General features: G+C 43.5%; 2 protein-coding genes across 4 annotated transcripts; both read left to right on the top strand.

The window, feature by feature from the left end:
* The first annotated feature begins 21,766 nt into the window (after positions 1-21,766).
* Positions 21,767-23,490, top strand: LOC109732714 (12-oxophytodienoate reductase 1-like). The gene is made up of 2 exons (XM_020291898.3): positions 21,767-22,375; positions 22,465-23,490. The coding sequence occupies exons 1-2, from the start codon at positions 21,883-21,885 to the stop codon at positions 22,998-23,000; spliced, it is 1,029 nt and encodes a 342-aa protein (XP_020147487.1). The 5' UTR covers positions 21,767-21,882; the 3' UTR covers positions 23,001-23,490.
* An 11,423-nt stretch (positions 23,491-34,913) lies between these two features.
* On the top strand, positions 34,914-39,360 carry LOC109732718 (probable protein phosphatase 2C 60). 3 transcript variants are annotated; one of them, XM_040395163.3, is made up of 6 exons: positions 34,916-35,130; positions 35,219-35,301; positions 36,330-36,756; positions 36,892-37,259; positions 37,944-38,180; positions 38,684-39,360. In XM_040395163.3, the coding sequence occupies exons 3-6, from the start codon at positions 36,438-36,440 to the stop codon at positions 38,936-38,938; spliced, it is 1,179 nt and encodes a 392-aa protein (XP_040251097.1). In that variant the 5' UTR covers positions 34,916-35,130; positions 35,219-35,301; positions 36,330-36,437; the 3' UTR covers positions 38,939-39,360. The 3 variants fall into 3 exon arrangements, with proteins under 3 accessions (XP_020147490.1, XP_040251097.1, XP_073361641.1); XM_073505540.1 differs by having other exon boundaries at positions 35,219-35,423; XM_020291901.4 differs by lacking the exon at positions 35,219-35,301 and having other exon boundaries at positions 34,914-35,130.
* Positions 39,361-72,089: the final 32,729 nt, after the last annotated feature.

The following is a 72,089-nucleotide window of genomic DNA, read 5'->3' as shown; positions in this document are numbered from 1 at the left end:
TTTGGATACTAATGGCGCACCCTGGGCCAGGTGCGCCATTAGTAGTTTCAACTACTAATGGCGCACTGTGTCTGGATGCGCTATTAGTATGTTTGGACAGGCGCACTAGTTAAAAAAAAATTTGATACTAATGGCGCACCCTGGGCCGTGTGCGCCATTAGTAGTTTCAACTACTAATGGCGCACTGTGTCTGGATGCGCCATTAGTATGTTTGGACATGCACACTAGTTAAAAAAATGTACTAATGGCGCACCCTGGGCCAGGTGCGCCATTAGTAGTTTCAACTCTAATGGCGTATCAGAAGATGGTGCGCCATTAGTATATACTAATGGCGCACCGCCTGTCTGGTGCGCCATTAGTGTCAATCCCATCTATAGCCCTTTTTCTAGTAGTGTACTCTTCATGTGTATCAGCCATTTGGGCCGATTATGGAAAAATCAGGAGTGAAAACAAGGTCTTCAGAGCAGGCAATGGTACCTGTTGAAGCATATATCTCGATGGTTACAGGGAGCTTCTCAGAGGAGGATTCAGAGACAGATGACCAGTCCTATATCCCACCTGAGGTGTATGCTCTAAGTTGCAATGTTTATATTTCTCATATCATGCATATGGTGTCTTGCATTGCTTAGTTTAGACATCATATGCACAATATTGAATTCCATCTGCTTAGTTTAGAGATCATACATGCGAGTGCCAGCTGCTTAGTATATGAATCAATTATGTCAATTATATCATGCCATCCTGTATACTTAGACAACATGTATGTGAATTATTTCATCCCCTATTTTTGAAAGACATCATATAGTTTTGTCATGTCATCCTGTTTAGATACTCATCATATGTTGAATTATGCCATTATATCCTGTTAAGTTATCCATCATATATCTGAAACTGTGTCATGCTATCCTGTTTAGTTAGGCATCATATATGTGAAATTGTGTCATGCTGTCCGATTTGGTTAGACAACATATTTGTGAATTCCCACATCTGTCTATCATACAATGTCTGTACGTTCAATTTCTTTTCTTGTTTATCAGCCATTTGAATTGGAGGGGGTGATGGCAGTATCTAAGGGAGAAAAAACCCGTTCTTCACAAAAGACAGTGCTACCCGTCGATGCAGATAGAACCATGGTTGTACTGGCCCACAAACTAGCCCCACCACACATAATCGAGACTCTTCTAGATTGCACACTTACACCGTTGGGCAGAGAACCAGCTACAACCCATCTAACCCCAACCCCAGCGGATAGTAACCCACTTCTAGTTGAGAAAGCACCATGTCTACCATAGAGTACCCCCACACAAGCAGTTTGTAAAGCAACTGCAGTGCCCAAAGCACGAAGACCACCATAACGAACCTAAACTCCACGTTTAAAGCAGAAGAGCAACTGTTCTCAGGTCAGATTCCGTAGCTATGGTCCATACTCCTTTGTTGTTGCATCACTGTATTTACTCATACCAACTACTTTCGAATTTTAAGGATCCAATTGAAACTCCAATGGCGCAATAGGTATGTTTTAAACCTATTCCTTTAACTGGATTGCTGTTCTAACTTCTTGCTCTATGTTGATTTCAGTTTCAGTTGTATAAACAGTTATGTTCTCATGTGATGCACATTACAAGTGTTGCCAATGCTGTGTAGTTTCTCACACTTATATTCTGTCTATGATGTTGTGTCTTAAAAATATATGAGTTGAACTGTGTCTCTATCTTGATTAGGCAACATAAACAAGAATGATATGGATAATACAGTGACCATAGTACATAGATATATGTTTGTTTCATGTTGTTATCCTGTCCACCTTACTACTGAACCGGTTTACCAAAATGAGTTTCGTATACTACATGCTAAACCTATGATGTGTCTACTCGTTTCTCTTGTAGTATGCGAACAGAATATTGGAGAAGAGCACCCAACTATGCAATGGTAGAGAAAGTAATGTAGATAAGGTTCAAGATAGTGAGACGGCCCAGTTGGTCTCCAAGAAAGGTGATAAAAACGATCTTGTAGACCGTGAGAAAACCCCACAGTCCTGCGTTGATGTAGTGTTCGAGTTACTGGCCAGTACCGCTGGCACAAGCTCTTCGAACTCGCTGCCTGAATCACTTCAGCTTCTTCAGTCTCAGCTACAAGCTGAAAGGCATTAGTCAGCTGTGCTGCGGCAAGAAGCCGAAGGACTGAGGAAGTCCCTGCAGAATTCATATGCATACTTTCTTTTGCAACAGCAAGTGCTGGAGGATTTAAGCGCCAAACAAGAGAAAGTTAATAAGCTTGCTAAGCATCTTGCCAGCATTATGGGTATCCAGGATATTGTTTCTTGAGCTCTTCTGAAGTGGTTTCAGTTCTGGACTTGTTTTGTTGCGGCATTTATTTGCACTGGTCGCCAAGTTTGACAACTAGTGTATATGATATGCGTCTTTGTTCCCTATATTTGCACTGGTGGCGAACTTTGATGCCCAGTGGATGTAATATGTGTAATAGCCGTGATAGCCTAGCGTAACTTGCTTGCTTATTTATTTCCTTGTTGTCTCGTTTATTTGTTTGCTTATGATCAGTGCAGTTCTTTTTCCGCGGTTTGCTAGTGGCCACAATAACCTATTTTTAAAAACTAGTCCACAATAACCATGGGCTACATATTTACTGTAGTTACCATGGGCCTCCTACTGGCCGTAGAAACAATGGGCCTTCTAAGGGCCGTAGAAACGATGGGCCTTCTACGGGCCGTAGCATCAATGGGCCTTCTACGGGCCGTATGATCGATCGGCCACACATGGGCCAATAACAGACCGCATTATGGGCCGTAAACGGGCTATATTTGGAATCATCCATTCATGGGCCGACCATAACAGGCCGTCGTTAATCTGCCATATTTGATGACGCTACGAAAATGGCCCAACGGATTAACGGGCCGCAAAGGGGCCGATTGTAACCATAGGCTGAATTTGGCCCACAAGCAGAAAAGGCCAGCAACGGGCTGTAAGTAACCGAATGCTGGAACTAAGCCCAAGAATAAATGGGCCCTGAGAAGGCCGAAACATAAGGAAACGGCCCAATGGAATAATGGGTCGTTAATGGGTATAAAGCGGTACACTGTTCATTGCGGGCCAGATTCACCACGGGCCTTTAATGGGCCAAGAGTTACAAATGGCCTTGTATGGGCCGAAAGACATCATGGGCCATACATGGGCCGGAAGTTACAACGGGCTGGAATCATATTGAACGGCCCAGCTAAAGCTACTGGGCTTAATTCCGGTAGGCCGTAACGGGCCGTGAGTTAGCGGGCCGTAAATGGGCTATATACGAACAGGCCGTTAACAGGCTTTTTGTGGGCCGACTCGTTACCATTTGACCAAGTCAAACGGGCCAGCCTTTTCACCGGAATGGGCCTCTATTGGGCCATGCCACGTGTCGACGTATCATAGGCGCCTCCTGTCCAATGAATGGATGACATCTATCCAAACGGTGAGCCAACACGTGTTTCCTCCGGCCAATGAGAATTTTACACGTGGAAAATCCTTATTGGTCTGGGCTGTTAGCGGGTTATCGGATTCAAAACCGGACCCGATAGCTTAACAGCGTCCCGTTACGGTGGATGCCACGTGTCGGTCACCCTTGACGAAAGCACTTCTATGACGCACGATTTATCGTCATGGAAGTGGACACTTCCGTGATGATAATTTTGGTAATTTCATGGAACACTTCTACGACAGCACATGTATGACTATCTTGATTCTGTCATAAAATTGTCATGGATGTGCATGCATGACAGGAAACGTGACCTACTGTGACAAACACGTATCATCACGGAAGTGTATTTTTTTAGTGAGAATGTAAATGTAGTCGCTACAGCTTAATATACCTATCGCATCTCCAGCTCCGCATCTGCACCCCTTTTGTTCATCAAAGGAGACTGACCAGGTGAGCATGGGAGCTCCAATATAGTGATTGGACTGGGGATGGAGAGCTTCGGGTTCCAGAGGTCTAACCTCCTCTGGGGGGTGAGCGGGGGCAGGATCATCTCCAGCGTTATCAAAAGTTAAGTCCAGGTTTCAGACCTATTCGGAAGAATTGAGGTTGGAGTTTTAGTCTGATGGAATCGAGGTTGACGATGCCGAGTTAGGCGTGTACAATAGTCCTATCTTGTAAATGCCACCTAGGTAAATGCTGAGATAGATAAACAAAAATATATAGCAAATCCAGGTAGATCAAACTAGCACAATTCTCTGAATGTTTATGGCACAGTTAGCACAATTGCTGGTTTTCTCTCGATGTTTATGACACAATTCTAGTTGAATACACCAACACAGACATGTTGTTTCAACTCTGAATTTTGGTTGCATATACCTAGTACACATATCCGTTGTCTTAATTATGTTTGCATACACATGTACTGTAATGTACATGAATCTGAGTAGTATTATGAAATCGGTCTGTTTGGTCGGGACCGAGCACCATCCTATAAAGACCGAAGACAGAATAGAGAAGAACCGAAATAATTTTTGTCTTCAATTATGAAAGACCAAACTTTTTAAAGACAGGAAAAACCGTATTGTGCAAACCAGAAAGATCGAAACCCCAGGTTTAATTGGACACATAGGGGCCACAACAACGTGCTTTGTCGTCATATCTTGTCATGGAAACATCGTTTGTACACAAATCGGCACCGTTGCCGTTCATCGAATGCATGAGAACCTATGGGAATAGACTAACCATATGACCGTCACTTCCAACGCACAACCCTCTTCCACTGCCCGGAGATTACAGAAAATCATTGTACATGTCCATCAGATTGGACAAGAACTCGAAGTCGTTCGCCATTCCAGCCACCGTCTCCATTGGGGAATTTTCTCTCTAACAAATGTCCAAGCCCGCCAGAGGGATATATCGTCTACTCCATCCGCGGCTACAATCGCTACGTTAGCCGAGATTGGCCCAAACTAACCTACTTACGAAGTGTTTCACGAGCTGATTTTTTTCTAAAATGCCATACATGAAAGACCCCATGGCGTTTCTATGCCATGCTCGCCTATGTTGACCATCTGACGTGGCAATGCCGGCAATGGCGTAGACCGCAGTGTATCCCCACCTATGAAAATGCTGCATACCCCCGATATTTGCCCACTAAAGCGTTAATATGTTGGGAGGATAGGGGCCTCCAACTCACTTGCACAACCGCTAGTTGGTTCACTCCCCGACCTCATAGAGAATAGAGAGAAAAACATCTCCTCGTCAAATCTCACCCAATTTGAGCCCCCTTTCCATGGATCTTGCCCCCCTACCCTAGCGTTTAGATCAGGGAGGATACGCCGCGAGCCTTGGTGTTTCCTATCATGCCACGTCAGTTTGTTAAATGGGTACGGCCATGACATGCGATATAGGAGAAACACCATCGACTATGGCGTTCTCTGTGTAAACCATACACCATGGTGGGTGGCATTTTCGAAAAGGGCCGGGCCGTGATTTTTTGGAAGTAGGGTCAATTTGTGCTAGTCTTTGTTAATAAGGTCAAAATAGTGATTTTTAGCCTCTATCCGAGAACTACTAGCCCAACCCGCTTTACCTCGCACATTCTCGTGTGTTTCTCCCCGCGGCATCGGGTCATGCACTATAACTCGCTTATTGCAATGTGTATGTAGCACTTGCGTAGAGTCGTCCCATGAGTTGTTGACCCAATAATACTTGTTTCGCTTCTGGCCTGTTTTCGGTTTGTCTCGTTTTTTTCTATGTTTTCTCTATCATTTTGATCTGTTTTCTTTTGTTGTATATTTCTGTTTTTTCTTTCCTATTTTTTTCATTTTCCTTTTCAGTTATCCATTTTTCCTTTCTGTTTTTTTTATTTTCATTTTCAGTTATCCATTTTTACTTTTCGTTTTTAATTTTATTTTCCTTCTTATTTTCTTCCTATTTAAAAAAATACATGTTGACATTTGTTTTTCTAATATACATTGAACATTTTTTCAGATACACTCTAAACATTTTTTGAATACATGTTGAACATTTGTCAAATGCACGTTGAATATTTTGAAATACATGGTGCTTAATTTTTTAAACACATGTTGCACATTTTCACAGGCATGTGAAATTTTCTAAATACACTGTGACCATACTGTAAATACCTGATGAATATTTTTTAATACTTTGATTATTTTGTATCATATACATTGAAAATTCCAATGTACATGATGATAATTTTTAAACACACGCTGAACATTTTAAAAAATATTTTACAAATACACATGAACTTGTTTATATCCACTATTTAACATACATCCAATATTTATATTTTTAGCACATGTATTTTACCCAAAAGAATAGAAAAAACAGAATGAAAATGTAAATAAAACCGAAAAAAGAGCGTTCGCTCCACTTGCTTTTTCACGAAGTGCGTTGCTAACTTTTTCGGTTTTAGAGGTCAAAATCATTTTTGGTTTTAGAGGAAGTGTGTTGCTAATCTGGTTTACACACGAAGTGTATTGCATCCCAAGTCAAAAAAATAGTGCGCTGCATCCTGTACCGATGGAACATCGTTAGCTCTCTATTACCGCACCCACCCACACCGTTGTTTCCTCATACGGGCCCATGTCCGCATGCCGGCCTTTTCCACTGCGCAAACCCACATGTTCTGCGCAACCAGTACTGTAAATGCCAGCACCAACGTCGCGCTGTTCCATTGGTCCACGAGCACGCGAGCCCGTTCACTACATGGCCTCTTTCTTCCTGAGAAGTGCATGGATGAACCTGGATATATATGAACCCACTTTGGAAAACACATTTGGCAATGTCAAAAAATTCTGAAAAAAGGTGCGCGCAGACGTCTCCATATTCTATGTGTGTGCAGAAAGTTTCACATAAAAACAACTTTTTTGTCGCATGTGCAAAAAAGACAAAATTTTGTGCTGTGAAACGCTATTTAGAAGCAGTAAATTTTGTATTTTTTACTGAGACAAAACAAAAATACTTTTTTACACAAAACTTTGTGCCGTGGACATACCTTTGCCAACATGTATGCATAATTTTTTTTAGAATTTTTGAACATTACAAAACACGTAAAAAGTACATTTTTGAAAAGCGGGTGCAGATGCCCCCATGTGCAGATCGTCCACTCTCCTTTCTCCCTCCATTACATAACGTACTGCATATAGATATTCTCGAAAGTTAAATTATACAAACTTTGATCAAATTTATAGAGTAAACTATTCATATCTACAATATAGAATATATACAATGTGAAAGTACATCTTGTGATGTATCTTGGGATATGTGTTTGGTATTCTAGATGTATATGTTTTTCTTTACAAACATGGTCAAAGTTTATAAAATTTAGCTTTCCAAAAGATCTATAGGCACTACATTGTGAAACGGAGGGAGTATGATTTTTCTCCTCCATCTCAGCATTTGCACCATTGCACCTTCCCCACATAGGTGTAGGTGTAGCAGCTTTTTTGGAAACTTTAAGATTTTATTGATAAGCATTAAGTACATTTGCCAAACATCAGTCTAAGTGGTGAAACACTGGAAACTGTGAGGACAGTATAGATAGGACATTGGCACAATCCTTATGATGACAAACACCTGATACTACAGGTAGTGATTCAAAGAGCTAGCCTAGAGTGATGATGAGCCTTCACATTGTGTGTCCAGGATACATATGATAACCTGTTTGGATGAAAACTGGAAGAGGCTCGGACTTGGGATACTATGTGAAGGAAATATGCCCTAGAGGCAATAACAAAGTTGTTATTTTATATTTCCTTATTCATGATAATGGTTAATTATTCATGCTAGAATTGTATTGATCGGAAACCTAAATACATGTGTGAATACATAAACAAACACCGTGTCCCTAGTGAGCCTCTACTAGACTAGCCAGTTGATCAAAGATGGTTAAGGTTTCCTAACCATTGACATGAGTTGTCATTTGATAACGGGATCACATCATTAGGAGAATGATGTGATGGACAAGACCCATTCGTTAGCTTAGCATTATGATAGTTTAGTTTTATTGCTATTGCTTTCTTCATGTCAAATACATATTCCTTCGACTATGAGATTATGCAACTCCCGGATACTGGAGAAATACCTTGTGTGCTATCAAACGTCACAACGTAACTGGGTGATTATGAAGATGCTCTACAGGTATCTCCGAAGGTGTTTGTTGAGTTGGCATAGATCGAGATTAGGATTTGTCACTCCGAGTATCGGAGAGGTATCTCTGGGCCCTCTCGGTAATACACATCATAAGCTTGCAAGCAAATGACTAAGGAGTTTAGTCATGAGGTGATGTATTACGGAACGAGTAAAGAGACTTGCCGGTAACGAGATTGAACCCGGTATGAAGATACCGACGATCTAATCTCGGGCTAGTAATATACCGACGGACAAAGGGAATTACGTATGTTGTCATAATGGTTTGATCGATAAATATCTTCGTAGAATATTTAGGAGCCAATATGGGCATCCAAGTTCCGCTATTGGTTATTGACTGGAGAGGTGTCTCGGTCATGTCTACATAGTTCTCGAACCCGTAGGGTCCGCACGCTTAACGTTCGTTGACGATATAGTGTTATATGAGTTATATGTTTTGGTGACCAAATGTTGTTTGAAGTCCCGGATGAGATCACGGACATGACGAGGAGTCTCGAAATGGTCAAGAGGTAAAGATTGATATATAGGACAATTTGGACACCCGAAGTGTTTTGTGACTTACCGGGAAGGAATCGGGTCACCGGAAGGGGTTCCGGGCACCCCCCCCCCCCCCCCCGGCAAGATATGGGCCTTATAATGGGCCAAAGGAGGGGACAGACCAGCCCACAAGGGGGATGGTGCACCCCCTCCCTTGTTTGTACAGCCCTAGGGAAGGAAAAGGGGGAAGGCTGGCCCATCCTGCCTTTCCCTCTCATGGGAGAAAGGAAAAGGGGGGGCGCCACCCTCCCCTACCTTTCCCCGCACCCCAAATAAGGAAAGGGGGGCGCGGCTTGGGAGGGACCCCAAGTAGGATTCCTCCTACTTGGGTGCCTCCTTTTGCTGCTTCTCCCTCCCTTCCACCTATATATATGTGGGAGGGGGCACCTAGCAAAGAACAAACAATTGCGTAGCCGTGTGCGGCGCCCCCCTCCACCGTTTACACCCACGGTCATATTTTTGTAGTGCTTAGGTGAAGCCCTGCGGAGATCACTTCACCATCACTATCACCATGCTGCCGGAACTCATCTACTACCTCGCCGTCTTGCTGGATCAAGAAGGTGAAGGACGTCACCGAGCTAAACGTGTGCAGAACGCGGAGGTGTTGTACGTTCGGTACTTGATCGGTTGGAGCGCGAATAAGTTCGACTACATCAACCGTGTTGTTAAACGCTTCCGCTTATGGTCTACGAGGGTACGTAGACACACTCTCACCCTCGTTGCTATGCATCTCCATGGATAGATCATTGCGTGTGCGTAGAATTTTTTTTGTTTTCCATGCAACGTTTCCCAACAGTGGCATCCGAGCCAAGTCTATGCGTAGATGATATGCACGAGTAGAACACAAAGAGTTGTGGGCGGTGATAGTCATACTGCTTACCACCAATGTCTTATTTTGATTCAGTGGTATTGTGGGAAGCGGCCCGGACCAACCTTACATGTCCATGCACATGAGACCGGTTCCACGGACTGACATGCAACTATTTTTGCATAAAGGTGGCTGGCGGGTGTCTGTTTCTCCTACTTTAGTTGAGTCAAATTTTACTATGACTGATCCTTGATGAAGGTTAAAACAACAAACTTGATGAAACACCATTGTGGTTTTTGCCGTAGGTAAGAACGGTTCTTGCTAGAAGCCCGTAGCAGCCACGTAAAACTTGCAACAACAAAGTAGAGGACGTCTAACTTGTTTTTGCAGGGCATGTTGTGATGTGATATGGTCAAGACATGATGTGATATACGTTATTGTATGAGATGATCATGTTTTGTAAGTTATCGGCAACCGGCAGGAGCTGTATGGTTGTCTCTTTATTGTATGAAATGCAAACACCATGTAGTTGCTTTACTTTATCACTATGCATTAGGGATAGTTGTAGAAGCAATAGTTGGCGAGACGACCATGATGTAACGATGGAGATCAAGGTGTCGAGCCAGTGACGATGGAGATCATGACGATGCTTTGGAGATAGAGATCAAAAGCACAAGATGATGATGGCCATATCATGTCACATATTTTGATTGCATGTGATGTTTATCTTTTATGCATCTTATTTTGCTTAGTACGGCGGTAACATTATAAGATGATCCCTTCACTAATTTCAAGGTAAAAGTGTTCTCCCTGAGTATGCACCGTTGCTACAGTTCGTCGTGTTGAGACACCACTTGATGATCGGGCGTGATAGACTCTACGTTCACATACAATGGGTGCAAGACAGTTTTGCACATGCGGATTACTTGGGTTAAACTTGACGAGCCTAGCATGTACAGACATGGCCTCGGAACACTGGAGACCGAAAGGTCGAACGTGAATCATATAGTAGATATGATCAACATAGAGATGTCCACCATTGATGACTACCCCGTCTCACGTGATGATCGGACATGGGTTAGTTGATTTGGATCACGTGTCACTTAGATGACTTGAGGGATGTCTATTTAAGTGGGAGTTCTTAAGCAATTTGATTAATTGAACTTAAATTTATCATGAACTTAGTCTTAATAGTTTTTGCATATCTATGTTGGAGATCAATAGTTCGCAATATAGCTCCCCTATTTTTGATATGTTCCTAGAGAAAAATAAGTTGAAAGATGATAGTAGCAATGATGTAGACTGGGTCCGTGATCTGAGGATTATCCTCATTGCTGCACAGAAGAATTATGTCCTTGATGCACCGCTAGGTGGCAGACCTATTGCAGGAGCAGATGCAGACGTTATGAACGTTTGGCAAGCTCGATATGATGACTACTTAATAGTTTAGTGCGCCATGCTTTACGGCTTAGAACCGGGACTTCAAAAATGTTTTGAACGCCACGGAGCATATGATATGTTTCAAGAGCTGAAATAGGTATTTCAGACTCATGCCCGTGTCGAGAGGTATGAGACCTCTAACAAGTACTTTGCTTACAAGATGGAGGAGAATAGCTCAACCAGTGAGCATGTGCTCAGAATGTCTGGGTACTACAATCGCTTGAATCAAGTGGGAGTTAATCTTCTAGATAAGATAGTTATTGACAAAGTTCTCTAGTCACTATCACCAAGCTACTAGAACTTCGTGATGAACTATAATATGCAAGAGATGACGAAAATGATTCCCGAGCTCTTCGCGATGCTGAAATCGGCGATGGTTAACAAGACCACTAGTTTCAAGAAAAAGGGCAAAGGAAAGAGAGGGAACTTCAAGAAGAATGACAAGCAAGTTGCCACTCTCATTAAGAAGCCCAAAGCTGGACCCAAGCCTGAAACTGAGTGCTTCTACTACAAAGAGAATGTTCACTGGAAGCGGAACTGCCCCAAATACTTGGCGGATAAGAAGGATGGCAAAGTGAACAAAAGTATATTTGATATACATGTTATTGATGTCTACCTTCCTAGTATTCGTAGTAGCCCATGGGTATTTGATACTTGTTCAGTTGCAAAGATTAGTAACTCGAAACAGGAATTGCAGAATAAACGGAGACTAGTAAAGGACGAGGTGACGATGTGTGTTGGAAGTGTTTCCAAGGTTGATACGATCACCATCGCACACTCCCTCTACCTTTGGGATTAGTGTTGAACCTAAATAATTGTTATTTGGTGTTTGCGTTGAGCATGAATATGATTAGATCATGTTTATTGCAATATGATTATTCATTGAAGTCAGAGAATAATTGTTGTTCTTTTTACATGAATAAAACCTTCTATGGTCATACACCTAATGTAAATGGTTTATTGAATCTCGATCGTAGTGATACACATATTCATAAACTTGATGCCAAAAGATGCAAAGTTGATAAAGATAGTGCAACATACTTGTGGCACTGCCGTTTAAGTCATATTGGTGTAAAGCGCATGAAGAAACTCCATGCGGATGGGCTTTTGGAATCACTTGATTATGAATCATTTGATACTTGCGAACCATGCCTCATGGGCAAGATGCCTAAAACTCCGTTCTTTGGAACAATGGAGCAAGCCAATGACTTATTGGAAATAATACATACCGATGTATGCGGTCCAATGAGTGTTGAGGCACGCGGCGGGTATCGTTATTTTCTGACCTTCGCAGATGCTTTGAGCAGATATGGGTATATCTAGTTAATGAAACACGTCTGAACATTTGAAAAGTTCAAAGAATTTCAGAGTGAAGTGGAGAATCATCGTAATAAGAAAATAAAGTTTCTACGATCTGATCGTGGAGGCGAATATTTGAGTTACGAGTTTGGCCTTCATTTAAAACAATGTGGAATAGTTTCACAACTCACGCCACCTGGAACACCACAGCGTAATGGTGTGTCCAAACGTCGTAACCGTACTTTATTAGATATGGTGTGATCTATGATATCTCTTACCGATCCACTATCGTTTTGGGGTTATGCATTAGAGACAGCTGCATTCACGTTAAATAGGGCACCGTCTAAATCCGTTGAGACGACACCGTATGAACTGTGGTTTGGCCAGAAACCTAAGTTGTCGTTTCTTAAAGTTTGGGGTTGCGACACTTATGTCAAAAGGCTTCAGCCTGATAAGCTCGAACCCCAATCGGAGAAGTGTGTCTTCATAGGATACCCTAAGGAAACAATTGGGTACAACTTCTACAACAGATCCGAAGGCAAGATCCTTGTTGCCAAGAATGGAACATTTCTAGAGAAGGAGTTCTCTTGAAAGAAGTGAGTAGGAGGAAAGTAGAACTTGATGAGGTAAATGTACCTTTTCTCAATTTGGAAAGTAGCACATCAGAGAAATCCGTTCTCGTGATGCCTACACCAACAAGAGAGGAAGCTAATGATGATGATCATGAAACTTCGGATCAAGTTACTACTGGACCTCGTAGGTCGAACAGAGCATCTTCCGCACTAGAGTGGTACGGTAATCCTGTCCTGGAAGTCATGTTACTAGACCACGACGAACCTACGAACTATGAAGAAGCAATGATGAGCCCAGATTCCGACAGATGGCTTGAGGCCATGAAATCTGAGATAGGATCCATGTATGAGAACAAAGTATGGACTTTGGTGGACTTGCCCGATGATCGGTAAGCCATACAGAATAAATGGATCTTCAAGAAGAAGACTGACACTGATGGTAATGTTACTGTCTGCAAAGCTTGACTTGTCGCAAAAGGTTTTCAACAAGTTCAAGGGGTTGACTACGATGAGACTTTCTCACCCGTAGCGATGCTTAAATCCATCCGAATCATGTTAGCAATTGCTGCATTTTATGATTATGAAATTTAGCAAATGGACGTCAAAGCTGCATTCCTTAATGGATTTCTTAAAGAAGAGTTGTATATGATGCAACCAGAAGGTTTTGTCGATCCTAAAGGTGCTAACAAAGTGTGCAAACTCTAGCGATCCATCTATGGACTGGTGCAAGCATCTCGGAGTTGGAATATACGCTTTGATGAGGTGATCAAAGCATATGGTTTTATACAGACTTATGATGAAGCCTGTATTTACAAGAAAGTGAGTGGGAGCTCTGTAGCATTTCTGATATTATATGTGGATGACATATTGTTGATCGGAAATGATATAGAATTTCTGGATAGCATAAAAGGATACTTGAATAAGAATTTTTCAATGAAAGACCTCGGTGAAGCTGCTTATATATTGGGCATCAAGATCTATAGAAATAGATCAAGACGCTTAATAGACTTTCACAAAAGCACATACCTTGGTAAAGTTTTGAAGAAGTTCAAAAATGAATCAGTCAAAGAAAGGGTTCATGACTATGTTACAAGGTGTGAAGTTGAGTAAGACTCAAAGCCCGACCACGGCAGAAAATAGAGAGAATGAAAGTCATTCCCTATGCCTTAGCTATAGGTTCTATAAAGTATGCCATGTTGTGTACCAAACCTATTGTGTGCATTGCCATGAGTTTGGCAAGGGGGTACAATAGTGATTCAGGAGTAGATCACTGAACAGTGGTCAAAATTATCCTTAGGTACCTAAAGAGGACTAAGGAAATGTCTCTCGGTTATGGAGGTGATAAAGAGTTTGTCGTAAATAGTTACGTCGATACAAGCTTTGACACCGATCCGGATGACTCTGAGTCTCGATCTGGATACATATTGAAAGTGGGAGAAATTAGCTAGAGTACCTCCATGCAGAGCATTGTAGACATAGAAATTTGCAAAATACATACGGATTTGAATGTGACAGACCCGTTGACTAAACTTCTCTCACAAGCAAAACATGATCACACCTTAGTACTCTTTGGGTGTTAATCACATGGCAATGTGAACTGGATTATTGACTCTAGTAAACTCTTCGGGTGTTGGTCACATGGCGATGTGAACTATGGGTGTTAAATCTCATGGTGATGTGAACTAGATTATTGACTCTAGTGCAAGTGGGAAACTGAAGGAAATATGCCCTAGAGGCAATAATAAAGTTGTTATTTTATTTTTATTTTATTCATGATAAAGATTTATTATTCATGCTAGAATTGTATTGATCGGAAACCTAAATACATGTGTGAATACATAAAAAAAACACCGTGTCCCTAGTGAGCCTCTACTAGACTAGCTCGTTGATCAAAGATGGTTAAGGTTTCCTAACCATTGACATGATTTGTCATTTGATAACGGGATCACATCATTAGGAGAATGATGTGATGGACAAGACCCATCCGTTAGCTTAGCATTATGATCATTTAGTTTTATTGCTATTGCTTTCTTCATGTCAAATACATATTCCTTCGACTATGAGATTATGGAACTCCCGGATACTGGAAGAATACCTTGTGTGCTATCAAACGTCACAACGTAACTGGGTGATTATAAAGATTCTCTACAGGTATCTCCGAAGGTGTTTGTTGAGTTGGCATAGATCGAGATTAGGATTTGTCACTCCGAGTATCGGAGAGGTATATCTGGGCCCTCTCGGTAATAAACATCATAAGCTTGCAAGAAAATGACTGAGGAGTTTAGTCATGAGGTGATGTATTACAGAACGAGTAAAGAGACTTGCCGGTAACGCGATTGAACTAGGTATGAAGATACTGACGATCGAATCTCGGGCTAGTAACATACCGACGGACAATGGGAATTACATATGTTGTCATAACGGTTCGACCGATAAAGATCTTCACAGAATATGTAGGAGCGAATATGGGCATCCAGGTTCAGCTATTGGTTATTGACTGGAGAGGTGTCTCGGTCATGTCTACATACTTCTCGAACCCGTAGGGTCCGCATGCTTAACTTTCGTTGACGATATAGTATTAGATGAGTTATTTGTTTTGGTGACCGAATGTTGTTTGGAGTCCCGGATGAGATCACGGACTTGACGAGGAGTCTCGAAATGGTCAAGAGGTAAAGATTGATATATAGGACGATGGTATTTGGACACCGGAAGTGTTTCGGGACTTACCGGGAAGGAATTGGGTCACCGGAAGGGGTTCTGGGCACCCCCTGGCAAGATATGGGCCTTATGGGCCAAAGGAGGGGACAGAACAGCCCACAAGGGGGCTGGTGCGCCCCCTCCCTTGTTTGGTCAGCCCTAGGGAAGGAAAAGGGGGAGGGCTAGCCCCTCCTGCCTTTCCCTCTCATGGGAGAAAGGAAAAGGCGGGCGCCACCCTCCCCTGCCTTTCCCCGCACTCCAAATAAGGAAAGGGGGAGCGTGGCTTGGGAGGGACCCCAAGTAGGATTCCTCCTACTTAGGCGCCTCCTTTGGCTTCTTCTCCCTCCCTCCCACCTATATATATGTGGGAGGGGGCGTCTAGCAAAGAACAGACAATTGCCTAGCCTGTGCGGCGCCCCTCCACCGTTTACACCCCCGGTCATATTTTCGTAGTGCTTAGGTGAAGCCCTGTGGAGATCACTTCACCATCACCTTCACCACGGCGTCGTGCTACCGAAACTCATCTACTACCTCGCCGTCTTGCTGGATCAAGAAGTCGGAGGACGTCACCGAGCTGAACGTGTGCAGAATTCAGAGGTGGCGTACGTTCGGTACTTGATCGGTTGGAGCGCGAAGAAGTTCGACTACATCAACCGTGTTATTAAACGCTTCCGCTTACGGTCTACGAGGGCACATAGACACACTCTCCCCCTCGTTGCTATGCATCTCCATGGATAGATCATTGCGTGTGTGTATATTTTTTTCCATGCAACGTTTCCCGAAACTATGGCGCTGATCTGGCAAGGTCCATCCGTCGCATTTCGATCCGACCTAGTAGCCAAAGCAAGCACCTGCGAATCTGTGAGTAAGTAAGCATCGTGAAGATGAAGAGCTTCTGCCGCCTTGACCGCCAACAGTAGACCCTACGCTTCCGCCTGTAGAGGAGAGCCTACTGGTGGAGACAGTGCTGCAATATATATGTTGGAGGCATGATGCTGACGAAGTTGGATATGGATGCCCAATCTTGCTTGTGGCAGCTGCCCATCAGACGATGGAGCCCATGCTGCATCTGAATATATCGGTACATCTGTACCTGCAAAAGGAATAACATGTTGTAGCATTTCATGCTGTTGCTGGCACAACCGCTGATCGTCAATTTGCCGTTAGACCCATAGGCTCGCGTCAAGGAACTAAAAATCTTGCAATAAAGCTGAGAAGACAACGAAAACCTTTTTTGGATGTATTTTAGCACGGTCAAAAAGAGTATCATTTCTTACTTTACAAATGCACCAAAGCATAATGTATAAATTATTAACTGACATGAAGGGATGATTAGCATTTAGCAAGAAATTAAGGATGTCAGGGATAGAGTGGTATTGTTGTTGTAAAGAGCCAGTGTTGATAAACCAAGGCTGCAAGAACCAAACAACTTCTGCATAGTGAAATATGTCTTGAGCAGATAAGTGACATCTGAAAAACAAATGCATATCACCTTCCTCTAAATTACACCTTGAGCAGATAAGTGAAATATGTCTTCAAAAACGACCTGCTCTTTTACCTGTGGCCAAGGCTCTTCTCAATAGTCTCCAAGCAAAGTTCTAGACTTTTGGGATCATGTGCTTATCATCCCAAACCTGATTGAGCAAGTCAATAACCTGCCGAGGTACTTGTTTAGGCATTTGGTTCTGCGGCAACTGCAAATTTTTGAAACAATGTCGATATGCGCTTTTTGTAGAAAACTTCCTGCAGGAGTCCATTTACAACAAGCATGTCTTGGCCCACATCATCAATGATAGAAGTGTTTAAAATAGTTGTGGCCACATGTGGAGTAAAAAGAGAGTTAACTAGATCACGGTTCCAGCCTTCCAGGCCTTAAGATTTGGGATCCACAAGTCTTTAATAGTTGCAGGATAGTTAAAAGGTGGTTGCTGAATGACAAGATAGTTATAGATGTTTTGCCAACAATTAAACCAAGGTGTACTCCAAATGGAAGAGAAGCTATCAACAATTTGTGTAAAACAAGCAGATTCCAAAAGAGGTTTAACTTTTAAAATGGCAGCCCGAAAAGCAGAGTTAGGACAACTAGAATTTGCTCTCCAAATAGAAGTGTAGGCGTGATATTTTGACTTCAAAATAAGAGCAAGATTACTAGTTGGTTCTTGAGCAATTCTCCAAGCTGTAGAGAGAATAAAGCTCTGATTCAAGGCTAGATTTCTAATACCTAGACCTCCACTTCTCTTGTCAGTGCAAGTATATGCCCATGCCCTTATACAAAGATATCTTGAAGTGTTATAATCTTGTATCCCTGCCCACCAAAATCTCCTAATAATAGCAGTGATACTAGCAAGCAATTTTTTGGAGAACAAAATATTTGACATGTAATAAACAGGTATAGAAGAGAAAACATATTTAATAAGAGTAAACCTAGCAGAGTGTGACATTCCGTTTGCCTTATACATTGTAAGATTGGATTTAAACTTGTGTTCCACAAATGAGTAAGCGACGGATCTATCCTTAGCAGGCAAGACCAGTGGATGTCCTAAATGGATAAAAGAGGCGTCGATATCAGGGACAGGAAACAAACCTTTTATTTCCTGCCTGAGCTGCAAATCACCCAATTTGGGACTTGGCCTGATGGGGAACATAAATGATTTAAGAACTGAATGATGGCTTCAGCTTCCTGCTTTGTTGCTTCACCACTCACCAATAGGTAATCTATAAACATCAACGAGTGTATAGGAGGTCATTGGGGACCCAAAGAGGTACATGAAAGCCTGTTATAATGTATGGCATCTTGAAGTGCCAATCATAGTTCATTATCAGCCTCTATTGGAAAAGGCAGTACCTAGGAGGAGCTTAGGCATGCTTAGGCGCTAGGCGATGGCCAAACGCCTCGCCTTGGTATAAATGGATGTCTACGCAGGGCAAGCAAGGAATCGTCTACCCAAGCAAGAAAACAAGCCATATTAAATGCATATGCCAAACGGGCCATATTCCAATAGCAGTAGCAGATAGTTAACTTATTTATATGCCCTAAATTAATACGAACACACATATAATAATCACAAATACACCTTGATACTAAAAGTTATATTACCGCCTAGGGCGCTTAAGCAACGCCTAGGCACTATGCGAAGGCCAACCGCCTCATTTACGCCTATCACTTTTTCCAACCTTGTTAACAGCTAAGATAAAAAGAGAAGGGGGGGGGGGGGGGGGACATCCCTGACTTATACCCAGAACTCTTAAATTTACCAAAAGGTTGCCCATTGATAATAACCGAAAAAAGTAGGAGTAGCTATGCAACCATGGATCAACTTAATGAAATGGGCATTTAAACCTTTACGAGCTAAAGCAGCAGAAATAAAATCCCATTCAAGTCTATCAAAGGCTTTAGCAAGATCAATTTTTAGCATGAAGCACTTTTGTTTGAAAGAATTTAAACTAAAAGAGTGAGCAATCTCCTGGGCAACAATGTTATCACTAATCCTCCTACCCTCTATGAGAGCCTGTTGAGAAGGATGGATATAATCAGGTAAAGAGGCTTCAGTCTGTTGGCCAAGGACTTGGAGATGATTTTGTAAACAACATTACATAAACTAATTAGTCCGAAGTCAGGGGGCATGTGGCAAAAACGTTTTTTTTTTTTTGGAATAAGAGCTATATGAGTTTCACTAAGCTTTGGTGGCATAGTACCTGTTTCATAGAAGGTCCTGACCAATTGAGTTATATCTTCAGCTATCCAACTCCATGCATTCCTATAGAAACCCACATTAAATCCATTTGGACCCGGAGAGGCATCTTTCTTCATTTCTTTTATGGTGTTCCAAATCTCCTCTTTGTCAAGTATAGAATTTGTGAAGTCCTGCACATCATGATTAATAACAGAAAATACGGCAGGTCTACCATGTGAAGGGCAACTCAGGCCCGGCCCTGAGGGGGGGCAGGGGGGGCGACCGCCCCGGGCCCCCCGAATCCAGGGGCCCCTCCCCAGATAGCCTGTGGGCTTGCGCTAAGAAAACCATGGGCCGTGGCCAGAAGTGGACGCCGGAAGACGTATCGAGGCCTTCCTATCCCTTTTCTATTCTTGCGATTCGATTCCTTCAGGTTCCATCACGTAGCCATCCTCAAATCACGCGGCATACCTAATTCCAAGTTTCGAACCTGCATACACCGCCGCCGTCACTTCGCGAAAAATCAAGGAGGAGAGATGCGGAGTAGCAGCCGTCCTGTTCGCGATAAGAACTTGAGTCCCTGCTCATTTTCTTCAAATTCCGTTCCTAATTCTGATCAGCAGTATGTCGTCTCGCCGATTTCTATTCCGGGGCCTCCCAATCGCTCGAGTGTCTAGCCAGTATTCAGAACGTGCTTTGCTCTCTCACCTTGGGCACTGGACAAGCACACGCACATCATCGCTGATCCATCGAGCTCTAGAGCCAGACGCGAACGAGTACAAATCGCTGAATGCCCGATGGCCGATGCCGACTCATCCAAGGTACTTCCTTCATTCCTAAATATTTGTCTGTCCAGAGATTTCAATAAGTGACTACATACGGAGCAAAATGAGTGAATCTACACTCTAGAGTATGTCTACATACATCCGTATATGGTAGTCCATTTGAAATCTCTAAAAAGACAAATATTTAGGAACGGAGGGAGTAGATTATATTATCGTTCTTATCCCTCTATACGTACATTACTAATTAAGTATTTTATCCTCGCATACATGATGCATAGCTCGCATCCTTCAACCGTTGACATCAACATCAGGGGAACTAATGTTAGTGTGTTTTAGAGTACAGTTAATTCATTGGGGGGCACATGCACAATCTGCTAGTGTTCATGAACATCCAGTTTTGCCTTTTTCTGAATTATTAAAGATTCTAAATTTCACATTGCCAGATGGTATAGTGCTATGGAGATTTTTGAGCATGTCACTGAATTTAATTGTTATCCTAATGTCTCTATTATATTGCATCTTATTTATAGTGCATCTGACGGTGTCATCAGTTGAAAGACGAAGCTTTTCAAAGTTAAAATTATCAATGAACTATCTGAGGTCAAGAATGACTAATGAGAATTTTAATGGCTTGGCATCAATATGCGTCAAGAAGAAATTATTGGAAGAGATTGACATGGACCTCATCAGAAGTGACTTTGCATCGAAAAGTGATATAATTTTTTAAGGTAATATGTATAATTATTGCATATGTATATTATTTTGGATGCATTCAAGTGTTCATATGTAAATTTTCACATATAATTATAATCATTATATTTTATGTTGTTTATAATAGGGGCCCCGGAATTTAGTTTCGCCCCGGGCCCCCAAAATCTCAGGACCGGCCCTCGGGCAACTAGATTGAAAGATATTATGGAAGTAAGTGATAAATTCATTGGCTATATCTTGAGGGCCAAAAAGATCTCTCCCTTGACTATCCATAATGGAAACAATCCTATTTCTTCTCCTCTTGTTGACTGCCTGATGGAAAAAAGTTGTGTTCCTGTCACCTTGTGTGACCGAATGCTTTTTGGCTCTTTGCTTATAGAATTCGTTTAACTTTGTCATGCTTCCTTCATATTGGGCTACCAGGTTCGCTTCAAGAGTATAGTCATGTTGATCTAGAGGCTGCATCTGAATATTATTAATTTGATTCTGCAACTGATGAAGTTGCTGCTGAAGTGGCATTTTCTTTTTGCACCACAGTTTGAGAGTACGTGCAAGATGGTTAGTGCGTACATGGAAAGGTTTTGTGGTAGTAGAAGCCCAATCATTCTTTGCAACAGATTGATAATCTCCCACAAAAAGCCACCAATTTTCAAATTTGAAGGTGAGCCAGGGCCTTTTAAACTTAGACTCAGTTGAAAGTAAGATAGGTGCATGATCGCTAAAACTATGAATAATGGGCATGTTGAAAACATTTGTTGTGGGGAACAAAGCGCACCATTCAGCATTAGCGAGACAGAGACCGAGACGTTCAAAAATAGGACTAGAAGAAAATCTCATGTTGGTCCAAGTGTAAGCAGGTCCAGAAAAGCCCAGATCTGCTTTACATAATTATTAAAAGCTTGCATACGAGTGTAATTAACGTTAGCTCCATAGGATTCTCTTTTATGCATAATATTATTTAGGTGTAGCACCTTTACTCGTTGAGACAGGAGCAAAGATGAGCTCGCGTGCTAGGCAGCTACTCAACTTGCTGTTATACTAGTATATCCGACATATATACTCTATATTTTAACCGCACCATTTGCAAGAATGGATCAGAAGCTTGCTACCAAGTGGTCAGCTTGGTAAGCTATCAACAAAAAATTACAATTGCTGAAGCTTGCTGACCACTGAAGATCGGCAGGGCTCGCAACACTGTTTCACACGGAGAGATGAAGCCCATCCCTCTGATGACGCCGTACACGATGGGCGAGTTCGACCTGTCGCACAGGGTCGTGCTGGCACCCCTCACGCGGCAGCGCGCCTACGGCGGCGTGCCGCAGCCGCACGCCGCCCTGTACTACTCCCAGCGCGCCTCCCCCGGCGGCTTCCTCATCTCCGAGGCCACGCGGGTTTCGCCGCCGTCCTCGCGGCAGGAGGAGCCGGAGTCGTCTTTCGGGAACATCCCCGGGATCTGGGCGCCGGAGCAGGTCGGGGCCTGGGCGCCCGTGGTGGACGCCGCGCACGCCAAGGGCGCCGTCTTCTTCTGCCAGCTCTGGCACGTCGCCGGCGATGCCGTCCGGCAACGGGAGCAGCAGGTGAGTCCCCAGATGAGCTTCGACGGCCGCCGCAAGGAGCTGACGTCGCCGAGGAGGGTGGCGCAGGAGGAGGCTCCCCGCGTCGTCGATGGGTTCAGACGCGCCGCCCGGAACGCCGTCGACGCCGGTACGTGCGCGCGCGTGGGCCGGAAACCGTTGCTTCAGTTACTACAGTAGGGATTTTTCTGCGCTCACTCCTTGCATGCCCCATGCCAGGCTTCGACGGCGTCGAGATCCTCGGCGCCAACGGCTACTTTGTCGACGGCGGCGGCATGGACATGGAGAGCTGGTGCCGGTTCGCGCTGGATGTGGTGAACGCCGTGGTGCGGGAGATCGGCGGCCAGCGCGTGGGCGTGCGGCTGGACCAGTTCAGCGCCGAGCCCGACGAGCACGCGCTGGCGCTCCACGTGGTGAGCCGGCTCAACGACCACGGCGTGCTCTACTGCCACATGATCGAGCCGAGGGTGGACGGCCGGCGGCGCGTGTCCCGGCAGCTGCTGCCGTTCAGGGAGGCGTTCGGCGGCACGTTCATCGCCAGCGGCGGGTACGGGCGAGAGGAGGGCGACGCGGCCGTCGGCGAGGGTTACGCCGACCTGGTGGTGTACGGGCGGCTGTTCCTGGCCAACCCGGACCTGCCGAGGAGGTTCGAGCTCGGCGCACCGCTCAACGACTGCGTCAGCGCCACCTTCTACGGCGCCGGCGCCGGCGCCGACCCCGCCGTCGGGTACACCGACTACCCGTTCCTCGAATGATCGAGCTCGAATACTGCTTTCGTCATTGGCAGTTCACCAATCCGGTCGTATCTCACACAATAAACCATGATCGAATGGTGGCTTCAAATGTCCATTTCGGCCATGATCGAAATTTTTTATTTGAACTCGATCGAGATCCAAGGAATTTCACTTTTTTTTAAACACATGACGACATTTTGTTACATACCAAAATGGTTATTTTTTCTCTTTTCTCTTTTGAAAATTTACTTTTATAAGGGCTCTTTTGAAATTTTACTGAAAAGTAAGGACCAACATCATTTTTTATGGTTACTAGCAAGAGAGTTCATGCGTTGCCACATGAGAAAAATAATACCACACGCCCTAACACAATAACCATGACTCAAGACCTTAATAGGTCCATGTCCTTTATTTCAACATGACATCTTATCATTCTTGCCCTTTATCCGTTTCACACTCCCGCCGACGGAAATGCATGGTCATAAATGGTTTCTTTTGTCTCCAATTTGTTTTTTTATGTGTTCATTTTCAATTTGAATCGGCATCGGTACGAAAGAAAGACGGGTCGTGCACTACTGATTAACATTGCATCCTAAATAACATTTAGAAAATTATTAGCATGTGAAACATCATATTCAGATTATGCGCATATTTCTAATTAATTTTCACATATGACATGTTAAAATTTGAGTTAGGGTTTAAAAGATACGAATATTTTTTGAAGCATCTGAATCTGTCCCTAAACAATATTTAAAAATGAGTAACAGGTAAAATAACATCATATTCATATTCTACACAGTTTTCTAATCAATTTTCATATGTAACATGTTAAAATTGGATTTATGATTTAAAAGATATGAATATTAACAAAACATTTGAATCTATATAAAAATGTTATTTTCTAAACGGATAGCAGGTTTATTAACCAAAATCTCAGGGAGTTTTCTTCAAAAAGTGAAAGGTTTTCTATTCTCACTTAAAATAGGACCGCGAGTTGATTAATTGAAACCTAAGGGGGTTTTCCGCGAAACATGAGATGTTTTCTATTCTCACTTAAATCGGGACCGTGGGTTGATTTCACAAAAGTGCGGGTGACGGTGTCTCGAGCTAGGGGGTCCTAGACCGGCCGGACTAATGCATGGGCCGGACAACCATCCCACTAAGGAAGGAGGACTCTGGAGGCCTTCCAAAGGGCGGTGACCGAAGACTTGGCGTGTACTTCAAGCATATTTAGATTCGGCATGTAGATCCTTAGATGGTCAGCACCACCTTATACGGCGCCGGCGCTAGCGCCGCCCACCCCGCCATCGGATACGCCGATTACCAGTTCCTCGACAGAACGAGGATCGACCTTGATTAGCCTGAATGTTGTATATCTGATACTAATTTCATGCGGATAAGTTCATCAATCAATTCAATTCTCTCGTTAATTTGTAGTACTAATTACCTTTTTGCGAGATAGTAATTGCCCCGAATGATGATCGACACTCCCTAATTCAAAAAAGGCAAAAAAATGCATCTTGGATATTTACACTATTGAATCGGGTTGTACTCATTTGTCCTATCAATTTGTTTTACAACTAGGATAATTCTACTTATTCGTAGCTCAATTGGTTGGGAGAATGGATGTACAAACCTAACACCTGGGTTCAAATCCTTACAGAGACGAATTTAGGTTCCTATTTATTCTCGAGGACCAGGCTTTCTGGTACTCACGTATTTATTGAGGACTAGGCTTGGTACGTAACCGAGATTAAAAATTCTAGTACTCATACTTAAAAGGCCGTATGCATCCCTAGTTGGTGCAGAGGTCGGGGAAGTGAAATTCTCATCCATTTGCAAGCTCCCTCTCCTCCGCCTCTCGAGGGTTTTCACCAACACCCCCTCTCCTTCACCTCCCTTCCCTCCCAAGGGGCCCACAAGCCTGGGGGCTAAGCCACCCCTTGGGGTGCGCCCCTAGGGATTGTCACTCCCTCGTGGCTCCTTTGACCTCCTCCCGAACCTTCTAGTGTCTCTTCTGGTCCAAAAAAATTAATCCAAAGTTTTTCTCTGTTTGGACTTCGTTTGATATTGATTTCCTGAAAAGTCAAATACATGCAAAAAAACATCAACTGGCACTGGGCACTAAGTTAATAGGTTAGTCCAAAAAATGATATAAAGTTGCTTGTAAAAGTATATTAAACATCTAAGGTTGATACTGTAATAGCATGGAACAATCAAAGATTATAGATGTGTTGGAGATGTATCAAGCACCCCCAAGCTTAATTCTTGCTCATCCTCGAGTAGGTAAATGATAAAAATAGAATTTTTGATGTGGAATGCTACATAACATATTCATCATATATTCTTTTCTTTGTAGCATCGACATTTGGACTTGAATGATTCAAAGCAATATTCTATAATTTGACATGAAAACATCAATACTCAAGCATATCAACAAGCAACCATGTATTTTAAAATATCAACTCTAAAGAAAGTTGTCCCTAGCCTATTATGCTTAATCATTGATCCATTCATGAAACACACTCAAATATTAGTTACATCCAATGCACAAGTATGACAATAGTGTAGATGAAAACTCAAAATTAAAATTAAAATTGCATAAAAGTAAAAAAGATAAGCCCTTCGCAGAGTGAAGCAGAGATTTGTAGATATGTCAGAGCTCATAGCTTAAATTGAGAGATAAAATTATTTTGAGAGGCATGCTTTTTCTGTAAACGAAAACGACTGGGAATTCTCAATATCTTTCATGCTAGACAAATCATAGGCGGTTCCCAAAGAGAAAGTAAAATTTATTTCTTTTCCACCATTCTTACACAATCCATGGCTAGCCGTATCCACGGGTGCCTTCCATATCAACACTTTCCAAGAAATTTATTATTAACAACATATTAAAAAATTCATTTCGGGACTAGGCATCCCTATTACCTGCCACACTCTCGTGCAATGACAAGTGAATAAACAGTCGTCGTGAGAATAAAATACCTAGCATGGAAAATATTGGCCACCCCCTACCGCTTCATGAGCGGTATAGGCGCACAAAACGGAAATTCATTTTGAAAATTAGATTTGGCACATACAAATTTACTTGAAACGACGTGGAAATACCACATATAGGTAGGTATGGTGTACTCATTTGGCACAACTTTGGTAAGGAGTTGGGTGCACAAGCAACATTACCTCTTAGTACAAATGAAGGCTAGCAAATAGATTGAGAAGCGACCAACAAAAAAACAAAAACGGTCATAAACACGCTTAAACATAACTAACACTGAATAATGTACCACAAGTAGGATATAACTTTGTTGCATAACTATTGACTTTTGTGCTTGCATAGGGAATCACAAACCATAACACCAATATTCTTACTAAAGCATAATTACTCACCGACATGACTCATATATCACTATCTTCATATCGCAAAACTATTGCAAGGAATCAAGTTTATAATGTCCAATGATCTTCATGAATTATAATGTCCAATGATCTTCATGAAAGTTTTTATTATATCCCTCTTGAATATTCATCACTTTGGGACCAAATTCATATCTCGTGCAAATTACCATTACTATTATGAACTCTCAAAAAGATTTAAGTGAAGCACGAGAGCATAAATATTATTTCAAAATTTATCATATCAACTCTCAAAATAATATAAGTGAATCATGAGAGTGCATTTCTTTAAAACATAAACATATCAACTCTCAAAAGGATTTAAGTGAAGCATGAGAGCATATTTCTTCAAAATTTATCAATTCTCAAAATAATTTAAGTGAAGCATGAGAGCATATTTCTTCAAAATAAAATCACCGTCGTGCTAAAAAAGATTTAAGTGAAGCACTAGAGCAATTCCTTAGCTCAAAACAATTAAGTGAAGCACATAGAGCAATTCTAACAAATCATAATAAACTTATGGTTCTCCCAAATAGGTGTGTCCAGCAAGGATGATTGTGACAAACTAAAAAGCAAAACAAGCAAAGACTCATACAAGACGCTGCAAGAAGAACTCATGATATGTGACGAATAAAAATATAGCTCCAAAGTAAAATTACCGATGGTCGTTACAAGAAAGAGGGGATGCCTTCCGGGGCATCCCCAAGAAGTTGCTTGCGAGTCCTTTAATATTACCTTGGGGGGACTCGGGCATCCCCAAGATTAGGCTCTCGCCACTCCTTATTCCTTCATCCATCCTGATCTCACCCAAAACTTGAAAACTTCAATCACGCAAAACTTAACAAAAACCTTCGTGAGATCCGTTAGTATAATAAAGCAAACCACCACTTTAAGAACTATTGCAAACCCATTCATATTTTGTTATTGCATTATACCTACTGTTTCTAACTTTACCATGGCTTATACCCCCCGATACAATCCATAGATTCATCAAAATAAGCACACAAGGCAACGAAAACAGAATCTGTCAAAAACAGAACAGTCTTAACAATCTGAATATTGACCATACTTATGTAACTCTAAAATTTCTGAAAATTTAGGACAGCATGGAAAATTTGTATATAAATTATGTGTAAAATTTAAGAGCAAAATAACGTTTCTATGAATTTAAAAAAATCCAGAGCTGGGTGCAAAAGTTTCTGTTTTTTAACAGAATCAAGTCAACTATCACTCTAACCATCCTAGAGGTTTTACTTGGCACAAACACTAATTAAGGCATAAAAGTAACAATCATAATAGTAACATAATTATGAATTTATTAAAAAACAAAAAATAAACAAAAAAATTAAAGGATAACTACTGGGTTGCCTCCCAACAAGCGCTATTGTATTATGCCCCTAGCTAGGCATAAGGCATAGTTTCAAGTATTGTCATCTTTGGTTTCTAATTCCTCAATCGCACAACCATAATTACCAGGTGTTCTAGCATATATATTTTTAATAATCACACTCCTAGGAACAAAATCAAGAGACTTATTTTTATATAGTGGTTCCTTTATCAAATCAACAAAGTTGGGGTGAACATTAATCATTTTAAGGTCTTCATTTCCATTACTAGATGTTGCACCCTTGTCTTTTGGAACATACATAAACTTGCAATTCTTGCTAGGAGGAGTTTTTTCAATAGTGTTGACGGGACAAAAAGCGGAACCTAAATTATTAATAATTTCTTCCAACTTATCAATCCTAGCTGGACTTTGTTCTACCCTTTCATTGATTATTGGTCATTTCTCCTTTAGCATCTTAAGGGTAATCCCTACCTTTGATCCAAATTGAGTGACATGAGTGTGAATCTTCTTATCCAAATTTTCAATACGCTCTATGGTAGGCATTTTCTTTTCAATAGCATCTAATCTTTGCATAACATGTTCCAGAGTTAAAATTGTTTCATTAATAGTCCCACTAAATTTCCCATAGCATTGAAAGCATCCATAGGGGAACAGCTCAAGAAAATAGTATCAACGAATCTATACCAAGTAGTAATGCCCACATAAAAATTGCGAAGAAGGATCAAATCTTGTATAGGTAGATGGATAAATAAAACAAAAAATAAAATAAAGAAAAGAAAATTGCAGCAAAGTAATTTTGGTTTTTGATATACGATGAAAATAGACCCGGGGGCAATAGTTTTCACTAGAGTCTTCTCTCTTGAAAATAGCATATGGTGGGTAAACAAATTACTGTTGGGCAATTGATAGAAAAGCGAATAATCAAGACGATATCTAAGGCAATGATCATGTATATAGGCATCATCACGTCCAAGACAAGTAGACCGATTCCTGCCTGCATCTACTACTATTACTCCATGCATCGATCACAATCCAACATGCATCTAGAGCATTAAGTTCATAAAGAACGGAGTAACGCCTTAAGCAAGATGACATGATGTAGACAAAGTAAACTCAAGCATGAATAAACTCCATCTTTTTATCCTTAATAGCAATGATACAATACGTGTCATGTCCCCTTGTGTCACTGATATCGAGCACCTCTCCCATTGCAAGAAAAATCAATCTACTTGACCAAACCAACAATCAATAGATTGGAGAGAAATACTAAGCTATAATAATCATGCATAAAAGAGTTCAGAGAAGACTCAAATAATATTCATAGATAATCTGATCATAAACTCACAATTCATCGGATCCCAACAAACACACGCAATAAGTGATTACATCGAATAGATCTCCAAGAACATCAAGGAGAACATTGTATTGAAGATCAAAGAGAGAGAAGAAGCCATATAATTACTAGCTATGGACCCGTAGGTCGGTGATAAACTACTCACACATCATCGGATGTTCAGCAAGGTTGATATAGAATCCCCCTCCGACAGAGTAAAAGAAAAGGCCCCGGATGGGATCTCTCGAGAACAGAAACTTGCGGCAGCAGAAATAGGGTTTTGGCTGGCTCCCTGTTGGTTTCCCGTTTTAGAGAATTTATAGAGGTGGAATTAGGTCAAATAGATGAACGTTGGCCCCACAACACACCAGGGCGCGCCTACCCCCTGGGCGCGCCCTGGTGCCTTGTGGGTACTCCTCCATTTTCTGGTCTCCTCCGAACCTTCTAGGGTCTCTTTTGTCTAGAAAAAATATTTAAAAAGTTTCATGGCAACTGGACTTCGTTTGGTACTGATATTCTGGAAAACAAAAAACAAGCAAAAAAAAGTAGCCGGCACTTGGCACTAGGTTAATAGGTTAGTCCCAAAAAATGATATATAATTGCATATAAAAACATCCAAGATTGATACTATAATAGCATGGAATAACAAAAAATTATAGATACGTTGGAGACGTATCATGTGTGCAGGCGCTAAGTGGTGGACACATGTGTGAAGAAGTACACCCATGCAGGGTAAATGATCTATTCGAATAGTTGTGTCCGCAGATATGGACTACTTGGAAGCTTACATTGTTCATAGGCAAGTTGAAATGGATACTTTAACATGCGCAAAAAAAGTGTGAGTGCTATGGATGGCCTTCTCGTAGGGAGACGGGAGCAGATCCATAGTGTTGTATTGATGTGGTGACTATGTGGACTCATGTGTGCTCTCACCCCAAAGAAATTACGGGTAGTCGTAGTTCAGGTAGCCACTGAGTCAAAGCTGGCTTGCTACAGTTAAACTCCATAACCCCATTGTTGAAACCGATGCATATGTAGATAGTTTTGATATAAGTCTTGCTGAGTACTGGGTGCTTAATTATGTTTTTGTAGAGGAGACTTCAGTCTCACTAGTGATCTCTACGATGAGTTCGACGTTGACCGATTAGCTTGGGAATCCTGACAAATGGCTGGTTCCTATGAAGGGTCTTGTAGAGAGTTACGCTTCCAGCCTTTTTTCCTTTGTAGTTGTTTGTACTCAGATATGTTTATGCTTCCATTGCTTTTATGCTTACTTGCCCAAATGGGAATTCCAGGCAAATGCATCAGTCCTAAGCTACTATATACATGAGGAGAATGGCCTCCTCTCCCGCTCCATCTCCGGCCGACAAGGCCGCCCGAGGAGAAGGGAAGAGGAGCCAGGTGCACAGCGGCGGCTCTCAAGGAAGAAAGGAGGAGAGAGAAAGAACAGAGAGGAATGAGAGCCCCTGCTTTGCTGGTTAGATTCCTTGTGGTAAACATTGACCACTTGGGTTTGCATCCTAGTTTTCAGTGTTGTATTATGTATCTGTGATGACTTTGTCGACCTCAAGACCTGCCGATGTAGCCTCTCAGAGGTGCTCATAGATGTGTGGACGTGTGTGTATGTGAATGCGTACATATATACCTTGTTTTCAAAACATAGAATTTTACAAACTCTAGTACATCATAAAGTCCGTAGACCACCTAGCGATGACTACAGGCACTAGAGCGAGCCGAAGGTACGTATAAACGATAATGGAACGAGCCCAAACGCGCCAGGCTAGACAAACTACCCATCCCACACGCACCGGCCCGGCCCAGCAGTCCAAACGCGCCCAACCCAATAAAATACCCCTCCCTCACATGCCGGCCCGACCCAGCAGGTTCATCACGAGCGCAAAAGAAAAAGACGGCAGTTAACGGCCGTTAGCGGCGCCTTCACCGTTGTCGGCCCGCGCACAATCGGACACGTCTAAACGAGATCAAATTTTGGTTCAGTGTATTTTGCCACTGTCAAAATGTTGATGTGGTACAAAGTGTCAGGTTTTGTAAAATGATGATTTTCCAAGAGCTGTGACGCTAAAATGGTGGTCTTGTGCATTTTACTCCCTTGAAGATGATCAACCATCTATTGATATTCCCCTTTATCACCCACCATATGGGTTTCATGTCAACCCATTTATAGCACTATTGAATGAATGCGAGTTTCCAATCCTCCAGATGCTCCATAATGCACATAGGTATACAAACAGAATTAACATCAGCATGATTTTCACTAGTAGACGAATATCTAGCTTCTTTTGAAGAGCAAAGAAACTAGAGGTAGTTCTCCAGCTAACTTGAGGAACTGGACAATCAAAGAGCAGGTTGTCACGTGCTGTTTCTGTAGAGCAATATAGAAAGCAAAATAGGACTCGGGCGAAAAAAGAAGAAGAAGAAGAAGAAGAAGAAGAAGAAAGAAGGAGGCAGGGTGAGGAGGAGGGCCCCGGCGCATCACAGCCCACACGTGAAAGAGGCGACGGAAGGGAAGGATGAGGACCGGCGTGATGATTCACGCACGCTGACGCAGATAGGTGCAGGCAGCAGTCTCCATCCGTCTCGCTAATAATGGCAAAGCTAGCTAGATGAGCAAGCAGCAGGTGTTCATCTTCATCATGCTCCCAGTCTCTTCCCTGATCGGATCGAGCAAGATGTTTTGGCAAATCTGATGTATGATCATGCCATGGAGCGATCACCCTGGAGATGAGATCAGATGCAGCAGGTAGGCCGGCGAGGAGGAAGCAGGGAGGCACGGCCAGATGTGTCGTCGGCGTGAGACCGACGGCTGAGCTCAGAGACGTTATTTAAGGCGTGCGTGCTTGGCTGGAAGCGCCGACTGATGGAGATGTGCTGCGTAAATCAACTGCATCTCTCTGGACTCTGCTGATCCTGAACTTGCAGCCCATACACTTGTCCTCCGTGAGTGCAACATAGACATGCTTGCTACGTACGCACGCACTAGCTAATTATTCAGCACCGGCAGATTAATTAGAGGCTACTGGTGGATGGATAGCCTTGAGAAAGTAACAAGAGGATGCCATGGGATTCGCACGCTCCTGCAAGTAGGATTGTTTAATCCTTCACGCGCTTGATCTGTAAAATAGAGAGCAACAAGTGGCCGTGGAGGCTGGCGCTGAGTCAACAACGAGTCATCTTTGGATGGCTCGGCCGCACGCCCTAAAAGAAAGAAAAGAAATACTCGCTCATTCGATATTATAAAACGCTCTAACTTTGTCTAAATGAATCAAATGTATATAGACGTATTTTAGTTTACTTGCTCACTCATTTCAGTCAGTACGTACCCTGCATTAAAACATTCAAAACATTTTATAATAACGCCGCAAGCAAAAGTTGAGAGCTGAGACGAAGATGTCCAGGTTTCAGACCTGTTCAGAAGAATTGAGGTTAGAGTTTTAGTCTGATGGAATCGAGGTTGACGATGCTGAGTTAGGCCGTGTACAATAGTTCTATCTTATAAATGCCACGTTGGGTAAATGTCTGAGATAGAGAAACAAAAAATATAGAAAAGCTTGCCTTCTCCTAATTAAGACATGACCTCTTACCACATGTTTATGTATATCTAGTTATCTCGGAGGTGCCCATAGAGTTAGGGTGCTTGTGTGCGTTCATTGGGTAAATATGTGTGAGCATATATACGACTGTCTTCAAAGATGTTTTTTTTTTTGCATGTTCAAAAACAGTGACCAAGGATGAGACTAAAAGAGCATCCACTATACATTTTTTTTACATTATGCAGTGTGCTTAAAACATAAATGTTTTAATACGTTCACTTATATACTCCCTCTGTCCCATAAGAACGGTTTTCAAGCTATAGCTCGAAAAACGTTTTTGTATTATGGGACGAAGGGTGCAATTTGTGTAGAATACAGCTCTCTGTCTACGTGTCTTTTCCTTCCCTGGCCGATCGGGCCGGTGAAGCTAGCCAATGAACACTGAGAGACAGATATACAGGTAGGTAGGCAGGTGTAGGTGGCGGCATAGACTCACCGTCCGTGTGAACACGAGCGAAACAATGCACATCACATTCACAGGGAAGAGAGACCAAATATCAAGCATAATTAATTAAGTGCACATAAAAGAGAAGGAGCAGAGAGGACACTATATAACTATTAAAAAAATCCGGATCTGGTATAAGAGTTCATTGGAAGTACAAACATCTCAAATAAAACAAGGAAAACGCTATTCTTCAGCCGACGGATGCACGCGGAGCGTCCGCTGCCTGCGTAGCCGTCGGATCAATCTTGATCGAGTGCTCACACTGGCCACAAGTCATGTGCAGCCATTTTTTTTGCAACAACCGTATTGTTTGAGAAGGCTCCTGCAACAGAGATCTTGTTTCAGAAATAAAAAAATGATTTTGTGGTGAAGTTTTTTTTTCAACAACAGGGTCTAGTTTTAGAAAGTTTCTGCAACAGAAGTCTTGTTTCAGAAAAAATGGTTCGACGGCGAAGATTTTTTCCTTATGCAACATGGGTCTTACTTTAGAAACATAGCCCCAGTTGCAGAAAGCGTTGGAGGAGCGCACGATGTTACAGAGTACGAGGCCAAGCATTGCAACACGACACATGTTTCAGAAACATAGCTTCAGTTGCAGAAATCGTCAAAGGGGTGCCTGGCGTGGGAGCTCGTCGCCATCATGCTGGAGTAGAGGCCGCGCCTGTTCTCCAAGTAGGGCCCCTCGGTGAGCGATCCAAGCATCTGACACGGGATATGGTGGGCCATGGTGTTGCAGAGAGTTCAACTTAGCTCCTGCACGCCGGCGGCGGGCTGATTTTGGTGGCGGGTTGACGGCGGCGGCGCGCTGGGCGCAGCTCTGTCGGGGCCGGGGGCAAGTTTGTTGTCTTGTTTCTGCAACATTGCACATGTTGCGGAAATAATGACGGAGGCATGCGGGGCGCGCACACTAGATTGAACGGCTAACAGCTCGGGGATCCAACGTCTGTCCAGGCGAAGAATAATTTTAATATATCTGCCGGCGGACGCGTAGCAGCGCCCATATAACAAACGTTATATCGACGTCCTTGGACCATCGAACGATCACTGTCGCCGCCAAAATGAGTTGTTGACGCGCCATTGTCACCCTCCCATACTATAGCCCATCTGACCTTGTTGGTGATGGCCGACTAGTTTTCGTGCACGTGCCCATAAGGACCAACGCCCCAGAGTCACAGTCTTCGTTTTTGAACCCTTGAATCGATGTGAATGACCCGACACCAAATCTCGTCGTCGAGTATACACGAAGAAAACCCTAACCACGCTGCTCTTATCGAGAAGTTGGCAGAAATCTACGTTGTAGCTCCTTTGAATGCGTCCCATGAACGAACTCGGGGAGAATCAGAGTTCAAAAAACTGACTCGAAGATCATCTACCCGAGAGCCGCCCATGTAAGGACTAAAATCCTGACCCATATACCAGCCAAAGCCGAGTCACTAGGATTCCTCTCCTCGTCACCGGCCATCGAAGCAACGGTCAGAGGGGAGGCGAATCCTAAGGCTCATCGACAGATATCGATGGAAGGAAGGGAAGATTTGCGTTAGTCATGGCACGAGAGGGAGAAATAAATTGGACAGAAGAAAATAGCTTTTAGTCTTCAAGCTAGAACTTGGAATAAAAATGAAAACCTTATCATTGGGTCCATTTTGCTGATGAGTGTTGACCTCGTGCTTTTTTACTTTTTGCTGGACAGATATTTCTCCTAATTGGTGTTGACGTGTCACGGGGACCGATCTGCGAATACGATCTTGCTCGAGGGCCTCCGCGCGCTTTTCCGCCTTATCTATCGCGTCCGTGTCTGAGCCCCACACGTCATCAAACGGCCGTTGCAGCGCGCCCGCACTCCCCACCCCACCCCCTTTCCCCGCCTCATCCCCTTCTCGTGCCGCCGCCGCCGCCGCCGGTCGCCACCATCCTCCGCCGACCTACCGTCGTCCCCGGCGCCGGTGGAGACGACGGGGAGTAGTCCCCTCGTCCGGCTTGCGCTGTCGCGAGCCACGACCCGATCCGCTTGCGCCGTACTGGTGTGTGTACCCTCCAAGTTCTTTTCTTTCCCCTCCCCTTTCTCTATCTCTCTAACACCACTGTATTCCTCTCCCTTCCGTCGTCTAGAGAGGTCGATCGAGTCGCCCTCCCCGCAATTCGCCGGATTCCCATCCCAAGGCCGCCGATTTGGGCGCGCCGACGGAGGCGAGGTGCGCCTGGGATTTTTGTTTCAGAGGGTGGGTGGGGTGGGGGACCGGGAGCAGAGCATTTCTGCCCTGATCCCAATCAACCAGCGCGCCCGTTTGTCCCCAAGTTTCGTGGCGATTGGGAGGTCTGATACTATCCGCGCTCGGGTCTCGTCTGGATTTGCCGCTTAGGAGAAGCGCCGAGTCGAGGATTTTGGGCGAAATTGCCGTCTGAATCATGGTTCACAATTGTATCCAGTAGCTGCCCATTCTGTGGTCACTATAGTGTCAGTCTGTGATGCCAAGGATGAGGAGTGAGAGAGTTTTGCAGTTTGTGGGAGTAGATGAGGTTTTGGGCAATTGAGTTGTTGGGGAATAGGCTTGGTTCCCAACTGATTGTGAAAGTATTTAAAAACTGTTTTGCCCCGGCGCATGTTTTCAAGCAAAATCTTAGGTTTGATGAGTTGCTATAAGTCAGTTCTTGTAGATGTTCCGAGTGTATGTTAGGAAATGTTTTGCTGCGGCCTATGTTTCAAGTAAAATCTTAGGTATGATGGGAAATATTCGCCCTCGATTGCGTCAAACAGAGACACGATTGTGTCTTTTGCTGCATTATTTAGGCATTATATAATGCTATACGTATGTCTCTTTTGCAATTAAAAATGGTGATGGTGTAGGTTACCCAGTACCAGGTTGCTCCTACTAGAACAGTAGAACCTAAAAGCACCAAGCAAGGCAATTTGATTTGTTTTTCCTACATCTGCTTGTACTATAAAGTTACGACAAAGGAGATTCCTCAGACCCTTTTGAGTTGTAGAGAAAGCAACTATGCTGAATTTGAATTCTGTGTTACATGGTAGACAAAGTGTGTACTTACTGAACAAATACATGCAGCTCTCCTGCATGGATTGAAAAAATGGAAGGAAGGAAAGATAAAATATGACATTTTTTTAATTGTGTTCCCAGTCCGAGTGCAAGTGATAAGCGTTGAGTACTATTAATGAGCCATACTTGTGTTTCACATACTTATACATGTTTCTTTTTCTTTCCAGGATAAAGGCAAGAGTTCTGTTGGTGCATTGAGAAGCGACACTGTGATTTTCTTAGATAACAGATGAGGCGAGCTCGGAGGCGTACGTGGGTGGGATGACTGATGAGGGATGATAGTGACATTGATGAACTTTCTACGGGCGTGTTGGAGACCTTCATCCAACCGGCATGCCCGGACAGGCTCAGATGCTGCCGGTAGGCAGGATGGACTTCTATGGTACAAGGACGCCGGGGAGCATGTAAATGGCGACTTCTCCATGGCTGTTGTCCAGGCCAATAACCTACTTGAGGACCAGTGTCAGATTGAGTCGGGTCCGTTGAGCTTTCTCGACTCTGGCCCATATGGCACTTTCGTCGGGGTTTATGATGGGCACGGTGGACCAGAGACAGCTTGCTACATCAACGATAACCTCTTCAACCATCTTAAACGTAATTGCTAACCTGGCATCACTATGCATTAGTACTATGCTCATTCTTTGGTGCTCTGCCCACACTGCCCTGTTTCACTTGCCTGATAATGAGCACTGCAGTGATTATTTACTTCTTCCCTGGTTTGTATTTCAGGGTTCACTTCGGAACAAAATTCAATGTCAGCTGATGTACTGAAGAAAGCATATGAAGCTACAGAAGATGGGTTCTTCTCTATCGTCTCCAAGCAATGGCCTGTCAAGCCTCAAATAGCGGCTGTTGGCTCATGCTGTCTGGTTGGTGTTATCTGTGGTGGCATGCTTTATGTTGCCAATGTTGGGGATTCTCGTGCTGTTTTAGGAAAACATGTTAAAGCCACTGGAGAAGTATTGGCAGTCCAACTGTCCGCAGAGCATAATGTCAGCATTGAGCCAGTGAGAAAAGAATTGCAGTCAATGCACCCTGAAGATAGGCATGTTGTTGTTCTCAAGCACAATGTTTGGCGTGTAAAAGGCCTAATTCAGGTGCGTCATCTGCCACTGGGGAGACATTTGTAGATTTGTGGAAGTTCGATGTTATGGTTATTCCATATGCTTATGCGCATTTAGTTGGCAAAATATACCTTCAGTTTCACCACCTGGAAGTTTAATATTGTCCCTTCCTCAGTTCCTTATCTTCTGAATGGTATTTAGTGAATAACCTCATTCATGTTTTTGTCCAAGATACAGACAAAACTAAGTGGTAATAGGTAGTAGGGCTGTAAGGGGGTAGAAATGCAATAAACATATTCTTATGTTTGTGGATGAGAATTACCTCTTGATGTGATCGACCATTATGACAGTTCTGCTATATTTATTAGGTAGCACTGAAGTGAAGAGCTTGATAATTATTAGGGATTTCTTGAATAGTCATGGAGTACTACTTAGTAGTTATTGACTTATTTCTCATGGGATGGATAGTTACTACTCAAGAAATATTGTTATGGCTCAGTTCGATTAATTCCATCACTCTGTTTAACTATTCATTAGTAAAACAATGTTATTTAGCCCCGCTGATTCATCACTTCATGATAGCACATGCAGAAATGTGTTGCTGAGTTTGTCTTGTATGACTATGAGTAACAAATATGATGGTACTTGCCACTTCTTTTTTTTACCGTGGGACCAAATGAAGATTGTTAATTTTTCTTTGTTTGTTGTATGTTGCAGGTCTGCAGATCGATTGGTGATGCCTATCTGAAAAAACAAGAGTTCAACCGGGAACCTCTGTATGCAAAATTCCGTCTTCGTGAACCTTTTAACAGGCCCATACTAAGTTCAGAACCATCCATTTGCGTGCAACCAATACAGCCACATGATGAGTTTATCATATTTGCATCTGATGGACTTTGGGAGCACTTAACCAACCAGGAGGCTGTTGACATTGTTCAAAGTAGCCCTCGTAGTGTAAGTTTCTCACTCCCATGTAAATAAATTGACCTGACAAATATACTTCCATAATGTTTGGCGTATTCTACTACAACTGTCCATGACATTATGATGTGATATTTCACATTAGATTTCTAGTTATATACAAAGTCAAAATTAAGATTTATCACCCAGCATTTCATTTATGAAATAATAATGAGGCGCCTCTGAATGGATAATTGATATCTGAAAATAACAATTTGCATATAGAATTGATATTGCAAAATAATTTGGATGTTGCAAAATAAGATGTGGCATATAAAATCCAGCAATCATACCATCAGAAAATTCTTGACGTGGCATGGTTTACAGGTTCTATAGAAAATAGAACCCTTGATGAGTTTTGGTTGTGATGCAGTGGGTTAAAATTCATCACCGCTGTGGCGGAAGCTTTGCGTCAAAATTACTTTTACCTTGTTTTTGCTAAGCCCTCTGTGCTAATTGGAGACTCTTAATGGCTCATGCTCTGTTTGATTTTGCAGGGGAGCGCTAGGAGGCTCATAAAATCAGCCCTGCTAGAAGCAGCCAAGAAAAGAGAGATGAGGTATTCCGATCTCAAAAAGATCGACCGAGGTGTCCGTCGCCACTTCCATGACGACATAACCGTCATCATACTCTACCTCGACTCGAGCCTCGTAAGCAGGGCGAGCACCCACAGGGGCCCTGCTGTTTCGCTGAGAGGTGCCGGCGTGAGCCTGCGCAGCAGCACACTCGCACCTTATGGGTCGCAGATGTAACAGGTGCCAGTGGTATCGTCCAAGATCATCATCATCCCCTTGATTAATGGTGAAGAAAGAATGGAGAGGCACAGACAGAGGGCCTCTTCTTCTCCAGGGCTTCTATTAATCCCCATCATGAAGACTTTGATCATAGTAATGTATGTACTTCGTTTCGAGATTGACCGAGGAAGAATAGGTAGGTGTCGTTTGTCGTGCCGCTGCTGAAAAGGCAGATGTCTCTTGTTGTTGTTCGTCCCCTGCAGGAATTTTAATTTTAACAACAGTAGTGCATATATGATATATATGGTATAATAATGGCCCCAGGAGGAGTAACTTATTGACCGATGTCGTGGACTCCATACATATGTATGTATGTATGCATGTATGTGTGCTATTCTGACTCTGTTATTTATTTATTTATTGACCAATGTTGGTATCCACTGGCATATGCTATTATGTGATTGTGTTTCCATGAATATGCAAGCCAGCCAGAATAGCTCTTTCTTAGCATAAAACAGTCCACATGCACCTTTTTTTTGATATCATCAGTCCACATGCACCTAGTGTCCTAGGTTGTCTGAGAAGTGCGGAATGAGTAACTCGAAAAATGCCAAAGAAGGCCGAGCTCCAATGATCAGTTTTCAAAATTTATTTTTTTCGTAGCGCGAAAAATTCTAAATTTGTTTGTGTACACACGTGCACATGTATACTATGTATGTGCAAAAATTCACAACATTATACCTTTAAATGTGGCGTACAGAAAAAAAGACAAATACACATTTTAAAACGGGCTTTTTATTTTTGTTATTAGGCCAAAATTTTTTTTGTACAGCCGACAAATCACCACATTTTTCGACGAAATTTAACATGATCTTGCCGAATACATATATGTTTCCATCGATTTTTTTAGAATTTTTTTGAAACTTTAAAATATGCTTTCTGATTTTTTCAAAATACCGAGATCACTGGAGCTCGGCCTCCAGAAATCCGCAGTCTGAGAAGTACTCCTATTTCTCAATTAACCGTTGGAATTTCTGGCTCAAACAAGAACCTCTCGCTATTGTTTACACCAGCTCTATTCTCAAACCACACACAACAACATATTATGCATTGTTGCAAAAATCATGCATGCAGAATGGGATCGGGCCTGCCCTACGTAATTGGCTGGCCTTAAGGACGTGGAGTATTTGCACCCGAGCTCGAATGCTCCCGGTGAACAGTAAAATCAAGGAAAATACTAAAAAATTAACAAAACTGAATTTTTTTGTGGTAAACTTTGACAAACGTTCTATGTGCTTACAAAAAGCTAACATACTTTCTCTACTTGGATCATACACACTTATGATTGGAACTCTAGCAAGCATCCGCAACTACTTAAGATCATGAAGGTAAAACCCAACCATAGCATTAAAGGATCAAGTCCTCTTTATCCCATACGCAAGAACCCCCTTACTCGGGTTTGTGTTTCAGTCACTCACACAACCCACTATAAGCGAATCATGAACGTATTGCAACACCCTACAGCGGGAATCCCTCACGCTTGCGCGACATGGAGAGCACCATAAGACAGCACCAATAATAAAACATGCAACTCAAACCAATCTTGATCATCAAATAGCCCATAGGACAAAACAGATCTACTCAAACATCATAGGATAGCCATACATCATTGGGAAATAATATGTAGCGTTGAGCACCATGTTTAAGTAGAGATTACAGCGGGTAAGAGAGAGGTTACCCCGCTGCATAGAGGGGGGAAGAGTTGGTGATGATGGCGGTGAAGTTGTTGGTGAAGATTACGGTGATGATGATGGCCACGGCAGCGTTCCGGCGCCACCGGAAGAGAAGGGGAGAGGGGGGCCCTTCGTCTTCTTCTTCCTTGACCTCCTCCCTAGATGGGAGAAGGGTTTCCCCTCTGGTCCTTGGCCTCTATGGCCTGGGAGGGGCGAGAGCCCCTCCGAGGTTGGATCTGTCTCTCTCTGCTTCCGCGTTCTTGTCTGCTGCCCTTTCACCGTTTCGTATATATCTGGAGATCCGTAGCTCCGATTGGATTGAAACCTTCGCCCAGATCTTTTTACAAAAATTAGCTTTCTTGCGGCCAAAGTAGAGCATCAACCGCCTTACGAGGGGCCCACGAGGGTGGGGGGCGCGCCCACCTGGAGTGGGCGTGGGCCCCACCCTCGTGGCCACCTCGGGCACCGTCTCGCGTTGATTTTACTTCCCAAAAATCATAAGTATTCCAAAATAATTCTCCGTCCATTTTTATCCTGTTTGGACTCCGTTTGATATGGGGTTTCTGCGAAACATAAAACATGCAACAAACAGGAACTGGCACTGGGCACTGGATCAATATGTTAGTCCCAAAAATAGTATAAAAAGTTGCCAAAAGTATATGAAAGTTGAATAATATTGGCATGGAACCTAGCATAATCCCCGAGGTGGTAAATGATAAAAAAATTATAGATACGACGGAGACGTATCAGCATCCCCAAGCTTAATTCCTGCTCGTCCTCGAGTAGGTAAATGATAAAAAAGATAATTTTTGATGTAGAATGCTACCTAGCATAATCTTGATCATGTATCTAATCATGGCATGAATATTAAGATACGAGTGATTCAAAGCAATAGTCTATCATTTGACATAAAAACAATAATACTTCAAGCCTACTAATAAAGCAATCATGTCTTTTCAAAATAACAAGGCCAAAGAAAGTTATCCCTACAAAATCATATAGTCTGGCTATGCTCCATCTTCACCACACAAAATATTCAAATCATGCACAACCCCGATGACAAGCGAAGCAATTGTTTCATACTTTTGACGTTCTCAAACCTTTTCAATTTTCACGCAATACATGAGCGTGAGCCATGGACATAGCACTATAGGTGGAATAGAATGGTGGTTGTGGGGGTTATGTGGAGAAGACAACAAAAGGAGAAAGTCTCACATCAACTAGGCGTATCAACGGGCTATGGAGATGCCCATTAATAGATATCAATGTGAGTGAGTAGGGATTGCCATGCAACGGATGCACTAAGAGCTATAAGTGTATGAAAGCTCAACTGGAAACTAAGTGGGTGTGCATCCAACTTGCTTGCTCATGAAGACCTCGGGCATTTGAGGAAGCCCATCATTGGAATATACAAGCCAAGTTCTATAATGAAAATTCCCACTAGTATATGAAAGTGAAAGAATAGGATACTCTCTCTATGAAGAACATGGTGCTACTCTGAAGCACAAGTGTGGTAAAAGGATAGTAACATTGCCCCTTCTCTCTTTCTCTCTCTTTTTTTGTATTTTTTGTTTTTTTCTTTCTCTTTTTTTTTGGTGGGCTTCTTTGGCCTCTTTTTTTTTTGGGCTTCTTTGGCCTCTTTTATTTTTTTTGTAAAGCCCGGAGTCTCATCCCGACTTGTGGGGGAATCATAGTCTCCATCATCCTTTTCTCACTGGGGCAATGCTCTAATAATGATGATCATCACACTTTTATTTACTTACAACTCAATATTACAACTCGATATCTGGAACAAAGATATGACTCTATATGAATGCCTCCGGCGGTGTACCGGGATGTGCAATGATCTAGCGTAGCAAAGATATCACAAAAAACGGACAAGACATGAAAATATCATGCTAGCTATCTTACGATCATGCAAAGCAATATGACAATGAATGCTCGAGTCATGTATATGATGATGATGGAAGTTGCATGGCAATATATCTCGGAATGGCTATGGAAATGCCATGATAGGTAGGTATGGTGGCTGTTTTGAGGAAGATATAATGAGGCTTATGTGTGATAGAGCGTATCGTATCACGGGGTTTGGATGCACCGGCGAAGTTGCGCGGTACTAGAGAGGCTAGCAATGGTGGAAGGGTGAGAGTGCGTATAATCCATGGACTCAATATTAGTCATAAAGAACTCACATACTTATTGCACAAATCTATTAGTTATCAAAACAAAGTACTACACGCATGCTCCTAGGGGGATAGATTGGTAGTAAAAGACCATAGTGAAGGAAATATGCCCTAGAGGCAATAATAAAGTTATTATTTATTTCCTTATATCATGATAAATGTTTATTATTCATGCTAGAATTGTATTAACCGGAAACATAATACATGTGTGAATACATAGACAAATAGAGTGTCACTAGTATGCCTCTACTTGACTAGCTCGTTAATCAAAGATGGTTATGTTTCCTAGCCATAGACATAAGTTGTCATTTGATTAACGAGATCACCTCATTAGGAGAATGACGTGATTGACTTGACCCATTCCGTTAGCTTAGCACTCGATCGTTTAGTATGTTGCTATTGCTTTCTTCATGACTTATACATGTTCCTATGACTATGAGATTATGCAACTCCCGTTTACCGGAGGAACATTTTGTGTGCTACCAAACGTCACAACGTAAATGGGTGATTATAAAGGTACTCTACAAGTGTCTCCAAAGGTACTTGTTGGGTTGGCGTATTTCGAGATTAGGATTTGTCACTCCGATTGTCGGAGAGGTATCTCTGGGCCCACTCGATAATGCACATCACTATAAGCCTTGCAAGCATTGTGACTAATGAGTTAGTTGCGGGATGATGTGTTACGGAACGAGTAAAGAGACTTTCCGGTAACGAGATTGAACTAGGTATCGAGATACCGACGATCGAATCTCGGGCAAGTAACATACCGATGACAAAGGGAACAACGTATGTTGTTATGCGGTCTGACCGATAAAGATCTTCGTAGAATATGTGGGAGCCAATATGGGCATCCAGGTCCCGCTATTGGTTATTGACCGGAGACGTGTCTCGGTCATGTCTACATAGTTCTCGAACCCATAGGGTCCGCACGCTTAAAGTTACGATGACAGTTTTATTATGAGTTTATGTATGTTGATGTACCGAAGGAGTTCGGAGTCCCGGATGAGATCGGGGACATGACGAGGAGTCTCGAAATGGCCGAGACATAAAGATCGATATATTGGACGACTATATTCGGACTTCGGAAAGGTTCCGAGTGATTCGGGTATTTTTCGGAGTACCGGAGAGTTACGGGAATACGTATTGGGCCTTATTGGGCCATACGGGAAAGAAGGAAAAGGGCCTCAAGGGTGGCCGCACCCCTCCCCTTGGTCTGGTCCGAATTGGACTAGGGAAGGGGGGCGCCCCCTTCCTTCCTTCTCTTTTTCCCTTCCTATTTTCCTATTCCATATGGGAGGTGGAATCCTACTAGGACTAGGGAGTCCTAGTAGGACTCCACACTTGGTGCGCCCCCTCCTAGGGCCGGCCTCCTCCTCCCTTGCTCCTTTATATACGGGGGCAGGGGGCACCCCAGAGAGAGAACAATTGATCCTTGAGATCTCTTAGCCGTGTGCGGTGCCCCCCTCCACCATATTACACCTCGATAATACCGTTGCGGAGCTTAGGCGAAGCCCTGCGTCGGTGGAACATCATCATCGTCACCACGCCGTCGTGCTGACGAAACTCTCCCTCAACACTCGGCTGGATCGGAGTTCGAGGGACGTCATCGAGCTGAACGTGTGTAGAACTCGGAGGTGCCGTACGTTCGGTACTTGATCGGCCGGATCGTGAAGACGTACGACTACATCAACCGCGTTGTGATAACGCTTCCGCTGTCGGTCTACGAGGGTACGTGGACAACACTCTCCCCTCTCGTTGCTATGCATCACATGATCTTGCGTGTGCGTAGGAAATTTTTGAAATTACTACGTTCCACATCAGTGGCATCCGAGCCTGGTTTTATGCGTTGATGTTATGCACGAGTAGAACACAAGTGAGTTGTGGGCGATATAAGTCATACTGCTTACCAGCATGTCATACTTTGGTTCAGCGGTATTTAGAGATGAAGCGGCCCGGACCGACATTACGCGTACGCTTACGCGAGACTGGTTTCACCGTTGCGAGCACTCGTTGCTTAAAGGTGACTGGCGGGTGTCTCTCTCTCTCACTTTAGTTGAACCGTGTGTGGCTACGCTCGGTCCTTGCGAAGGTTAAAACAGCACCAACTTGACAAAATATCGTTGTGGTTTTGATGCGTAGGTAAGAACGGTTCTTGCTAAGCCCGTAGCAGCCACGTAAAATATGCAACAACAAAGTAGAGGACGTCTAACTTGTTTTTGCAGGGCGTGTTGTGATGTGATATGGTCAAGACATGATGTGATATAATGTGTTGTATGAGATGATCATGTTTTGTAACCGAGTTATCGGCAACTGGCAGGAGCCATATGGTTGTCGCTTTATTGTATGAGATGCAATCGCCATGTAATAGTTTTACTTTATCACTAAGCAGTAGCGATAGTCGTAAAAGCAATAAGTTGGCGAGACGACAACGATGCTACGACGAAGATCAAGGTGTCGCGCCGGTGACGATGGTGATCATGACGGTGCTTCGGAGATGGAGATCACAAGCACAAGATGATGATGGCCATATCATATCACTTATATTGATTGCATGTGATGTTAATCCTTTATGCATCTTATCTTGCTTTGTTTGACGGTAGCATTATGAGATGATCCTTCACTAAATTATCAAAGTATAAGTGTTCTCCCTGAGTATGCACCGTTGCAAAAGTTCTTCGTGCTGAGACACCACATGATGATCGGGTGTGATAGGCTCTACGTTCAAATACAACGGGTGCAAAACAGTTGCACACGCGGAATACTCAGGTTAAACTGGACGAGCCTAGCATATAACAGATATGGCCTCGGAACACGGAGACCGAAAGGTCGAGCGTGAATCATATAGTAGATATGATCAACATAGTGATGTTCACCGTTGAAACTACTCCATCTCACGTGATGATCGGACATGGTTTAGTTGATATGGATCACGTGATCACTTAGAGGATTAGAGGGATATCTATCTAAGTGGGAGTTCTTAAGTAATATGATTAATTGAACTTAAATTTATCATGAACTTAGTCCTGATAGTATTTTGCAAATTCTGTTGTAGATCAATAGCTCGCGTTGTTGCTTCCCTGTTTATTTTTGATATGCTCCTAGAGAAATATTATGTTGAAAAATGTTAGTAGCAAAGATGCGGATTGGATCCGTGATCTGAGGATTATCCTCATTGCTGCACAGAAAAATTATGTCCTTGATGCACCGCTAGGTGACAGACCTATTGCAGGAGCAGATGCAGACGTTATGAACGTTTGGCTAGCTCAATATGATGACTACTTGATAGTTTAGTGCACCATGCTTAATGGCTTAAAATCGGGACTTCAAAGAGGTTTTGAACGTCATGGACCATATGAGATGTTCCAGGAGTTGAAGTTAATATTTCAAGCAAATACCCGAGTTGAGAGATATGAAGTCTCCAACAAGTTCTATAGCTAAAAGATGGAGGAGAATCGCTCAACTAGTGAGCATGTGCTCAGATTGTCTGGGTACTACAATCGCTTGAATCAAGTGGGAGTTAATCTTCCAGATAAAATAGTGATTGACAGAATTCTCTAGTCACCATCACCAAGTTAGTAGAACTTCGTGATGAACTATAGTATGCAAGGGATGACGAAAGTAATTCCCGAGCTCTTCGTGATGCTGAAATCGACGAAGGTAGAAATCAAGAAAAACTTCAAGTGTTGATGGTTGACGAGACCACTAGTTTCAAGAAAAGGGCAAAGGGAAGAAGGGGAACTTCAAAAAGAACGGCAAGCAAGTTGCTACTCAAGTGAAGAAACCCAAGTCTGTACCTAAGCCTGAGACTAAGTGCTTCTACTGCAAAGGGACTGGTCACTGGAAGCGGAACTACCCCAACTATTTGGTGGATAAGAAGGATGGCAAAGTGAACAAAGCTATATTGGATATACATGTTATTGATGTGTACTTACTAGTGTTTATAGCAACCCCTCGGTATTTGATACTGGTTTAGTTGCTAAGAGTAGTAACTCGAAACGGGAGTTGCAGAATAAACAGAGACTAGTAAAAGGCGAGGTGACGATGTGTGTTGGAAGTAGTTCCAAGATTGATATGATCATCATCGCACACTCCCTGTACTTTCGGGATGAGTGTTGAAACTAAATAAGTGTTATTTGGTGTTTGCGTTGAGCATGAATATGATTTGATCATGTTTATTGCAATACGGTTATTCATCTAAGTTAGAGAACAATTGTTGTTCTGTTTACATGAATAAAAACCTTCTATGGTCATACACACCAACGAAAATGGTTTGTTGGATCTCGATTGTAGTGATACACATATTCATAATATTGAAGCCAAAAGATGCAAAGTTAATAATGATAGTGCAACTTATTTGTGGCACTGCCGTTTAGGTCATATTGGTGTAAAGCGCATGAATAAACTCCATACTGATGGGATTTTGGAATCACTTGATTATGAATCACTTGATGCTTGCGAACCGTGCCTCATGGGCAAGATGACTAAAACGCCGTTCTCTGGAACTATGGAGAGAGCAACAGATTTGTTGGAAATCATACATACAGATGTATGTGGTCCGATGAATATTGAGGCTCGTAGATGGTATCATTATTTTCTGACCTTCACAGATGATTTGAGCAGATATGGGTATATCTCCTTAATGAAACAGAAGTCTGAAACATTTGAAAAGTTCATATAATTTCAGAGTGAAGCGGAAAATCATCATAACAAGAAAATAAAGTTTCTACGATCTGGTCGTGGAGAAGAGTATTTGAGTTACAAGTTTGGCCTTCAGTTAAAACAATGTGAAATAGTTTCGCTACTCATGCCACCTGGAACACCACAGCATAATGGTGTGTCCGAACGTCATAACCGTACTTTATTGGATATAGTGCAATTTATGATGTCACTTACCAATTTACCACTATCGTTTTGGGGTTATGCATTAGAGACAGCTGCATTCACGTTAAATAGGGCACCATCAAAATCCGTTGAGACGACGCCTTATGAACTGAGGTTTAGCAAGAAACCAAAGTTGTCGTTTCTTAAAGTTTGGGGTTGCGATGCTTATGTGAAAAAGTTTCATCCTGATAAGCTCAAACCCAAATCGGAGAAATGTGTCTTCATAGGATACCCAAAGGAGACAGTTGGGTACACCTTCTATCACAGATCCGAAGGCAAGACATTCGTTGCTAAGAATGGATCCTTTCTAGAGAAGGAGTTTCTCTCGAAAGAAGTGAGTGGGAGGAAAGTATAACTTGATGAGGTAACTGTACCTGCTCCCTTATTGGAAAGTAGTTCATCACAAGAAACGGTTCCTGTGACGTCTATACCAATGAGCGAGGAAGTTAATGATGATGATCATGAGACTTCAGATCAAGTTGTTACTAAACCTTGTAGGTCAACCAGAGTAAGATCCGCACCAGAGTGGTACGATAATCCTGTTCTGGAGGTTATGTTACTAGACCATGACAAACCTACGAACTATGAAGAAGCGATGGTGAGCCCAGATTCCGCAAAATGGCTTGAGGCCATGAAATCTGAGATGAGATCCATGTATGAGAACAAAGTGTGGACTTTGGTTGACTTGCCTGATGATCGGCAAGCCATAGAAAATAAATGGATCTTCAAGAGGAAGACGGACGCTGATAGTAGTGTTACTATCTACAAAGCTAGACTTGTCGGAAAAAGGTTTTTGACAAAGTTCAAGGTGTTGACTACGATGAGATTTTCTCACTCGCAGCGATGCTTAAGTCTGTCCGAACCATGTTAGCAATTGTCGCATTTTATGAAATCTGGCAAATGGATAAACAAAACTGCATTCCTTAATGGATTTATTAAAGAAGAGTTGTATATGATGCAACCAGAAGGTTTTGTCAATCCTAAAGGTGCTAACAAAATATGCAAGCTCCAGCGATCCATCTATGGACTGGTGCAAGCATCTCGGAGTAGGAATATACGCTTTGATAAGTTGACCAAAGGATATAGTTTTATACAGACTTGCGATGAAGCCTGTATTTACAAGAAAGTGAGTGGGAGCACTACAACATTTCTGATAAGTATATGTAAGTGACATATTGTTGATCGGAAATAATGTAGAATTATTCTGCAAAGCATAAAGGAGTTTTTCAAAGAAAGACCTCGGTGAAGCTGCTTACATATTGAGCATCAAGATCTATAGAGATAGATCAAGACGCTTGATAAGTTTTTTCAATGATTACATACCTTAACAAGATTTTGAAGTGGTTCAAAATGGAACAGTCAAAGAAAGAGTTTCTTGCCTGTGTTACAAGGTGTGAAATTGAGTAAGACTCAAAACCCGAACACGGCAGAAGATAGAAAAAGAATGAAAGTCATTCCCTATGCCTCGGCCATAGGTTCTATAAAGTATGCCATACTGTGTACCAGATCTATTGTATACCCTACACTGATTTTGGCAAGGGAGTACAATAGTGATCTAGGAGTAGATCACTGGACAGCGGTCAAAATTATCCTTACTAGAATAAGGATATGTTTCTCGATTATGGAAGTGACAAAAAGGCTCGTCGTAAAAGGTTACGTCAATGCAAGTTTTGACACTAATCTAGATGACTCTAAGTCTTGGTCTAGATACATATTGAAAGTGGGAGCAATTAGCTAGAGTAGCTACATGCAGAGCATTGTAGACATAGAAATTTGCAAAATACTTACGGATCTGAATGTGACAGACCCGTTGACTAAAATTATCTCACAAGCAAAACATGATCACACCTTAGTACTCTTTGGGTGTTAATCACATAACGATGTGAACTAGATTACTGACTCTAGTAAACCCTTTGGGTGATGGTCACATGACGATGTGAACTATGGGTGTTAATCACATGGTGATGTGAACTATTCATGTTAAATCACATGGCGATGTGAACTAGATTATTGAATCTAGTGCAAGTGGGAGACTGAAGGAAATATGCCCTAGAGGCACTAATAAAGTTATTATTTATTTCCTTATATCATGATAAATGTTTATTATTCATGCTAGAATTGTATTAACCGGAAACATAATACATGTGTGAATACATAGACAAACAGAGTGTCACTAGTATGCCTCTACTTGACTAGCTCGTTAATCAAAGATGGTTATGTTTCCTAGCCATAGACATAAGTTGTCATTTGATTAACGAGATTAGGAGAATGACGTGATGGACTTGACCCATTCTGTTAGCTTAGCACTCGATCGTTTAGTATGTTGCTATTGCTTTCTTCATGACTTATACATGTTCCTATGACTATGAGATTATGAAACTCACGTTTACCGGAGGAACACTTTGTGTGCTACCAAACGTCACAACGTAAATGGGTGATTATAAAGGTACTCTACAGGTGTCTCCAAAGGTACTTGTTGGGTTGGCGTATTTCGAGATTAGGATTTGTCACTCCGATTGTCGGAGAGGTATCTCTGGGCCCACTCGGTAATGCACATCACTATAAGCCTTGCAAGCATTGTGACTAATGAGTTAGTTGCGGGATGATGTGTTACGGAACGAGTAAAGAGACTTGCCGGTAACGAGATTGAACTAGGTATCGAGATACCGACGATCGAATCTCGGGCAAGTAACATACCAATGACAAAGGGAACAACGTATGTTGTTATGCGGTGTGACCGATAAAGATCTTCGTAGAATATGTGGGAGCCAATATGGGCATCCAGGTCCCGCTATTGGTTATTGACCGGAGACGTGTCTCGGTCATGTCTACATAGTTCTCGAACCCATAGGGTCCGCACGCTTAAAGTTACGATGACAGTTTTATTATGAGTTTATGTATGTTGATGTACCGAAGGAGTTCGGAGTCCCGGATGAGATCGGGGACATGACGAGGAGTCTCGAAATGGCCGAGACATAAAGATCGATATATTGGACAACTATATTCGGACTTCGGAAAGGTTCCGAGTGATTCGGGTATTTTTCGGAGTACCGGAGAGTTATGGGAATACGTATTGGGCCTTATTGGGCCATACGGGAAAGAAGGAAAAGGGCCTCAAGGGTGGCCGCACCCCTCCCCTTGGTCTGGTCCGAATTGGACTAGGGAAGGGGGGCGCCCCCTTCCTTCCTTCTCTTTTTCCCTTCCTATTTTCCTATTCCATATGGGAGGTGGAATCCTACTAGGACTAGGGAGTCCTAGTAGGACTCCACACTTGGTGCGCCCCCTCCTAGGGCCGGCCTCCTCCTCCCTTGCTCCTTTATATACGGGGGCAGGGGGCACCCCAGAGAGAGAACAATTGATCCTTGAGATCTCTTAGCCGTGTGCGGTGCCCCCCTCCACCATATTACACCTCGATAATACCGTTGCGGAGCTTAGGCGAAGCCCTGCGTCGGTGGAACATCATCATCGTCACCACGCCGTCGTGCTGACGAAACTCTCCCTCAACACTCGGCTGGATCGGAGTTCGAGGGACGTCATCGAGCTGAACGTGTGTAGAACTCGGAGGTGCCGTACGTTCGGTACTTGATCGGTCGGATCGTGAAGACGTACGACTACATCAACCGCGTTGTGATAACGCTTCCGCTATCCGTCTACGAGGGTACGTGGACAACACTCTCCCCTCTCGTTGCTATGCATCACCATGATCTTGCGTGTGCGCACTACAACCAAAGTTTCTGTCCTGCACCATACAAACCAACAAGCATTGTAAACATCCTAAAGGCAAACCTTGGCACATTATTTTTATAATACAATGGAATTGTACAAGGGGATAATTATTTTTGTTGAAAAGTTTCTGTAATCAAGATTCACAAAGTTTCCGTGAGCATGAACAAAGTTGAAGGCTAGCTCCCACTTCAACAATGCTTGTCTTTCTCACTTTCGCTTTTCTTTTTGAAAAAGTTTTGTGTTCCCCTCTTTATTTTTTTGTTTTTAAACTATATGAAAGCACTCAACAGAAATAAATGACTCTCTAAAACTTCCGGGTTGTCTCCCTGGCAGCGCTTTCTTTAAAGCCATTAAGCTAGGCATATAGTGCTCAAGTAATGGATCCACCCGGATCCCAAGGTATATCAAAGCCAATTTTAATTAGCAATGATTTGTTATTTAGTAGTGAGCACAAAGTAACATATATCAAGCAATGACAAAGTATAACTCTCTTCCTATGCATCGGCATGTCATAAAAGAACAATTCATGCACACATAGTAAAGGCCAATGCATAGTATAAGCAGTTTCTTACAATTTTATCATATTGAAAACATAGAGAGGTGGAGATATAGTTCCTCTCTCATAATAATTGCAAGTAGGAGCAGAAAGCACATGCATATTATATCTATTAAAATCATCATGTGTAGTAGTAAGAGGCAACCCATCAATATAATCCTTAATAAGGGCGAACTTCTGCGATATAGTTTATTCGGGAGAATTCAAAAAGATAATAGGACTATCATGCGTGGGTGCAATAACAACAATTTCATATTTAACATAAGGAACTATAGCAAGTTCATCTCCATAAGCATAATTCATATTGGCATCTTGGCCACAAGCATAGCAAGCATCATCAAAAAGGAATATTTCAAAAGAATCAAAGGGATCATAACAGTCATCATTGCAACCGTCCTTCGGTAAGCACGAAGGGGAATTAAAAAATGTATGAGTTGAAGAGTTACTCTCATTAGAAGGTTGGCACGGGTGATCAATCCGCTCTTCCTCCTTTTGTTCTTCGCTCTCCTCCTCATCTTTTTCATCCAATGAGCTCACGGTTTCATCAACTTCTTCTTCCATAGATTCCTGCAAAATATTAGTCTCTTCTTGGATAGCGGAGACTTTGTCAATAAGTGCATTAATATCAGAATTGTATTCTTAATTCTCATAGCAATATTTGAGGATAGCTAAATTTTCAGGTCTATAAACAACATCATCAAAATCTTCAAACTCTTTAAACATAGATTCAATTTCATAAGCACCCATAAAAGCGACAAATTCTTCTATTTGTTCCACATCATAGTAATCATATATACCATTAGCATAAGAAGCTAAGGTTGTATTATCATTAAATTTGCATGAAAAGGGAAGGTGTGGAGCCTTCATCCTAGAGCAACAAGTATAATCATAACTCAAGCTTACTTGCCGAGCATACCACTTCAATATATAAATTTGATCCCATAATAGTTTCCCTTTTTGCGTCAAGCGATAATCCCTAAAGTATTCACGTTGATCCAACGTTACTCCCATTACATAATTGAATGGGGTTTTCTCAGGATTATTAAAGTAGTACATAATATCTTTCACATAACCAGCATCGAGGGTTTTAGGAGGTTCCCCATCTCCATGAGCAGCAAGTACACCTAATTTTTTTGGCATTTCGTGTTCCATATCCATAACTAATGATAAAGAACAACTAAGAACAGCAAATAAAAATTACTTAGTGATAAAGCAAACAAGCACACACGAGAATATTCACCCCACGCTATGACTCCCCGGCAACGGCGCCAGAAAAAGGTCTTGATAACCCACAAGTATAGGGGATCAATTGTAGCCTCTTTCGATAAGTAAGAGTGTCGAACCCAACGAGGAGCTAAAGGTAGAACAAATATTCCCTCAAGTTCTATCGACCACCGATACAACTCTACACATGCTTGACATTCGCTTCACCTAGAACAAGTATGAAACTAGAAGTACTTTGTAGGTGTTGTTGGATAGGTTTGCAAGAAAATAAAGAGAGCATAAATAAAAGGTAGGGGCTGTTTAGATGAAGACACAACTAAATTAGTTTTAGTAGAGAGCTTTTTGTTATGAGAAAGTTATTTGACCCTAGGCAATCGATAACTAAACCGGTAACCATTATTGCAATTTTATTTGAGGGAGAGGCATAAGCTAACATACTTTCTCTACTCGGATCATATGCACTTATGATTGGAACTCTAGCAAGCATCCGCAACTACTCAAGATCATTAAGGTAAAACCCAACCATGGCATTAAAGTATCAAGTCCTCTTTATCCCATACGCAACAACCCCCTTACTCGGGTTTGTGTTTCAGTCACTCACGCAACCCACTATAAGCGAATCATGAAAGTATTGCAACACCCTACAGCGGGAATCCCTCACGCTTGCGCGACACGGAGATCACCATAGGACAGCACCAATAATAAAACATGCAACTGAAACCAATCTTGATCATCAAATAGCCCATAGGACAAAACGGATCTACTCAAACATCATAGGATAGCCATACATCATTGGGAAATAATATATAGCATTGAGCACCATGTTTAAGTAGAGATTACAGCGGGTAAGAGAGAGGTTACACCGCTGCATAGAGGGGGGAAGAGTTGGTGATGATGGCGGTGAAGTTGTTGGTGAAGATTGCGGTCATGATGATGGCCACGGCAGTGTTCCGGCGCCACCAGAAGAGAAGGGGAGAGGGGGCCCCTTCGTCTTCTTCTTCCTTGACCTCCTCCCTAGATGGGAAAAGGGTTTCCCCTCTGTTCCTTGGCCTCCATGGCGTGGGAGCACTAGTAGGAAAAGGGGCTTTTACCCCGGTTCATAAGGGCCTTTAGTCCCGGTTCTGGAACCGGGACTAAAGGGTCGTTACTAATGCCCTAGCCCTTTAGTCCCGGTTCTTACACGAACCGGGACTAAAGGCCGTCCACATGGCCGGTGCGGGGAGGCCAGGTAGGAGGGCCTTTGGTCCCGGTTGGTGCCACCAACCGGGACCAATAGGCATCCACGCGTCAGCACCTGGCAGGAGCTGAGGTTTTTGTTTTTTTGAAAGGGGGTGGTTTAGGGGTTTTGGGGGGTTAATTTAGGTGTTTCATATATTGTGTTAGCTAGCTAATTAATAGAGAGAAGTGTCCTCTCTTATCTCCGTGCTTGGTCGACGCTACGTACTATATACGTATGGAGAGGAGTAGACACGCTAGCTAGTAATCAAATGAAGGAAACAGAAGATCGTCATGAACATATGCATACAGAGAGAAGTGATATCGACCACCTCTCCTTCTCCGAGATATTGGTCGAACAACAAGTTCTCGTATATCTATCCGACACTACCGGCTACATATATACAATAATTATCTCTTACAATACAATCTCCTAATTATATTGTAGGAACACAGGGTGTTGGGTAACGTAGCAGAAATTCAAAATTTTCTACGCATCACCAAGATCAATCTATGGAGTAATCTAGCAACGAGGGGAAGGGGAGTGAATCTACATACCCTTGTAGATCGCGATGCGGAAGCGTTGCAAGAACGCGGATGAGGGAGTCGTACTCGTAGCGATTCAGATCTCGGTTGATTCCGATCTAAGCACCGAAAGAACGGTGCCTCCGCGTTCAACACACGTGCAGCCCGGTGACGTCTCCCACGCCTTGATCCAGCAAGGAGAGAGGGAGAGGTTGGGGAAGACTCCATCCAGAAGCAACACGACGGCATGGTGGTGGTGGAGGAGCGTGGCAATCCCGCAGGGCTTCGCCAAGCACCGCGGGAGAGGAGGAGGAAGAAGAGGGGTAGGGCTGCGCCGAAAAGGAGACGTTCTCATGTCTATTGGGCAGCCCAAACCTCAACTATATATAGGGGGGGGGGAGGGGGCTGCGCCCCCCTTGGGGTTTCCAACCCCAAGAGGAGGCGGCCAGCCCTAGATCCCATCAAGGGGGGGCGGCCAAGGGGGGAGGAGTGCCTCCCAAGTCAAGTGGAGGCCCTCCCCCTTAGGGTTTCCCCTCTCCCATGCGCATGGGCCCGTGGGGGCTGGTGCCCCTGGCCCATTAAGGCTAGGGCGCCCCCTTACAGCCCATGCTACTGTATTGGACGTGGTGGAACATTTTCCGGACCTTCGGACCCCTCCGGAATCCTCCGGAACCTTCTGGAAGCTTCCCGGTACAATACCGAAAAACCCGAACTTTTCCTGGAACCCGAACAACAACTTTCCATATATAAATCTTTACCTCCGGACCATTCCGGAACTCCTCGTGACGTCCGGGATCTCATCCGGGACTCCGAACAACATTCGGTAACCACGTACATACTTTCCCTATAACCCTAGCGTCATCGAACCTTAAGTGTGTAGACCCTACGGGTTCGGGAACCATGCAGACATGACCGAGACGTTCTCCGGTCAATAACCAACAGCGGGATCTGGATACCCATGTTGGCTCCCACATGTTCCACGATGATCTCATCGGATGAACCACGATGTCGGGGATTCAATCAATCCCGTATTCAATTCCCTTTGTCTATCGGTATGTTACTTGCCCGAGATTCGATCGTCGGTATCCCGATACCTTGTTCAATCTCGTTACCGGCAAGTCTCTTTACTCGTTCCGTAACTCACATCATCCCGTGATCAACTCCTTGGTCACACTGTGCACATTATGATGATGTCCTACCGAGTGGGCCCAGAGATACCTCTCCGTTTACACGGAGTGACAAATCCCAGTCTCGATTCGTGCCAACCCAACAGACACTTTCGGAGATACCTGTAGTGCACCTTTATAGTCACCCAGTTACGTTGTGACGTTTGGTACACCCAAAGCATTCCTACGGTATCCGGGAGTTGCACAATCTCATGGTCTAAGGAAATGATACTTGACATTAGAAAAGCTCTGAGCAAACGAACTATACGATCTTGTGCTAGGCTTAGGATTGGGTCTTGTCCATCACATCATTCTCCTAATGATGTGATCCCGTTATCAACGACATCCAATGTCCATGGTCAGGAAACCGTAACCATCTATTGATCAACGAGCTAGTCAACTAGAGGCTTACTAGGGACATGGTGTTGTCTATGTATCCACACATGTATCTGAGTTTCCTATCAATACAATTCTAGCATGGATAATAAACGATTATCATGAACAAGGAAATATAATAATAACCTATTTATTATTGCCTCTAGGGCATATTTCCAACAGTCTCCCACTTGCACTAGAGTCAATAATCTAGTTCACATCACCATGTGATTAACACTGACAGGTCACATCACCATGTGACCAAACACCCAAGAGTTTACTAGAGTCAACAATCTAGTTCACATCTCTATGTGATTAACACTCAATGAGTTCTGGTTTGATCATGTTATGCTTGTGAGAGAGGTTATTAGTCAACGGGTCTGAACCTTTCAGATCCGTGTGTGCTTTATGAATATCTATGTCATCTTGTGGATGCTACCACGCGCTATTTGGAGCCATTTCAAATAATTGTTCTACTATACGAATCCGGTTTACTACTCAGAGCCATCCGGATTAGTGTCAAAGTTCGCATCGACGTAACCCTTTACGACGAACTCCTTTTCACCTCCATAATCGAGAAAATTCCTTAGTCCACTAGATACTAAGGATAAGTTCGACCGCTGTCATGTGATCCATTCCCGGATCACTATTGTACCCCTTGACCAACTCATGGCAAGGCACACTTCATGTGCGGTACACAACATAGCATACTGTAGAGCCTACGTCTGAAGCATAGGGGACGACCTTCGTCCTTTCTCTTTCTTCTGCTGTGGTCAGGTCTTGAGTCTTACTCAATACTCACACCTTGTAACACAGCCAAGAACTCCTTCTTTGCTGATCTATTTGAACTCTTTCAAAATCATGTCAAGGTGTGCGTTCTTTGAAAGTATCATCAGGCGTCTTGATCTATCTCTATAGATCTTGATGCCCAATGTGTAAGCAGCTTTATCCAGGTTTTCCTTTGAAAAACTCCTTTCAAACAACCCTTTATGCTTTCCAGAAATTTTACATCATTTCGGATCAACAATATGTCATTCACATATACTTATCAGAAATGTTGTAGCGCTCCCACTCACTTTATTGTAAATACAAGTTTCTAATAAACTTTGTATAAATCCAAAATCTTTGATCATCTCATCAAAGCGTACATTCCAACTCCGAGATGCTTACTCTAGTCCTTAGAAGGATCGCTGGAGCTAGCATACCTTTTAGCATCCTTTGGATCGACAAAACCTTTCTGATTGTATCACATACAACCTTTCCTTACGAAAACTGGTAAGGAAACTTGTTTTGACATCCATCTGCCAGATTTCATAAATGTAGCTAATGCTAACATGATTCCGACGGACCTAAGCATCGCTACGGATGAGAAAAACTCATCGTAGTCAACTCCTTGAACTTGTGAAAATACTCTTTGCCACAAGTCGAGCTTCATAGACGGTAACATTACCGTCCACGTCCGTCTTCTTCTCAAAGATCCATTTATCTCGGATTTCATGGTTTCTAACCATTTGTCGGAATATGGGCCCACCATCGCTTCTCCATAGCTCGTAGGTTCAGTATTGTCCAACAACATGATATCTCAGACAGGATCACATACCACTCTGAAGTAGTGCGCATCCTCGTCGTCCTACGAGGTTTGGTAGTGACTTGATCCGAAGTTTCATGATCACTATCATAAGCTTCACTTTCAATTGGTGTAGGTGCCACAGGAACAACTTCCTGTGCCCTGCTACACACTAGTTGAAGCGACGGTTCAATAACCTTATCAAGTCTCCACCATCCTCCCACTCAATTCTTTCGAGAGAAACTTTTCCTCAAGAAAGGACTCATTTCTAGAAGCAATTACTTTTGCTTCCAGATCTGAAATAGGAGGTATACCCAACTGTTTTTGGGTATTCTATGAAGATGCATTTATCCGCTTTGGGTTTGAGCTTATCAGCCTGAAACTTTTTCACATAAGCATCGCAGCCCCAAACTTTTAAGAAACGACAACTTAGGTTTCTATAAACGGTGTCGTCTCAACGGAATTGCGTGGTGCCCCTTTTAAAGTGAATGTGGTTGTCTCTAATGCCTAACCCATAAACGATAGTGGTAATTTGAGAAGAAACATCATGGTATGCACCATATCCAATAGGGTGCAGTTATGATGTTCGGACACACCATCACACTATGGTGTTCCAGGCGGTATTAATTGTGAAACACTTTCCACAATGTCTTAATTGTGTGCCAAACTCGTAACTCAGATATCTCTATGATCATATCATAGACATTTTTATCCTCTTGTCACGACAATCTTCAACTTCACTCTGAAATTACTTGAACCTTTCAATAATTCAGACTTGTGTTTCATCAAGTAAATATACTCAGCATCTACTCAAATCATCTGTGAAGTAAGAACATAACGATATCCACTGCATGCCTCAGCACTCATTGGACTGCATACATCAAAATGTATTACTTCCAATAAGTTGCTCTCTTGTTCCATCTTACTGAAAAAGAGGCCTTTCAGTCATCTTGCCCATGTGATATGATTTGCATGTCTCAAGTGATTCAAAATCAAGTGAGTCCAAACGATCCATCTGCATGGAGTTTCTTCATGCATATATACCAATAGACATGGTTCGCATGTCTCATTCATTTCAAAACGAGTGAGTCCAAAGATCCATCTACATGGAGCTTCTTCATGCGTTCTATACCAATATGACTCAAGTGGCAGTGCCATAAGTATGTGGTACTATCATTACTATCTTATATCTTTTTGGCATGAACATGTGTATCACTACGATCGAGATTCATTTTAGGTGCAAGACCATTGAAGGTATTATTCAAATAAACAGAGTAACCATTATTCTCCTTAAATGAATAACAGTTTTGCGATAAACATAATCCAATCATGTTCAACGCAAACACCAAATCTCGATAGTAGAGGGAGCATGCGATGCTTGATCACATCAACCTTGGAAACACTTCCAACGCACATCGTCATCTCACCTTTAGCTAGTCTCCGTTTATTCCGCAGCTTTTATTTCGAGTTACTAACACTTAGCAACCGAACTGGTATCTAATACCCTGGTGCTGCTAGGAGTACTATTAAAGTACACATTCATATAACGTATATCCAATATACTTCTGTCGACCTTGCCTGCCTTCTCATCTACCAAGTATCTAGGGTAGTACTGCTTCAGTGACCGTTCCCCTTATTACAGAAGCACTTAGTCTCGGGTTTGGGTTCAATCTTGGGATTCTTCACTAGAGCAGCAAACGATTTGATGTTTCATGAAGTATCCCTTTTGCCCTTGCCCTTCTAGAAACTAGTGGTTTTACTAACCATCAACAATTGATGCTCCTTCTTGATTTCTACTTTCGCGGTGTCAAACATCGTGAATAGCTCAAGGATCATCATAACTATCCCTGATATGTTATAGTTCATCACGAAGCTCTACTAGCTTGGTGGCAGTGACTATGGAGAACTATCACTATCTCATCTGGGAGATTAACTCCCACTCGATTCAAGCGATTGTGGCACTCAGACAATCTGAGCACACGCTCAACGATTGAGCTTTTCTCCCTTAGTTTGCAGGCTTAAGAAACTTGTCAGAGGTCTCATACCTCTTGACGTGGGCACTAGTCTGAAATCCCAATTTCAGTCTTCGGAACATCTCACATGTTCTGCGACGTTTCAAAAACGTCTTGGGTGCCACAATTCTAAACCGCACTGAACTATCACGTAGTTATCAAAACGTGTATGTCAGATGTTTCGTAACATCTACAGACGACGCTGAGGTTCAGCACACCGAGCGGTACATTAAGGACATAAGCCTTCTGTGTAGTAATGAGGACAATCCTCAGTTTACGGACCCAGTCCGCATAATTGCTACTACCAACTTTCAACTAAATTTTCTCTAGGAACATATCTAAACCAGTAGAACTTAAAGCGCAAGCTATGACATAATTTGCAAATACCTTTTTGACTATGTTCATGATAATGAAGTTCATCTGATTATGAACTCCCACTCAGATAGACATCCCTCTAGTCATCTAAGTGAAACATGATCCGAGTTCAACTAGGCCGTGTCCGATCATCACGTGAGACGGACTAGTCAAGATCGGTGAACATCTCCATGTTGATCGTATCTTCTATACGACTCATGCTCGACCTTTCGGTCCTCTGTGTTCCGAGGCCATGTCTGTACATGCTAGGCTCGTCAAGTCAACCTAAGTGTATTGCGTGTGTGCCGAGGCCATGTCTGTACATGCTAGGCTCGTCAACACCCGTTGTATTCGAACGTAAGAATCTATCACACCCGATCATCACGTGGTGCTTCGAAACGACGAACCTTCGCAACGGTGCACAGTTAGGGTGAACACTTTCTTGAAATTATTATAAGGGATCATCCTACTTGCTACCGTCGTTCTAAGCAAATAAGATGCATAACATGATAAACATCACATGCAATCAAATAGTGACATGATATGGCCAATATCATTTTGCTCCTTTGATCTCCATCTTCGGGGCACCATGATCATATTTGTCACCGGCATGACACCATGATCTCCATCATCATGATCTCCATCATTGTGTCTTCATGAAGTCGTCACGCCAACGATTACTTCTACTTCTATGGCTAACGCGTTTAGCAACAAAGTAAAGTAATTTACATGGCGTTATTCAATGACACGCAGGTCATACAAAATAATAAAGACAACTCCTATGGCTCCTGCCGGTTGTCATAATCATCGACATGCAAGTCGTGATTCCTATTACAAGAATATGATCAATCTCATACATCACATATATCATTCATCACATCTTCTGGCCATATCACATCACATAGCACTTGCTGCAAAAACAAGTTAGACGTCCTCTAATTGTTGTTGCAAGTTTTTACGTGGTTTGTAGGTTTCTAGCAAGAACGTTTCTTACCTACGTATGACCACAACGTGATTTGCCAATTTCTATTTACCCTTCATAAGGACCCTCTTCATCGAATCCGTTCCGACTAAAGTAGGAGAGACAGACACCCGCTAGCCACCTTATGCATCTAGTGCATGTCAGTCGGTGGAACCTGTCTCACGTAAGAGTACGTGTAAGGTCGGTCCGGGCCGCTTCATCCCACAACGCCGCCGAAACGAGATAAGACTAGTAGCGGCAAGAAGAATTGACAACATCGACGCCCACAACTACTTTGTGTTCTACTCGTGCATAGAAACTACGCATAGACCTAGCTCATGATGCCACTGTCGGGTAACGTAGCAGAAATTCAAAATTTTCTACGCATCACCAAGATCAATCTATGGAGTAATCTAGAAACGAGGGGAAGGGGAGTGAATCTACATAGCCTTGTAGATCGCGATGCGGAAGCGTTGCAAGAACGCGGATGAGGGAGTCGTACTCGTAGCGATTCAGATCGCGGTTGATTCCGATCTAAGCACCGAAAGAACGGTGCCTCCGCGTTCAACACACTTGCAGCCCGGTGACGTCTCCCACGCCTTGATCCAGCAAGGAGAGAGGGAGAGGTTGGGGAAGACTCCATCCAGCAGCAACACGACGGCATGGTGGTGGTGGAGGAGCGTGGCAATCCCGCAGGGCTTCGCCAAGCACCGCGGGAGAGGAGGAGGAAGAAGAGGGGTAGGGCTGCGCCGAAAAGGAGACGTTCTCATGTCTATTGGGCAGCCCAAACCTCAACTATATATAGGGGGGGGAGGGGGCTGCGCCCCCCTTAGGGTTTCCAACCCCAAGAGGAGGCGGCCAGCCCTAGATCCCATCAAGGGGGGGGGGGGGGCGGCCAAGGGGGGAGGAGTGCCTCCCAAGTCAAGTGGAGGCCCTCCCCCTTAGGGTTTCCCCTCTCCCATGCGCATGGGCCTTGGGGGGCTGGTGCCCCTGGCCCATTAAGGCTAGGGCGCCCCCTTAGAGCCCATGCTACTGTATTGGACGTGGTGGAACATTTTCCGGACCTTCGGACCCCTCCGGAATCCTCCGGAACCTTCTGGAAGCTTCCCGGTACAATACCGAAAAACCCGAACTTTTCCCGGAACCCGAACAACAACTTTCCATATATAAATCTTTACCTCCGGACCATTCCGGAACTCCTCGTGACGTCCAGGATCTCATCCGGGACTCCGAACAACATTCGTTAACCACGTACATACTTTCCCTATAACCCTAGCGTCATCGAACCTTAAGTGTGTAGACCCTACGGGTTCGGGAACCATGCAGACATGACCGAGACGTTCTCCGGTCAATAACCAACAGCGGGATCTGGATACCCATGTTGGCTCCCACATGTTCCACGATGATCTCAACGGATGAACCACGATGTCGGGGATTCAATCAATCCCGTATTCAATTCCCTTTGTCTATCGGTATGTTACTTGCCCGAGATTCGATCGTCGGTATCCCGATACCTTGTTCAATCTCGTTACCGGCAAGTCTCTTTACTCGTTCCGTAACTCACATCATCCCGTGATCAACTCCTTGGTCACACTGTGCACATTATGATGATGTCCTACCGAGTGGGCCCAGAGATACCTCTCCGTTTACACGGAGTGACAAATCCCAGTCTCGATTCGTGCCAACCCAACAAACACTTTCGGAGATACCTGTAGTGCACCTTTATAGTCACCCAGTTACGTTGTGACGTTTGGTACACCCAAAGCATTCCTACGGTATCCGGGAGTTGCACAATCTCATGGTCTAAGGAAATGATACTTGACATTAGAAAAGCTCTGAGCAAACAAACTATACGATCTTGTGCTAGGCTTAGGATTGGGTCTTGTCCATCACATCATTCTCCTAATGATGTGATCCCGTTATCAATGACATCCAATGTCCATGGTTAGGAAACCGTAACCATCTATTGATCAACGAGCTAGTCAACTAGAGGCTTACTAGGGACATGGTGTTGTCTATGTATCCACACATGTATCTGAGTTTCCTATCAATACAATTCTAGCGTGGATAATAAACGATTATCATGAACAAGGAAATATAATAATAACCTATTTATTATTGCCTCTAGGGCATATTTCCAACACAGGGTCCACATAGTATTCTCCGTTTTCAGCGATCACGTGGTCAAGGAAGAATGCCGCCCATTCCTCTTGAATTCCTCGCATACGATCTTCTGCTAGGAGTTGATCCCGCTTCCGAAAAATATAATTTGAAGAAGGGGGTCAATACATATATATATGAATAAATGAAACTCAACACAAATGATGGTAATAAAATAAAATTGTGAATATTATTGCTTACGCACTTCATATTGTTCTTCAGTGTAGCCCTGCTCACAGGTATGGTAGCGGATGGACTCGCAAACGTAGTATCCACAGTAATTATTCCCGGGTTGCTGCCACAACCACTTTACAAGAAATAGAGGTCATCAAACTGATAAGCAAGCATGCTAAATGGTATTGCCTAGCGCTTGAATCACTAGGAGATGCGCGGAACATGCTACTATAGTACTTACTTTCGGGTGTCTAAATTGCAGCTGGTTCGGCAGTCCCGGGGCTTTTGAGGTGAATTTTCTCCAAACCCTGCCAGACAAAGAAAACAATTACTTGATATCAGGAAATGAACAAAGTTGCTGATATGGTGGATAATGATCGATTTAACTTACTTCTGGAGCATTTGAGTCATGTTCGCATAGTCCTGGGGATCTTTTCGTCTCGAGTCTAAGACGGTTACTACTCCCGGCTCAAGCTTAATCTCTAGGAGAATATAGTGGAAGCTGCGCATGCATGCATAAGTCATCAATTACATTACCATAACCTGGACTAATAAGGGAAACCGAATATGCAGAAGATAGTAACTCTCACTTGAAGTTGTAAGGAAAGAGTATTATATCTTTGTTTTGATTTAATAACAACGATTGTAGCAAGTTGGCCTCGGCTTCTTTGGGATGTTTTTCAACCGTATATGCATCTATGAGATTTGTGTTAATGAACCCAATATCACCGATTTGTCTTTTCTTCAATTCGGCGATCTTCAGTCTGCATAATATAGTGAGGATAAGTATAAATACATGCAATGAAAGAGCTGACCTATATAGAGAGACTTAATGACAGAAGTAGTACTACTTACAGACAGTAGCAAGTGATCATTGTTTTATCGAGGGACTTTTGATTGTAAAACTGGAAGAAATCCTCAAATGGAACATTCAGCAGTTCAATTCCAACGAGGTCATGCTCCGGTTTAACTCTCAGCGTCAAAGTACTCATCCCATCAGACTCTCTGCAGGTTTTCATGTACCAATCATGTAGTCTTCACATCATCGTGCTTAGAGATCTGACATCTTTGACGAGAGGCTTCCCGTAATGGTATTTGTGTTCGTCCACCTCCATGATTTCATAATGTACATCGTCGGGCAGGTAATCTCCAAGATTGCTATAACCGGGCACCATACCCGGATCATTAGCGACGATGTCTTTTGACACCTTGAGCGGGGGGCACGATTGGTTCGCTTGTTCGCCGAGCTGGGCAATTTTTTTCCCAGCTCGTCGTTCTTTCATCCTTTTATCACTGACAGTACTTCCCGACCGCTCCGCTTCGGCATATGCCTTTCCAAGAACGCGCTCATAGTTGCCTCTCGGCGGAGACTTTGGTGGTTTTGTCAGGGCAGCCAGAGTGCGCTTTGCTTTCACCGGATCTACCTTCTCCTCCGGAGGTGGATGTTTCTTTGCTTTGACCCCTTCAAAGAAGTTCTTCACTTTGGCTCGCATGATCTTCGCGTTCTCCTCCTCGGTCCTCTCATATGGTAACTTCTCTGGAGTCTTCAGAGAAGGACCGAATCTGTATTGCCTCCCGCCTCTGGCAGCTGTACTGCTAGACGCCGGCAGAGCAGACGGAGCGGCTGCGGCTGTCTTCTTTCCTTGCTTACGAGGCGGAGGAGAAGGACTACGACGCGCCGGAGCAGCCGCAGCGGCGGCGGGTCCCTTCCGCCCTTGCTGACGAGGCAGAGAAGGAGGAGGCTGGCTGCTCTGGCGCGCCGGCGCTGGAGGAGAAGGAGGCGGAGTGCCGCCACGCGCCGGAGAAGGAGGCTGAGTGCCCTGATCACTCGCCGGAGGAGGAGGCGGAGGAGGAGGCGGAGTGCCCTTACTCGCCGGAGCCGTCCAGTTCGGAAGCTTGATGAGCTCCTTCCACCATAGGCATGGAGTCTTCAGAGCTAAACCCAGCCGAGTCTCCCCTTCACCGGTAGGGTGGTCAAGCTGGAGGTCCTCAAATCCCTCCGTTATTTCATCCACCATCACCCTAGCATATCCTTCTGGAATCGGCCGGCAGTGGTAGGTTGCGCCGGGTTCAGTAGGTAAAACAGAGCCAACAGCCGCCTTGACTTTCAAGTTCTGCCATTCCGCCATAAGGTGGCAATGTTGAGACTCCGTGATAGCATCCACGGGGTAGCTAGGAGTAGCCGCATGCTCCAGCTGAGGCAGCTCGGTGGAAGCCACGCTGCTTCTACGCTGAGATGGCGGTGTAGCTTCGGGGGCAGTTTCGGCATCTCTATTGCCGTCTAGTTCCTCTAGCACTTGAACCCTTTCGTGCAGACGCTGAATTTGGATCTGCTCCACTTTTTTCCTCCTCTCCTGGGTTTTGTAACCGCCCGCGTCCGGAATACTAGCCTTCCATGGAACGGAGCCTGGCGTGCCTCGTGTCCGTCCAGGGTGCTCAGGATTCCCGAGGGCCATTGTGAGCTCGTCGTTCTCTCTGTCTGGAACGAACGTCCCTTGCTGCGCTGCATCGATATAGTGCTTAAGCTTCTTGACGGGTATTGCAAGTTGCTCGTCCGTCCAACGACACCTCCCTGATACAGGGTCCAAGGTTCCGCCAGCCCCGAAGAACCAAGTCCGGCAACGGTCTGGCCAGTTCATTGTCTCTGGTTCGATCCCTTTATCAAGCAGATCCCTCTCAGACTTGGCCCACTTAGGCCGGGCTTTGAGGTAGCCACCTGACCCCGTGCGATGGTGAAGCTTCTTCTTCGCAGCATTCTTCTTGTTTTTCGCTGACATCTTCTTACTCTTTTCCTATGTCTTGTGGGCCACAAATGCGGGCCAGTGATCTCTGATCTTCTCATACCGGCTGATGAATTCTGGTGTCTCTTCTTTGTCGACAAACGTTTTCAGCTCATTCTTCCACCTCCTGAATAGGTCTGCCATCTTCTTAAGAGCATGAGACTTGATTAATTGCTCTATAACTGGCTTCTCCGGATCCTCCTCTGGCGGTAGGGTGAAATTTTCCTTCAGCTCAGTCCAAAGATCATCTTTCTGCATATCATTGACATAAGCCACCTCAGGGTCTTCCTTCTTAGGCTTATACCATTGGTGGATGCTGATCGGAATCTTGTCCCTAACTAGAACCCCGCACTGAGCAGCAAAAGCATCCTTTGTCCGGAGGGGTTCAATCGGTTGGCCGTCGCGCACGATTGCTGTGATCTCAAACCTTTCATCCGAGCGCAACTTTCTCTTCGGGCCTCGTCTCTTTACCGCAGTTGTGCTCGATCCGGAGGGCTAGAAAAAAGAAGAAAGACGAGTGTTAGTTAATATGTGTACATACCAAAACAATGAATGCATCAATTAGCTAGTCAGCACAGGCTTAACTAATATATTTACCTGGTCGGACTCTGTTCGGTCACTGGAGCCGTCACCACGGGCTCCTTCTTGCACCAGCATTGGGTCACCGGAGCCATCATAATCATATCTTTCCTCCTCCACTCTTCGATCACCACAGCCTGCTTCTTCACCCTGTTCTTCCAGACCATCATTGTCGTTAAGATATGACAAGATATCACCTCCGGCTAAGATTATGTCCCCCAACACATCTTCTGCTTGCTCATCTCGTCCGTGCTCCATTGTTTCTACAAATATTACAACATGGCAATTATTACACAAACATGACAGCAGGTGGATATATTAGTGCAAACGTAGACCTAGCTTATTCCGGGTTTGGGGTGGCCTAGGCAATGCTTCAAGGGTAGGGGCGCGGCGGGAGGGGTAGGAGACCGACATCGTTTTTTCTAGGGTTTGGGTGTCCTCGAGAGTTTTGGTCAAGCGAGAGGGCTGGGGGGTGCTCTCGTGGTATAAGTTATCACGGTCGAGAGGGGGTATACATATCGACCGTCCATCATCTCGAGGTTATCTGGGAGGGAGTTATATATATCGACAACGACGACATACATACACGGGAAAATAATGTTATCGGGGAGGGGGTATATATCGACCCCCCCCCACGTGTTGAAGTTATCGGGAGGGGGTTTTATATCGACAACAACGACATACATACACGGGAAAATAATGTTATCGAGGAGGGGGTATATCGACCCCCCCTCGTGTTGAAGTTATCGGGAGGGGTAATATCGACAACGACAACATACATACACGGGAAAATAATGTTATCGGGGAGGGGTATATCGACCCCCCCACGTGTTGAAGTTATCAGGAGGGGGTATATATCGACGACGACAGACCCGATAAAACATAAGAATACGAAGAAGAAATAAAAAGAGGAGAGAAGAAGAAAGGAATAGAGGAGAGGATTGAAGAAAAAAGAAGAAGAAAAAAAAGAAGAAAAAAAAGAGGAGAAGAAGAAAGGAATAGAGGAGAAGAAGAAAAAATAGAATACTTCTTCTCCTCTATTCCTTTCTTCTTCTCCTCTTCTTTTTCTTCTTTTTTCCTCTTCTTATTTATTTCTCCTCTTCTTCCTCTCCTCTTCTTCTTTCTTTCCTCTTCTTATTTTCTTCTTTCCTATCCTTCTTTTTCTTCTTCTTCCCTTCCTAGCTAGATATATAAAACTTCTCTAAAATTGTAACTTTTGCATATATAAACTTTTCCATGTGGATCATCATTTCTCATATATATCGAATATATATCCATTGTCATATATAAAAACTTTCTATATATGAACAAAAAACTTTCTATGAACAATTTTTTTTTTTGACATATATATTCATACATTTTGAACATCTACATACATACAATTTTTTTTTCACATATACATTATAGCCACATACACATATACATCACATATGAACAAAAAAATTAAACTAATAAAAATAAAAAAACAGAGCCGGGGCGGCGGCTCTCACAGCGGGGGTGGCTAGGACGATGGCGACAGCGGGGGCGGCGAGGGCGCCGGCGCGCGGGGGCGGGACGGGGCGGGGGCGGCGAGGGCGCCGGCAAGCACGCGCGGGCCAGGCAGGGGGGCTCGGGGCGCCGAGGCGGCGCGCGCGAGCAGGGGAGCACGAGGCGGGGCGGCGCATGGGGGCAGGGCGACGGCGACGAGCACCGGGCGGCGACCCGTCGAGGCAAGGGCGCGGGGCGACGGCGACGAGGAGCGGGCGGCGACGGCGAGCACGGGCAGCCTGGCGGCGTCGGGGGCAACTGGCGAGGTATCTCGAAAATTTCCTAAGTGTGGACTTATATAGCAAAGCCTTTAGTCCCGGTTCGTGGCACCAACCGGGACTAAAGGTGGGCATTAGTCTCGGTTGGTGCCACCAACCGGGACGAAAGGCCCCTTTTCAGCAGCCCAAAGGGCGGGAAGCGGCGGCCTTTTGTCCCGGTTGGTGGCACCAACCGGGACTAAAGGGGGGGCATTGGTCCCGGTTGGTGGCACCAACCGGGACCAAAGGCCTTGCGCTGCCCGCGCCAAAAGTTTAGTCCCACCTCGCTAGTTGAGAGGGGCTCGGAGTGGTTTATAAGCCCCACTGCGGCTGCCCTCTCGAGCTCCTCTCAAATGCAGGCTTACGGGCCTAATGTCACACTGTGCTGTCTGTTGGCGTATTGGGCCTTCTGCGGGCCTGAATCCTGGCCCAGGTTGGGTTTCTAGTCGTATTCAGGCCGTGGTGCCCAATAGGTGGCAATTTTTTAATTTTTTTTCCAGTTTTTTGGTTCTGTTTTTTGCATTATTTATTTTCTTTTGTTTTTTGCTTTATTTTTAAATTCTTTTTGCTTTTAGGTCAGTAAAATTATAAACTGTCTGTTAGTGCCATTAGTTTTAGAAAACATATAAACTTTCTATTAGTGCCATTAGTTCTTTATGAAAATTCTTTTTGCTGTATTTAGTTTTTTGTTTTCTTTTTTGCTATATTTATTTTGTTTTGTTTCTACTTACAACAAAAAACTTATTTGTTTTATTTTATTTTGTTTCTAATTACTTATATATTTTACTTTATGATAATTCTTTCTGCTATTAAAGTTTCTATCAAAAAGTTCTTTATGAAAATTCTTTTTGCTTTTAATGATTAAAAATAAAAAAGAGGCGCAATGCGCGTTGATTTGCTTCAAGCCTTTCGGAATAGTGTAGACTGCACTGCACATAGCTCGATGCAGTCTACCTTATTCCTCAAGGCTTGAAGCTAAGCAACGTGAGCATTGCACCTCTTCTTCATCGTCTCTGCACTCAGGGCTTATAAACCGCTCCTAGTGCCTCTCAGCTAGCGAGGTGGGACTAAAAAACTGCTTAGCTAGTAAGAAACTCTAGTACCGGTTCGTGCCACGAACAGGTACTAAAGGTGCTCGTGGAGCCACAGCCTCATTAGCACCGGTTCGTGGCACCAACAGGGACCAAAGGGTGGAATTGGTCCCGGTTCGTGCCACCAACCGGGACCAATGGCCTTGCACAGCGGCGTGGTGGTGAGTTTAGTCCCACCTCGCTAGCTAAGAGAGAGCCGCACCTGTTTATAAGGTGCGGTGCGCCTGAGCTGTCGAGCTCCTCTCTAAAGCAGGCTTACGGGCCTAACCTCTCTGCACTCAGGGCTTATAAAGCATTTCAAATGAACTCTGAAAAGGTTGAAAGTTGGCATGGTATCATCATTTCGTCCACATAGCATGTGCAAGAAAGTTGAGAGGGTTACGGCAAAAACTAGATGCACTTCTTGTACAAAACGGACAATGGTATCATACTCGTCTATTACAAAGTTGGCATGTATCATCATAATAGTTGCGGGAGAAGGTCTTCACTTTTTCTTCGCTTGTGTCATTTGCTTATTGCGCCTTAACCATGGATAATCTTCATCGTTTATCAGGATGCTTGGGTCAGCCTTGACTTTGAAGGGAGGAATTTCATGAAACTTTTCATAATCTTCAGACATGCCTGTCTTGCCCTCCACTCCCACAATGTCCCTTTTTCCTGAAAGAACTATGTGCCGCTTTGGCTCATCGTATGATGTATTCGCTTCCTTATCTTTTCTTTTCCTCGGTCTGGTAGACATGTCCTTCACATAGATAACCTGTGCCACATCATTGGCTAGGACGAACGGTTCGTCAGTGTACCCAAGATTGTTCAGATCCACTGTTGTCATTCCGTACTGTGGGTAGAGTTCATCGACATACGGGGTCACCAAGGTAGAGTTCTGTAGAACTGTGTAGTGTGCTTCAGACCAAGAATATCCGTCCCTGCATAGTATTGAGTTCCCCCCTCCAAGCGTGCCTTTTCCAGTCAGTCTCCCCTCATACCGCGATTTAGGGAGACCTATCTTCTTAAGGCCATGAATGAAGTCAACACCACCAGGGTCATCTCATCTGATCTTATACCGCAATGCACCGCATACCGGGCATGCGTTCAGATGCTTGTACGCACCGCGGTAGAGGATGCAGTCATTAGGGCATGCATGTATCTTCTGCACCTCCAATCCTAGAGGGCATACGACCTTCTTTGCTGCATATGTACTGTCGGGCAATTCGTTATCCTTTGGAAGCTTCTTCTTCAATATTTTCAATAGCTTCTCAAATCCTTTGTCAGGCACAACATTCTTTGCCTTCCACTGCAGCAATTCCAGTACGGTACTGAGCTTTGTGTTGCCATCTTCGCAATTGGGGTACAACCCTTTTTTGTGATCCTCTAACATGCGATCGAACTTCAGCTTCTCCTTTTGACTTCCGCATTGCGTCCTTGCATCGACTATGACCCGGCGGAGATCATCATCATCGGGCACTGGTTCCTCTTGATCTTCAGCAGCTTCCCCCCTTGCAGCATCATTGGGCACATCGTCTGGTTCCTCTTGATCTTCAGCAGCTTCCCCCGTTGCAGCATCACCGTATTCAGGGGGCACATAGTTGTCATCGTCCTCTTCTTCTTCGCCGTCTTCCATCATAACCCCCATTTCTCCGTGCCTCGTCCAAACATTATAGTGTGGCATGAAACCCTTGTAAAGCAGGTGGGCGTGAAGGATTTTCCGGTCAGAGTAAGACTTCGTATTCCCACATATAGGGCATGGACAACACATAAAACCATTCTGCTTGTTTGCCTCAGCCACTTCGAGAAAATCATGCACGCCCTTAATGTACTCGGAGGTGTGTCTGTCACCGTACATCCATTGCCGGTTCATCTGCGTGCATTATATATAATTAAGTGTGTCAAAAACCATTACAGAACATCATGAATAGATAATTAAGTGACCAAATTAATAGAAGTTCATCATCACATTAGAACCAAAGTACATACATAGTTCTCATCTAACAACATATATATAGCTCTCCAGAGCATCTTATTAATTAAACCATACATTGAAACTATGTAAAACATTTCAATGCGAAAACAAATGCGATCATAATCCCAACCAAGGTAACAATTGATCCAACGGCATAATGATACCA

This window comes from Aegilops tauschii, chromosome 7 (genome assembly GCF_002575655.3).
Source record: "Aegilops tauschii subsp. strangulata cultivar AL8/78 chromosome 7, Aet v6.0, whole genome shotgun sequence".
In the NCBI taxonomy this organism is placed as follows: Eukaryota; Viridiplantae; Streptophyta; class Magnoliopsida; order Poales; family Poaceae; genus Aegilops; species Aegilops tauschii.
Note: the sequence above shows the minus strand (reverse complement) of the source record. Positions and strands in the feature narration are given on the sequence as shown.

Coding starts and splice junctions, on each gene's coding strand:
- LOC109732714 (XM_020291898.3), top strand. CDS start 21,883: ATGAAGCCCATCCCTCTGATGACGCCGTACACGATGGGCGAGTTCGAC. Junction 22,376..22,464: donor CCGGAACGCCGTCGACGCCG/GTACGTGCGCGC, acceptor GCCCCATGCCAG/GCTTCGACGGCGTCGAGATC.
- LOC109732718 (XM_020291901.4), top strand. CDS start 36,438: ATGATAGTGACATTGATGAACTTTCTACGGGCGTGTTGGAGACCTTCA. Junction 36,757..36,891: donor CCTCTTCAACCATCTTAAAC/GTAATTGCTAAC, acceptor TTTGTATTTCAG/GGTTCACTTCGGAACAAAAT. Junction 38,181..38,683: donor TTCAAAGTAGCCCTCGTAGT/GTAAGTTTCTCA, acceptor TTGATTTTGCAG/GGGAGCGCTAGGAGGCTCAT.